Source organism: Schistocerca cancellata, chromosome 9, assembly GCF_023864275.1.
Source record: "Schistocerca cancellata isolate TAMUIC-IGC-003103 chromosome 9, iqSchCanc2.1, whole genome shotgun sequence".
In the NCBI taxonomy this organism is placed as follows: Eukaryota; Metazoa; Arthropoda; class Insecta; order Orthoptera; family Acrididae; genus Schistocerca; species Schistocerca cancellata.
Window position 1 is genome coordinate 74,836,195 of NC_064634.1, and position 72,089 is coordinate 74,908,283.

Sequence of the window (72,089 nt, forward strand, 5' to 3'; positions counted from 1 at the left end):
CTCCCCAGTAATATCGTTGCCCTACCGCTGCAAGAACAACTGAATCTTTGCCAGATCAGTTCTCTGTATTACGCGCTATATGCTACATGCATTGCGTATACGTTGCGAGAACGGAAGTATTCATGGTAAGTGATGGGAGTGCGAGTTATTATTTATCGTCGTAATTACTGTGACCGCTCAGCCCCTACCTACAGTGGTGACCCCGACGTGATATAAACACGCAACCGTCTAAGTTGTGGAGACGTAGAGCCACTATCGCTAGCCCCCAATAATATCGCTGCCCTACAGAATCAAGAACAACTGTATATTTGCTATATCAATTCTCTGTAGTACGCGCTCCGTGTCACACGCATTGCGTACGCGCTGCGAGAATAAAAATATTCATAGTAAGTGAGGGGAGTGTGAGTGGACTGATTTGGCAAAGATACAGTTGTTCTTGCTGCGGTAGGGCAGCGATATTATTGGAGGGGGGGGGAGGGGTAGAGAGGCTGTAGAATTAAAAAATTCACTCACGTTCCGCACGGCGTGTGTTAGAAAACCCTGCGAGAAAATCGTGTCCTCAGTGTTTTTCGAGGCATGATCGGAAAAACTGTCTTTGCCGGCGGGCTCGTTACTTTCAATGTAGACCTCAAGCTCGCATTCAGACTGCATGCTTACGCGGTAGGCAAGGCAAAGGCGACAGTTACCGTCGTGCTAGCGCGGGACGGTCACAACTGTACTGTAAAACAATTGTTGACACTACAGGCCACGCCACTCACTCGGGTGCGAGCCGAACCGAGGACATACACGTAGCGGAAAGCTTCCACTGAAATATGCTGATAGGCAGACTTTCTTTTCATTTAACAGAGGAAAAAGGGCAACTAAGTTAAAGCTGAACACTGGTGCTTCTATATCCCCAATAAATAAAGACACGCCAGTATCGGCATTCCACCACTACAGCACCCTACTTTTATTTTGTCTGCCTACAATAGACAAGAAGTTGCAGCACTCCTGCGGCAAAGAGGACTGCCAAAGTTACGTTAATCTTTGATCAATTTATGTAATAAAGTGAACTATTACGAGGGTTGGAACTTAAATAGTGGCAACTATTTATTCACAACCGATACAAAAGAGTTACATGTTTGCACCTGTTACTGTCCTTCAAAGTAGTCACCAGCGTTGTGTAGAACCCGTTGCCAGCGATGTGGAAGGCGTAATGTACCGTCAGCAGGGCCTGATCTGTTGATGGTGCGAATGGAGCGGTCTACTGCCTGTGGAATCTCTGGGACAATTCTTCAAATGGTTCAAATGGTTCTGAGCACTATGGGACTTAACATCTATGGTCATCAGTCCCCTAGAACTTAGAACTACTTAAACCTAACTAACCTAAGGACATCACACAACACCCAGTCATCACGAGGCAGAGAAAATCCCTGACCCCGCCGGGAATCGAACACGGGAATGGAACAGTTCTGAAGCGAATGCCACGAAGTGGTTCCTTCACTTTCGGAATCAAATCAAAGTCACAAGGACTAAAGTTCGGGGAGTATGGTGGATGGTACAGTACGTCCCAGTCCCATCGACCGAACAGAGCAGCTACAGCTTGCGCTGTGTGCGCCCGCGCATTGTCGTGCAAAATGGTGGGTGGGTTGTGTAGAAGTGTCGCCGCTTCTTTCGCAAAGCTGGTCGCATGTGATGCTCCAAAAACGAACAGTAGTACTGTGCATTGACGTAATGCGTTAGGATAACACCATCACAGTCGTACACGAGAATCACCATAACTTCCACCATACTGAGGTCTGACGCACTTTCGACTTTCGCTGCGACCCATAATGACTGTACGACCTCTGGCACATTCGGTCTTGATCCAACTCCGTTGTTCCTGTTTCGAAAACATAGTGACACCGTTACGTTAGACCGGTCGCTCACGCGTGACTGTGTTTCCCTCGATTGTGCGCACGCCGGTGAAGTGGGATGGGTGAGTCCATTTGCTAGGAGGTAAGGTAGGTATGTCAACAACGTGTGCTATCAGCGACAATAGTAGGTTCCATTGCATGGTGTCTCCACATCAGTGTTGCCACCATTCAAGTTCCAACCTACGTACTTCGTATGTCCTAGAGTGCTGAGCCTTCTCCCAGACCTGTAAAAAAATATACAATTGTGGTCGGACGAAAGTAGCTTCACCTGGTCACAACAATGAATATTTCAGTTATTTAGTTATTTTATTCGAAACCATTCAAGACTATTTCCAGATACTGAAATTTTATACACTGCCGCCTAAGGAATCAGTCTGACGTCCGCTACTAATGTCTGTCATTCAAGTAACGCACCTCCATCTTCAAACTGCTCCAAACTTAATCATTCTGCTCCCTTTCACTTAACAAAATTACTACTCGTGTATATCCAATCATGAACCGTACTTCTCCTAATTACTTATAGACTAATTACACTTAATAATTTAATCTTTGTTCACGCTTTTCGGTCGCAGCCCGACAGTTATCCTGACAACCAGCCACCGACAAACCTCACTCCAACGCCTCGAAAGCGCGCGCTGTCCACTTGGGATTCTTTGACCTTTGGCGCACATCTGTAACTTCCACCACGTTTTAATTATATATGAATGCGTGGTTTCTGTTCTTTCAGACATGTCCACATTCATAAATTGAGTGGTCTCGATGGGCAATGAATTCATCACCTCAAATGCGGATGCACAATTACGTTCGACCTCTTGGGGGAATCTAAAAATAGCGAATGTGGAGTACATGGGACTGCGGACAGGTTGATCATGTGGCAGTGTGTGTCGGCAGGGAAGCGCGCCAAGACAGTCACCGCAACTGCGATAAACACTTTGTCCGGATGAAGCAGTGGTTAACGCAACTGCCCAGTAAGTAGGAAGTCCCGGGTTCGCACACCAGTCCGGCACACATTTTCATTCGTCACCGCAGATTCTGCATAAATTCCCGATGCAGCTGATATCAATAGCTACTCCTTTGCTCTTCCCCCCCCCCCCCCCCGCCCCTCCACCATCAAGTTACATAATACGTTCTAGAATACCAGTGACATCACTGCCGCCAGTTCTAATGTCGACGGTTACTAAGCGTATCGATGGCGGTACCCAGGACGAGCAGAAGTGAAGTTAAAACCTTCTGGGTTATTAGGCCGCGTCATCTTTCTTCTAAAATGTTCGACATTTCGACCCCTCTGCTGGGATCTTCATGATCTTTTGGTGTTCACTACTGCTCAGCAGAGGGGTCGAAACGTCGAACATTTTAGAAGGAACATGACGCGGCCTAATAACCCAGTAGTGAACACCAAAAGATCATGAGGAAGATCCCAGCAGAGGGGTCGAAACGTCGAACATTTTAAAAGAAACCTTGAAACGTCCCCTTTTGAACATTTATACAAGACTGTGCTTAAACTGACACCCAATATTTTTTAGCGCAACGCAATCTGACTTTCAGAAATCCCTACAAAGGAATGGCCCTGACTAACATTATTCTGTACCTTTCACAAATCACTTACCTCACCAAAAATCTTCGTTACTCGAACTACCGCAATACAGCAAGCGCCACTACTGCCAGCTAAATAACAGATTCAAACTACGGAAGGCACTAACTACTGATAGGCATAGTTAGCAAATGAAAGATTTTAATAGAGAACAAACATTTACCTTAATAGTCATAATATATATAGCAGTTCATGACATCCATTCTGTACTCAAAAATCCGCCATCTCATTTCCCCTCATCCACCACTGCTGGTGGCTCACCTCCAACTGCGCAACGCTACGCGCTGTTCACATCCAGCTGCCGCTGCCCAACACTACAATGGCAGACAACAATGCAAACTAGCTACAGACTGCACACAGCACAGCCAGTGATTTTCATACAGAGCACTACGTAACGTTACCAATAAGAACCTAAACAGCCTACTTACAACCTGACGCGGCTAACAACCCAGAAGATCTTAACTTCAGTGACAACGGCCACGAAAGCCTGCAGACTTACATAAGACGAGCAGAAGTGTTTGACGAACGGACGTCACGTCACCTCCTCAGAATCACGTGGGCGATCGACGGTCTGTTGTGAGTCAAATCGCCATAGGTATGAATGTGGGACCCCAGGATCACGTTTCTAACTGTTTGGAGACAAATGCAACTCAATGGCATCATTGCTGTTACTCAGATCGCCATTGGTTAGAATATGGAACCCCCACAATCGCATTTCTAACTGTTGCAGGCAAATGCAACTCATTGGCATCATCAGCCCAAAACCATCAATGCATCTCGTGTATTCCCATGATTTCTGGCAGCTCAGTGTCAGTGGAGGAGCGTCCAATTGGTACTCCAAATACGCCTTACTTATCGCCACCTGTTGGTCTTAACCACATGTGAATAGTAAAACACTTTGCCGGCACCGTGTGACTGTTCCTTCCAAAGCTTCATCAATTTGCTAATGGCTGGAGTCCGTTAACAGACCCTCTAGACTTTTTGTGAGCCAAGTGGCCAGAGCATAGCTGACCGTGTCATGATTCGGTGATGCACGTTGCAGGCAGAGATGGCCGCTCAGCTTCCAGCGCAGACCGCGCTCCAGAGGAGGTCTTCGGCGGATCGACAGCCGCCCCCTGTGACACTTCTCTCCTCCGCTCCGCGGTGGTCCCAATTGACCCGCGCCGCCGACACCGCTGCCGCCTCCCCCGGCCCATTTTAATAAAGTGACACAGCTGACAGCCACTCGGCGCCTCGCCGCTCCCAGCCCCCGTCTACTCCTTCTCCTCCTGCTCCTCCGGCTCCTTCTGGTGCGCTGTAGCCGTGAGAGGAGCCACGGAGGATGGTTAGCTGGCCCGTCCTGTAGGAAACACCATTAATTAAAACTGCGAACAGCCCGGGTCGGTTCGACTCTTGTTTGAACAACACGCCCCCCTCCCCTCCCTTCCCCTCTGGCTGGGGCTACGGAGGTACTCCTTCGAGGAGCCCCACTCCAATCTATACGCGGCCCGAATCTTAATTATTCCTGCTCAGCTAATTACTTTTCTTTCGAGGGCGGCGGCTGGCGTTTCTGCGATTGTCTTTTCCCCTTTTTATGTACTCTTTTCTTCCTTGTGACTGGGCGACCCCCTGCGCCACTTGCCTCCCGACTACTTGTTGATGTCTTCCTTCCACTCCACTCCAGTCCTTTTTCTTCTACCTTTTTTTTTTATTTCCTTGCCGACACCACCCCCACTTTCCCTCCCTCCCCCGTCCCCCACTCCCTTCTACCCAATGTACACGCCTCTTTTGTGCACCGTGCTGCAACGTTATTGTCATGTCACAAAAAGAAGTCTTTTTGTCGTTTATTAATTTCTAGATTTGAATATTACGATGTCGCCCGCCTTTTCCCTGTACGTGTTTTTTGTTAATAATTTTATTGTCCCGCTCTTGGAGGAGGTGGAGGACAGCAATCTGAGCGCGCAGTCTTTCTGCATTGTGCCCGACTGCCGCGGCCGTGGCGTCTGGGTACGGCGCTTCCTATTAGACGGTCGGTTTATTAAAACGCAGGAGACACTGGAGGCAAATTAGCCCCGCCTATATCGCCGATATTGTTCGGGGTAAACAGGCGCGCCGAAGCAAAATACTTCATTTTGCAGAAAGGGGCAATTAATGTCCGACAATATTTTGAATAAACGGTATCGGTAAAGTGGTTTCTGCTGTCGCCTTCAACACGCCGTGTTTCATTCGCGTTTTGGTTTGCAGCTACACAGATACGTCCCAACCGAAGAGAGGCGAGCTCCTTGTTCTCTTCTGCAACGGAGAAATTTCTCCAGATGGATTAGTTTTCTACCAATACCGATAGTCTTCTTTCAGTAGCGCGTTAGTCATTGTCCTCGCTGCAGGCCGTGACAAGTAACGCAGAAAATAAATACCGGTATGCGTAATAATAGTGCGGCTTGACGATATTCTTTCGGAATCATTAAATAATACTGGTTGGATGTGGTCGCAGCAAAATACACAATGATCCAGGAAACCGTTTACATCTTTGTTCCATTTACAGATTGCAGTCTTATACAACTGGTAACTGCGGAGGTGAGAATACGAGTGATAAAAATGACGTGGCATTTCACAAGAAAACGATCTGAATGCACATTTCGAAAGCCAAAGCATGGATAGCTTCTGAGTAAAACAATTACGAGCGATTTTCTGCGCAGTGCCACATTCGATGATGATAAAGTTTAAGCCCTAAGCTAATGCCTGGTCTGTACTTAAAATACAAGTAGCATAAGTGAAATGGCGGACAGAAGGAGAATTGCTGCTATCTACAATGAACCTTCAGGCATGTACACTGCCGGGAAAGACGACATCGATTTTGGTCCATTGGCGGTACATGTCACCTGGCGGATAGTAGGCGTGCTGGTATTGGTTTCAACGTCGTCTGCCAACATATAGCGTAGTGACATAGCTACCAGGGCGCTATATGTGTCAATTATTCAAAAACAGTCTTAATCACATTTATTATTATTATACCGCCAACCGGTTTCAATCCGACGTAGGGGTCATCTTCTGGGCGTTTACACCATTGGTCCACTGCTGGTGGAGTATGCGACTCATTATCACTAACTCGTGACGAACAGTATCACAAGTACCAATCGCCGTGTCGTTTTCTCTCATTGAGTACTGGACTCGGGGAGTTGGAGGTTGGCGAACTCTGGTAAGCTGTTCGTGATGATTTTAAGATCAGTTTCGTTGCCCAGCCTACAGTTCTGTTTCTCCTGTTTTTATAACCCTAAACTCTTCACAACTATGGACAATCGGACCTGTTATCTGAGTACAAGCGAATCACAACCATTGCATCCGGCTGGAATGTGTATTCCATTTCGGCTCTCAACCTTATTGGCAGCACAGTCCCATCTGCCAGCAAATTTAAATTTGTCTGTCACAAACTGGATGACTTGGTTATCTTCAGCGAGAATTTCTCTGAACGTATTCGGCATGTTGAGGAAGTCGTATTCCGGTTAAGAGAGACAGGGCTCATAGGTGTGCCTTTCAAGTTCAAATTTCCCCAATCACAGATGTTGTTTTTGGGACATACTATTTCTCACCGGAGTATTACCGTTGATCAGAGCCGCACCAATGCTGTTCACACTTGTCCAAAACCTAACAGTCCTGACCTGTGACAAGGTTCAACACGTTGTAACCTCCCCACAAAAATGTAAGACAATTATTAAATATAAATGGAGCCAAGTGTTACCTCCCCGTGAAAATTTCTAACGACAATACTAATGAAAACGTGTGCCAAATGTTTACTTCCAACAAAATTAACGCTAAAATGAACCTGATAAATTTTATGAGGGCAGCTGCGCTGTCCCTCGGCCCTGTGCGATTAAAAAATGTGAACAAAAAACCAAAATTCTTACATCAGTAAACTCCCTGCTCTTGTTTTGCGGCACAGCTCCGTGCAATGCTGGCGTATGTTTGATTCTGATTCTTGGGGGAAATCCATAGGAAAAATTCTTTAAATGGAAATGATTGTCTTTCTTTAGGAGATTTACTTTATATAAAAAAAAACTTATTATTGGGGCATTTCTTGAACAAGTTAATTACAATTACAATACATTATTAGCTGAGCGCAGTGCTGCTTCATTACCTTATTTAACAAGATACCTCGTCCTGAATCGTGACCAGAGACCCATGTCGACGCCCGCCGACTCCTCACACACAACAGTACTGACTGACTACTTGCTCTCGCGACTCGCTACGTACAACTGAACTACATGCTTTCGCGACTCGCTACATACCACAACTGTTCCTCCCGGCTCGCTACACGCAACTGAACTGTCGCGCGGTCAAGCGCAGACTAGCAACGATAAATAACTCTCTGGTCAGAGATTCTCTCATGGCTCGCCATCGCTGTACTGAATACATACGTGTTTCAACGTTGATAAATTTTTTCGTAAGTTCATACCTAAATTTGGCCAAATTGCAGGTGCATTGAATGAATTAAGAAAGGAAAGAAATTTGAATTGGTCCCTCTTAACAGTCCACCTTTGAGGGTCTTAAAATGGTTACCAAAAGCCCCCATACTGTTGACTCCTGACCTTTCGAAATAAAGGTCAGATGTGGCAGCTGTTCTTTTATAAGAACATCCATCAGGAAAATGCCCAGTAGCATAAGCTTCCTGCAGCTTGTCGAGATTAGAAGCTAAATATTTATCAGGTTGCCCTCCATGGGGTGGGTGCACGCAACGACTGTGGTTATACTGGGTTAGATAGAGCAGCAATCAGTCGCAGAATTAAGTTGCTTTAATATGACATTTATAGTCACAACGCAGATCCAATTTCGACCTGTGTCAGGTCATTATCAATGCAGTGCGGAATTGTAGCAGTTGTTCGTGCTCAAGTGAATGCTGACACAGTTCAACCATTGCTACAATTCCGCACTGCATTGATAATCACCTGACACAGGTTGAAATTTGATCTGCTTTGTGACTATGAATGTCATATTAAAGCAACTTAATTCTATGACTGATTGCTGCTGTATCTAACCCAGCTAAATATTTACTTTACGAACGGGAAATATTAGAATGCTGTTCCCACTTGGGGAATTCTGTTTAGCTGTTCCCACTTGGGGAATTCTGTTTATATCTGGAGCATCGTTCATTCCTTCTGAAAACGAATAACGAGGTCTTTAGCTGCTGAGTGCTTGGAAGACTGAGTTAGGTGGCCACATTGACAGTTGGGCAGTCCCTATCGACGCCTTCCAGTTTAAAGTGTGATATATGTGAAGAGGACAATGCTGATGGTCCTATTCGTATGTTTGGGGAAGAGGATAATGAACAGTCTAGTTGGGAGACATTTCTAGGAAGTGATCAGCACGTAACAAAGCTCACTAGTGCTGTACTCATGGTGTTTTTTAAGGACATTGTGGAACACCAGGATTTAAATGTTGGATTAAGGAAATTTAGGAGAAGACAGAGATGGAAGAATGCATGAAGCCTTATTGTTTAAATAGCAATGTTCTGTGTTGCGGGTGTAGACTACAATCTATATGCCGACGACATCCAACTGTACATAAGTGGAAGCCCCAAGAACATTGCTGACGCAGTAGCGAGTATGAACGCAGATCTTTGTTCTGTTTCTCGATGGGCACAGAACCTAGGTCTGAAACTAAACCCCAAGAAATCCCAGGTCATACTTATATCTCATCCAAAGTTAATCAGTCGGTACTTTCGCGAAACAGTCCCTCAAATACTCCTCAATGGTACCCAACTACCATACCAAAAAACAGTAAAAGACCTTGGAATAATCTTGGATGAACACCTAAACTGGGAAGAACAAACAGTCACAGCTTGCCGGAAATCGCTCTCCTCCCTACATGCAATTCAAAAATTTAGAAAAATATTTCCAACCCATGTTAAACAAAAATTAGTCCAAACACTGTCTTGCCTAATCTTTACTACTGTGATGTAGTTCAACACGGCACAAATAGTGAAAATTCGAGATGCCTCGAGCTAGTGATGAATGCTTGCGTCAGATACGTATGCAATATACGGTTGTATGATCATATCAGTCCTTCATACTCCCAGCTAGGTTGGATACGCCCACATAAGGCACGCGATCTCCACACGATGTGCTTACTTCATCGATTTCTCAGCCACTGGTGCCCCCAATACTTATCTTCTCACATTAAACACCTATCATCATTCCACAACCGCAATACGAGATCGGATACGTCTAGCATCTTGGCTGTACCTTTACATAACACAAAATCTTTCTCCGTGTCATTCTCCATCTCAGCCATACGACTATGGAACGCGCTCCCCTGTCATCTGCGTCTTATCCAGAACCACTTAACATTCGAGAGGGAACTCAAGACTTACATATTAGGGACGGTATAGCCACCATTGTTGTGACCCTCTCATCTTTTTCTTTCTCCTCTCCATCATAGCTTCGAATTTTACCATTCTATTTCTCTTCCTCTAACCTATCTACCTCTTCTATATCTCTTTCACCCCATTCTATCGTCTTATGTCTCTGCTTCATGAGAATAACTCACAAGCTGCAAGAATATAACGAGAAAATTCCCAACTAGCAATAGGACTGACATTCATAAAAGAAAAAATATGTTTACTTTCATATACATAGTCATTACTATTATTATTATTCTTTATTGTTATAATTATTTTTTGATTGTTATAATTATCATTGTACTACTTTTATAATCTCTATTTTTTTCTATAACATTAATACTGTATAACATGTTATATGTCCTTAATGTTCTGTAGAAACTGAAATTTGTTGAATCTGAGTATGCCTGGTTAGGTGTAAGAGAGGGCCTGAAGGCCCTAATCTTGCCAGGTAAAATAAATGCATAAATAAATAAATAAATAAATAAATAAAACGACATAAATAATTTTGCTGTCGTCAGCTGCTGTTCATTTGCGAATATTTACAACATAGCGGAAGATTAAAGAGGATATCGGGCATAGCGTGGACAAAGAAATCGAGAAGTGGGTCCAGTCTAATAAAATCTGTGCAGTACGTAAACCAACAACGAGTACCCGGCAGGCATTGTTGACTTCTGAAGTTGTGACATCACTGCGGTGAGGCTGCGCATGGCTTATGTACACTCCTGGAAATTGAAATAAGAACACCGTGAATTCATTGTCCCAGGAAGGGGAAACTTTATTGACACATTCCTGGGATCAGATACATCACATGATCACACTGACAGAACCACAGGCACATAGACACAGGCAACAGAGCATGCACAATGTCGGCACTAGTACAGTGTATATCCACCTTTCGCAGCAATGCAGGCTGCTATTCTCCCATGGAGACGATCGTAGAGATGCTGGATGTAGTCCTGTGGAACGGCTTGCCATGCCATTTCCACCTGGCGCCTCAGTTGGACCAGCGTTCGTGCTGGACGTGCAGACCGCGTGAGACGACGCTTCATCCAGTCCCAAACATGCTCAATGGGGGACAGATCCGGAGATCTTGCTGGCCAGGGTAGTTGACTTACACCTTCTAGAGCACGTTGGGTGGCACGGGATACATGCGGACGTGCATTGTCCTGTTGGAACAGCAAGTTCCCTTGCCGGTCTAGGAATCGTAAAACGATGGGTTCGATGACGGTTTGGATGTACCGTGCACTATTCAGTGTCCCCTCGACGATCACCAGTGGTGTACGGCCAGTGTAGGAGATCGCTCCCCACACCATGATGCCGGGTGTTGGCCCTGTGTGCCTCGGTCGTATGCAGTCCTGATTGTGGCGCTCACCTGCACGGCGCCAAACACGCATACGACCATCATTGGTACCAAGGCAGAAGCGACTCTCATCGCTGAAGACGACACGTCTCCATTCGTCCCTCCATTCACGCCTGTCGCGACACCACTGGAGGCGGGCTGCACGATGTTGGGGCGTGAGCGGAAGACGGCCTAACGGTGTGCGGGACCGTAGCCCAGCTTCATGGAGACGGTTGCGAATGGTCCTCGCCGATACCCCAGGAGCAACAGTGCCCCTAATTTGCTGGGAAGTGGCGGTGCGGTCCCCTACGGCACTGCGTAGAATCCTACGGTCTTGGCGTGCATCCGTGCGTCGCTGCGGTCCGGTCCCAGGTCGACGGGCACGTGCACCTTCCGCCGACCACTGGCGACAACATCGATGTACTGTGGAGACCTCACGCCCCACGTGTTGAGCAATTCGGCGGTACGTCGACCCGGCCTCCCGCATGCCCACTATACGCCCTCGCTCAAAGTCCGTCAACTGCACATACGGTTCACGTCCACGCTGTCGCGGCATGCTACCAGTGTTAAAGACTGCGATGGAGCTCCGTATGCCACGGCAAACTGGCTGACACTGACGGCGGCGGTGCACAAATGCTGCGCAGCTAGCGCCATTCGACGGCCAACACCGCGGTTCCTGGTGTGTCCGCTGTGCCGTGCGTGTGATCATTGCTTGTACAGCCCTCTCGCAGTGTCCGGAGCAAGTATGGTGGGTCTGACACACCGGTGTCAATGTGTTCTTTTTTCCATTTCCAGGAGTGTATATCCCCTTCCGTAGTCACAAACTGGCGAGGCAGAAATAGATTTATAGTGGATAGTGTAGATGCCTTCACCGACTTTTGTTGGTTATTTTCGACTTGTGATACTACCGCACAAGGAACCATTAATAGTTTGCAGCCGTTGTTTGACACCTTTAGGCAATGTCAGTATTTATCCTCTTAGGCTATTGTAGTGCTTGTTTTGAAGGGGGAATCGAGCGTACCACTACAACACCGTATTATGCTAAGTCTTCACTTGCGGATTGGGTTAACTGTGTGCTCTTCCCACATCAAGATCATTCCAGGTAGAACCAGGGGCTTCATTGGTTGGCCTTTGCCTTCAGTAGCGCGAAGCATGACTCTCAGAAGCAAACTGCCGCTTGCCTTATGTTTGCCTATATGGCCCAGCTGCCGTTAGTAAATTTGTGGTCGATTAACCGACGTTTGCAGAAAAATGGCACAGTACAAATCTGCGACAACTGGAAGTGGGCGAAGGCTAATATGAAGCGTAGTCACGACAGAGACAAGAGTACATAACTGACCTGAAGCTGGGTGACGAGGACTGGGTGCAGAACTTCCAGGCAATGAGCAAGCGAAAAGGTAAACTGATGGGGAAGATGCCTCGTGATGACTGGGTGTTGTGTGATGTCCTTAGGTTAGTTAGGTTTAAGTAGTTCTAAGTTCTAGGGGACTGATGACCATAGATGTTAAGTCCCATAGTGCTCAGAGCCATTTGAACCATTTGATGGGGAAGATGCTGCCCAGGCTTACGGGGTCGATAAAAATTCTCTGATTTGTGATTCTAGTCACCTTACTAAACACGAACTGTACAACTTTCCCTGTTCACTTACTCCAAATTAAACCTTCTATTGGTGTCGTGATAGAGAGTAAGATGTGATTCATATTAACACCAAAACTACACAAGAAGAAAATGTTTTACAACTGTTGAACCCAGCTGACTGGCATAGACTTACATACTAATTAAATTCTTGAAGCAAGCCTGCAGTTTTGTTTTAATTTCCCGCCATTTTACAGTTAGGACAACTGTCCTATTTCTGGAGTTACGTTAAAGGGACGGGGTGGCAGGAACATGTAGCACAAATGAGCTATTTTGAATTTCCTGGCGTTTTTTTGATGTTCCTCAATATTATACGTACAGAAATTTGTTGATGTCAGATGCATAGGGGGAGAGGGGAGGAATCTGGCGACAATACAGACTATCCTGAAACCTGATTAGATACACTAATGCTGTGCTCGTATGACAATGACGAATGGAATCAGGCAACATTCGATCTACTCATAGTCTTTACACGCAGATATGTTCATCGTGATCCTGCACGCAGGTCTGGGACTCGCCTGAAAAGAAGACACGATGCCATTCCTGTTTCCGGTGTCATCGTTGGACATACTATTGTCCTCGCGACTTTTGCTGCTGTTGCGTCTAGAGAAACCACAACAATGGCAGCTGTACCGACAGTCTGTGATGATCTAGACGTCGTCGCAGTGTCAGTGTGGATACTTGTCACTCATCAAGGAAGTCAGTGACTGAGTCAATGTACGTGATGAGGCTGTACGATCGTGCGAGAATAGGAGTCATACGTGTCTGTCCTCTCGGGCGCCAGTCGGGCGGGGCTGTTGAGATCCTGCACGGCTCTCCTGAATCTATCAATTCCGTATTCACATGGCAGTTGAGGAAACTTAAGCAACGCGAGCAGCAATTCATAGAACGATGAACTGAAATCGCTATAGGTCTTGATTTAGCCACTGTAGACACTTGCTCGTAGAAGTTCTCCTACTTGCACGAAGCTTAACACGAGCTTCCCGCAAACAAACAACGATCAAATATGATTCCCCGAAGGAGTAATTCCTTGCATTATATTCCTTCTTTAGACACTGTAGATGACGTTACTCCTATCTGCACTTAATGGACAAAATTATCTGGACATCTGTTACTACACATTAATATGAGGTGTTGAAACGTCCCCTTTGAACATTTATACAAGACTGTGCTTAAACTGACACACAATATTTTTAGCGCAACGCAATCTGACTTTCAAAAATCCCTACAAAAGAATGGCCCTGACTAACATTAACCTATGCCTTTCACAAATCACTTACCTCACAAAAATCTTCATTACTCGAACTACTGCAATACAACGAGCGCCACTACTGCCAGCTAAATAAAAGATTCAAACTACGGAAGGCACTAACTACTGATAGGCATAGTTAGCAAATGAAAGATTTTAATAGAGAACAAACAGTGTATTTACCTTAATAATTATAATATATATATATCAGTTCATGCCATCCAGTATTACAAATTTCAAAACTCCGCCATCTCTCTCCCCACATCCACCACTGCTGGCGGCTCACCTCCAACTGCTCAACGCTACGCGCTGTTCACATCCAGCTGCCCCACAATACAATGGCAGACAACAATGCAAACTAGCCACAGACTGCACACAGCACAGCCAGTGATTTTCATACAGAGCGCTATGTGGCGTTACCAATAAAAAAAACCTGAACAGCCTACTTACATAGCCCCCATGCTAGTGATTTTCATACAGAGCGCTATGTGGCGTTACCAATAAAAAACCTGAACAGCCTACTTACAGTGTATCCATCCTTCGCCTTTATGATGGCTTGAACTAACGAGCAGCAATTCTTTCAATGAGATGTTTGAATCGATGGAAGAATTATAGACCATTCCTCCTCAAGATACGAAACCAGGAGTAGTTGTGGATGTTGTAGGTGCTGGCGGGCCAGTTTCAGTATTTTTTTTTTAAGTCATCAGTTTTCTGACTTATTTGATATGGCCCGCCATAAAATTCTTCTCCTTAGCAACCTCTTCATGGGTATTATTTTCAGCCCACGTTCTCAATTATTTGAAGGATGTACTCAAATCTTTGTGTTTCTCAAGTTTTTACGCTGTTTAGCTCCTTCTGGTAGCTTGGAAGTTATTCCCTGATGTCTTAACAGACGTGCTAGCATCCTGTTCCATCTTCTTGTCAGTGTTTTACATATATTCCTTTCCTCGCCGATTCTCTCTTTCCTCGCCGAATCTCTTCATTCCAAACCTTATCAGTCTAACTAATTTTCAACATTCTTTTGTAACACCACATCTCAAATGCGATTCTCTTCTTTTCGGATTTTCCCACATCCATGTTTCACTACCATATTATTGCTGTGCTCCAAACGTACATTCTCAGATATTTCTTCCTCAAATTAAGGCCTATGTTTGATACTAGTATACTTATCTTGGCCACGAATGCCATTTTTGCCAGTGCTAGTCTGATTTTGATGTCCTCCTAGGTAGCAGAATTCCTTAACTTTGTCTTTTTCTTGACCAACAATTATGATGTTAAGTTTCTCGCTGTTCTCCCTTCTGCTACTTCTCATTACTTTTGTCTTTCTTCTAGTTACTCTATCCATATTCTGTACTCGTTAGACTGGTCATCCCATTCAGCGCATCCTGTAATTCTTCATATTCACGGAGAATAGCAATGTCTTCATCAGATCTTATTACTGATTGCCCTCACCTAGAAACGGTCCACTCCTGAACCTCTCTTTTATTTCTTCATAGCTTCTTCGATGTATAGATTGAAAATAGGGCGGAAGACTGTACCCCTATCTTACTGTTCCGTCTCGGCTCCTGTACATACTGTATGTTACCCGTCTTTCCCTGTAGCATACACCTATTTTTCTCAGAATTTCGAATTTCTTGTACCATTTTACATTATCGAACGATTTTTCACGGTCGACAGACCTTAAGAATGTGTCTTGATTTTTCTGTAGTCTTACTTTCATTGTCAACCGCAACGTCAGAACTGCTCTGTGGTGCCTTTTCCTAAAGGCAAACTCATAGTGATCCAACACATCCTCTATTTTATTTTCCATTCTTCAATATATTACTCTTGTCAGCAACTTGGATGCATGAGCTACTAAGCTGATTGCACGATAATTCTAGCACTGGTCAGCTCTTGCAGTCTTCGGAACTGCGTGCATGATGTTCTTTTGAATGTCAGATGGTATATCGCTGTCTTATATGTTATACATACCAATGTGAACAGTCGTTATGTTGCCATTTCCCCCAACAACATTAGAAATTCCGATGGAATATTGTCTCTCTCTTCTGCCTTTTGCAAAGCTGTTTTAAATTTTCATTCTAATACTGGATCCCCCATTTATTATCTGTCGAATCCTATTTCTTCCTCTATCACGTCAGCAGACAAGCCTTTCCACTCATAGAGGCCATCACTGTACTCATTTCACCTTTCTCCTCCCTCCAATAACTTTAACAATGGAATTCCCATTGAACTCTTAATCTTGCTGCCTTGCTTTCCATTTCACCGAAGGTTTTTTGTATTTCCTATATGCTGAATCCATCCTTTCGACAATTTCGCTTTACCTTACCTGCACTTCGTATTCATTTCGTTCCCAAGTGACTTGTATTTCTGTATTACTCGATTTTCCTGAACATTTTTATACTTCCTTCTTCCATCGATCAGGTGAAGCATTTCATCTGTTATCCGTGGTTTCTTCACAGTCGTCTTTCTTTCGAAATTCTGTGTCTCCCCGTTTTTGACATGCCCATTCTCTTCAAGTGAACTGCCTACTGAGCTATTCCTTATCGCAGTATCTACAGCTTCAGAGAATTTCAGGTGTATCTCTTCATTCCCTGTTGCTTCCGTATCCTATTTCTTTGCGCACTGATTCTTTCTGACTAGTCTCTTAAACTTCAGACTAATCTTCGTCACTACTAAATTGTGACCTGAGTCCATATCTACTCCTGTGTACCCGTTACAATAGAGTATCTTATTTCAGATCTGCGTGAGCATAATGTAATCTAACGCAGTAGAAGGTTGGCACAGCAAAATTAATAATCTTCTCGGAAAACCGAATCCTACAATCAAAGACATGATCGAGTGTATGAAGTCAGAAGCAGAGAACTCAGGATTAAGTATGGAAGGTAAACGAAAGAAAACAACTTATGTGAAATTTGGGGAAAGGCTAGAAAAAATAGTAGAAATGCATGAAGAGGATGGTGACATCAGGGCTAGTTTGAAAGCAATCTCGTATGTCCAAAAATTTGAATGAAGCCATTTGTTAGTCTTGGACGATGTATATCAAAGGAATTTACAAAATGTAAATACTCTTAGTAACTCTTAGTAATTTAAAAATGAAATATAAAATTTAAAAAATTACATACAAAGAAATAAAAATATAAAAAGATACAAAGAAAACTGATTTTAAGGACGCCTAAATGACAGTTTGCTCTTGCCATTTAGCGAGCCCAAAGCCTGGATAAAGTATGATGGGAAGCCGGTTTATTACGAAAAATCCATAGACCTAACATTATCACCTCCAATAAGATACGACGTTTTATGTATGGAGTACCATGATCGACTGTTTGATATATTTTTTTTTTATTTTCTCTCTGAAGCAATCACAAAATTTTCACATATGGCCTGTATCGGCCAGCGTTGCCATCTCCAGAAACAATGTAAAACGTATATATAAAATTACAAATATATAATTTAAAAATCGTATCTCTACTGCTTGTCAAAAGCATACATTAAAATAAACATAAAACAAAGCATGGGTCACATCTACGGATGGTACCTCACTTATATGTAATGTACATTGAGAGGCACCCACATGCCTTGCTCGTAGTGTGGCATCAAGCAGTCAGGCCTGCAAGATGAGTGGTCTGCCAAGCGAGTGGATTTATTCTCATTTCTCGAGTAACATCAGTGACTGATTATGAGCTCTAGTGCCCACAATTAAGCTGTAAATTATTCTCCTGTTTGAATATTACGCAACGGAAACGGATAACGCACATCTGACTATTAGGAATTTACACAAATCTGATTGTTCACTACCCTCTGGCAATAACACATTTTCTTTCTTACCCAACGGCTTTGATCAACCCGTGGCCATCGCACTGAATATGAATGCTGCACACATTATAAATTCTGGATATCATGCCTACACACTATTCGAAGAACAAGGGCACCAATCTTTTTCTTTTCACTATTTTTTTATTCCAATAAATTCTATTATGATTCAAAGATAACCTAAACACTCTATTACATTTTATACAACAATTAAACATGAGAAACTCCGCCCAGTGAGCATGGATTTACATTGGTGATTCTCTATCTTATGGTCTCGTAATTATCTAACGCTACAGTGCACTTTCTGGATAGAATGGTGGATCTTTTGCTATATCTCACACTTCGACTCTCACATCCATCACATTTACTCCAGACCGAGTGGTACAAAAAGGAACATGCATAACCCACTGCCTGTGAATCTATCTTGATACTCTCCCATGCAAACCACACATACTTAAATTACATGAAATACATCACACTGGCAACATAGAATACATCACAAAGGATAGTCAAAACGTTAGAATGACTTCACTTTCAGCTTTCCCACTTCAATTAGTATTCATCCCAGCTTCACACGACACTGCACCACTTCGTAACTTTTCTTTCGTACTACGAACTCTGGAGGGTATATGCACGTCTTCCTGTGCAATGCAAGCAAAGTGACGTTGCTGGATAGACGGCTGACTCACCTTGCTTCTCTCTCAGAATATTATAGTTTGAAGCTAGCGTCACACGGAAACATAACACGCAAAGGTAATATTAAGATCATATTCATCTTTCCTACCACGAACTATGGAGGATATATGCACGTCTTCCTATGCAATGCAAGCAAAGTGGCGTTGCTGGATAGACGGCTGACTCACCTTGCTTCTCTCTCAGAGTATTAGAGTTTGAATCTAGCGTCACACAGAAACATTACACGCAAGTAATAGTAAGATCATTCGTCACACACGCCAGTCCTCAACTGATACCTTGGACGAGTACTTCTCTTTATCCTTTGTCTCAAACACAGATTGAGACTCACACAGTACTCACCACGTGGAAGTGCTCGTCTCTAATTTCAAGCCCTGCACACGCCATTTCTTAAATATTTCCAACTTATAGTACACACGCCAGTAATTCAGCTTAACTTTAGCATTCGGAAGTATTTCAACTTAGTACTAGCACTCGCAAGTATTTCAACTTATTGCTACACGTGGTTTCATTGTGACCGTTGGTCACTTCCGAAGATTACTACGATCCCCTTAATATTACCAGCCTGTCATTTAATTCTCCCCCCAAAAGTTCCTCAAATAGAGAAATAATTATTCCAAACTACTGTTAAGTATTTCACATGCATACCATTCTCTCCACTCTTTTGTCTTTACAAAGCACATCTAAGACAGGTCTTACCAACAGAAGATCCAGCGCCAGAGTGCTGAAACATGGCCGTTCTTCAGGTCATCTCGCACTTCCGCCGAGGTGGGGGAGCACCACGCTACCGTATTGGTCAGACACATTTCAAGCGCTCAAAGCTCAGGTAAATTTCATCTCTTCGGTTACACCAAAGGTGACCAAAGGACCGTCTCAAAGATGATCATATATTGCACATTTACTATCTGCGGTTAGCAGACGACCATACATTCATTCATTTCACAGATTTCACCAAATTGGATGTAGGGATTTATTTTGTGGGGGTGCACATGTGATCAGTTAAATAAATAAATTATCCTTCTTTCCTACAATGGTATTCAGCTTCGGTGTATTAAGTGAAATTGAGTTATTATTACAAAAAATATGTTGTTCTGACAAGAATAACGAAGAATGTCGTACCTATTTTCAATGTCGGGCGGTACTGTACCCTTTCACCATAACATGAGCTGTCGCATAATGTGCGAAGTTGAAGGCACCCTGCCGGCCGGTGTGGCCGTGCAGTTAAAGGCGCTTCAGTCTGGAACCGCGTGACCGCTACGGTCGCAGGTTCGAATCCTGCCTCGGGCATGGATGTGTGTGATGTCCTTAGGTTAGTTAGGTTTAATTAGTTCTAAGTTCTAGGCGACTGATGACCTCAGAAGTTAAGTCGCATAGTGCTCAGAGCCATTTGAAACATTTTGAAGGCACCCTGTACAAGGGCTGCGAGTGTGTAGCTCTAGGTGTGATGTGAGAAGCCGTGTACAAATAATTTCACCTATATTCGTACCTAACCCTGGACTTTTAGTTAGTATGACAACGCATCTTAGACACATTACATTTACCATATGCTGATCCACGGCTATGGACGATATTTTACTTTATGTTTATTTTAAAGCATTCTTTGTGAATCGAAAGTGGTTATATTTTTAAATTCTATGTTTGTAAACTGGGTTTTCTGTTTTAGATTGTAGTCTCTGAAGATATAGTACTAAGTAAAAATCATCTATCTGAAAAAATGATCACTTCTCATAACAAGTAATGTGGCATTACGAACGTTATTCGTTCATCAGTAGTCCCCTTCACTTGTACACCAAGTAAAATTACGTTTACACGGACTGTAGAAATTGACTGTTGCTGATAATACAGGCCGGCAGTGTTGTCTGGCAATATCACGGCCACACGAATTACAGCCAAATGTAGGCAGCATTGCGGGTCACTGTTGCCCGGCAATGTTTGCGGCAAAACATTTCAAGAGTTGCAACCGTTCAATTTCGGCTAGTGGGGATTGATACAGATGTCTGATATTCCTTTTTCAAGAGCTGAAAAAATTACATTTTTAAATGTTTATACCTGAGCTGCTACTTATTTAGTACTGACTGACAAGTTTCGAGCTTTGCCTATTTTCAGATGCCACCTGTTACAGAGAATAAAATTTGCAATGAGTCGAGGCGTCGAATGTGGATAATAAATGTAGCCTATCATAAATAGTATGGTTCATATGGTAACTACTTAAGTATTTTGTATTTACGATGTGTTTGGTGTAGAAAGTTCTATTTATGTCATAACGCTTACATGTATCTCAGATTTGCGTTAAAAATGTCACAATTGTAGTTACACCTTACTGTATTATGTTAACATATCTGTATGATATATGTTTTCCTTAATTGTTGTACCTTCTTTACCCAGCATGATGTGATTAACGTGACAACAATATTTTTATACAATAGAGAAGTTCCTCAATGAACTACACCGTGCGTCACGCTGACTTATTTGTCGTAAATATTATCACAATTTTGACAGATGTAGCTGCAACGAATTTTATTGTCTTATAAATCTTTGATGTATTCAGTTTACTTCGCGATTGTATTAAGATCAATGACTATATCCAGTGTAAGACAGTGTTCCATCACATCATAGTTGTACAATAAATATTTCATTTTTTTCACCACTATTTGAAAGCAAACATATTGTTTAATTTGTATTTCAATGAAATCTACTTGGAATGGTATTCTGCTGTTATAATTCTCACTGTATAGTTTGCGATTGATATACTGTTTATGGAACTGTTGACGGCTTCTATAAATCGTCTGTAGTCGCGTATTTGATGACTGATTCATGGTGGAGTCCTTTCATGTTCTGATTAAGGTGCTGTGAAATTTTATATAATTTTTCTGCTGCGCGGTTCTGTTTGCTGATTTAACATTTGTTCTGGTTGCTTAGTCCTGCGAATGTACATTTGTACAGGTATTTCTTCTAGAGTGTCCATCAATTGACCTTTGAAGACATCTGTAAAATAGTGAAATTTCTTTCGATTTTTACAGTACAGAGTGCAAGTGTGCAGTATTCTCTGAGATGCGTACTGAAAATTGAAAAGGTTATTTTCCTTTCTGTTTATGTATCCTGTATATCTCGTTTTAAGGGGACCCGGAGTTCAACGGACTGCATATTTACGCCACGCATTCATCGCGTGTTGATCTACAATGTGAATAAAATTGCTGTTTTGTACCAACACTGAATGTGATTAACTAAAGCTGTACAAGCAAAGCTATTACATTATCTGTTATATTTTAAGAAATACGACATTCTGTATAACAGACGGTTCACTTTGCAGGAATTTGGTGAGCATTGTGAAGATATATGACTCTAATGTCCTGAAACTGTAGTTTCGAGAAAATGAGAAAAGATTGTTCTCATTGTTTTGGAGTCACCGTATGCCCATTTTAGAACATTCTAGCAGTATTATTCTTGATGGCCAGCCACTTCTTCATCCTCTGCAAACTTTTTCAGGAATCGTTTCCTTACTCTTGACCGTTACTGTTGACTTTCTCAACCCTTTCAGCTTCAACTACTTGCTGACAATCTTTGGCGTTCAACACAGCTAATATATTATTTCCTGGTTGGATGCCTAATTTTCCCATTACTTTTGTATTGCTAATTACATCATCAGTGAAACAGGTGACAGCATCCATTACACATGAGTACTGTCAATCGAACAAAGATTGTGTTTGGTACTCTTTGCCACACACAGCTGTTCATTAGGGTTTGGTGTATGGCCATGTAGACATGTGCTAAGTAATTTTGTATCTGCAAGGTCCCTTTATATTGGCTTCATTGTTACCATGACTGTGGCAAGCAAGAAATGTTTATGGTGATATTCCTTGCCTGTCGCATGGGCGCGGCTGGTTTGCAGACATTTGTTCAAAGAGCGTTTAAGACCAAATCAAGAATTAAAAAGTCGCATGGGCGCGGCTGGTTTGCAGACATTTGTTCAAAGAGCGTTTAAGACCAAATCAAGAATTAAAAAGTACATTTTTTGAAACGAGATAAATTTGCCTTTCAGATGGCGACAAAAATATGTTTTCGAAAATTACATCTCCAGGTCCTCTAAATAATTAATTAGCAGCTTGATTGTAAATGTTTAAAAATGTCTTTTCTTCCACATATTTGAGCTGCCAGACGCGACGCACTAAAAAATTTTATATCTTTAAAGTCCATATCTCAGCCATATGCTTCTTGGTACAGGGAATTTTCAATGCTTGTAGGAAGGGCTCAAAGAATTTATTAAAGTAGTAGATCAGAGGCGACCAGAGTTATAGGACGTAAACGTTCTGGCGTCTTAATAACCGATGTAGAATAAAATTTCTGTTCAGTACTGCAGATCTCCTAAATCGATAGCAGTGAGAACGTACTGTTTCAGAATTCCCTCTTTGTATGCATTACTTTCTGTTTCTTTCGCTCTAGTTATAGATGTATTTATCACGTTCATAGATTTCTCGTTTGTTGTCTCGTTTGCCCAATTTTACATAACTGTAACTGCTTCTGTATTCTTGGAGCAGTGGTTAGTGTAATTCATTAGACGAACCTAATCTCCAAGAACAAACTAATGCTGTTTCAGGTGACTTGACACAGCACCACTGTCGGCGGAGGAAGAAGAATCGATGCTGAGAGTGAAAGGGAGACACATACAGACAAGAACTGAGACGGATAAGGCCTGGGCATTGATGTGTTGCAGCAATGTTGCTGACAACAGTATTCCGGCCACACTTTGCCGTAAATAAGGCCTTCGGTTCTCCTACCTGCCGAGCGGCGATTCTACCTGCCGGGCGGAGAAACGGACGGAGAGATTAGAGGACCTTTCCTCGGCCTTTTCTGGGTGCGAATTTCACTGGGTGCAAATTTCAGGACACCGGATTTCCCGCTTATTCCGAGCGGTAGCCTTGACAGCTTCGGATATCCGTGTACGTTCCCCGTAACGACACAAACTTCCACATGTCAGCCAGTCTACATCCTGTTGTAGTGGTCCACTAAATTCGTCACCTTATGTTCGCAACCTTGTTTGGATTGTCGCAGCACGGAGAATGAGACAAGTGAGGCATCAAGATTAATGTTGATACGAAATAGTTTCACATTCTGCGATTGTCCACTGACGTCAGCTGTTTGCGACACATGAAGATTTGTGCCGGACCGGGACACGAACGCGGATTTCCCGCTAATAGCGAGCGGTCACCTTAACTAATTGAACTATCCGAGCACGCCCCTAGGATCGATCCAGACTTCCATATTTCACGTAGACACGTCAGTGGGTAGTCACAGCATGCCAGTCTACTTCATAATATTTACCTTGGTTACAGTCGTCAGTTACAGTGTCTGTTCCTTCAGATATGCTTGCATATTTGGACAATGTACAGTGAAGATACACACAATGTATTGATAAAACACAGACATTCTAAGCGTCACTAATATTCTTATCCTCGTGTGCCGGTCTAGATGTGCCGGTTGTAATATATGTACATGCATGTATGAAAGAACAGAGTCTGTTTGCAATCCGGGGAGCATGCACAAGTAGCCGAAGTTGTCAAAGCATCCACTCGCAATAAGCACGAATTAACGAGTTCGAGTCCTGTTGTCTAGTAGATATACACCTAACACAACTGATGTGAAGGAATCCACATCAACGAATTAGGTCCTGAGTTCGAGTCTCGGTCCGGCACACAGTTTTAATCTGCCAGGAAGTTTCATTTTTCCCTCTCTCAATACGCGAATGAAATAGGAACGAAACCCGATAATATTGTTAGGAAGGAGCAACCTATGCCATCCATTGTATGGTAGCCTGGCGAGTATGTCTGCAGATGCACATGTATAAATCGCTAGACCAGTTCCATAGATGCGCATGCGCTCGTTTGTATGTGTGTGTGTGTGTGTGTGTGTTTATGTTTAAAGAAAATAGCCAAGGATGCCAACACTCGCCCGTCAAGTGGAGCTTGAAATGTTGGTACCTAGTTCACATTCTGATGACGGAAGAAAACGCGAACAGTGAAGTGCTGCTGACTAAGAAACATTTCCTAAATCAGAAAGGAGTTGAGTTTAATAAATAAAGTACGGAGTTAATGTAATACTTAACCTTAATCCATAATTGGAGAACATCGCTCTTGACTATACATGCTTCAATCTCAATATTAACTGGTAATGGCACCTTGCTAGGTCGTAGCAAATGACGTAGCTGAAGGCTATGCTAACTATCGTCTCGGCAAATGAGAGCGTATTGGTCAGTGTAGCTTCGCTAGCAAAGTCGGCTGTACAACTGGGGCGAGTGCTAGGACGTCTCACTAGACCTGCCGTGTGGCGGCGCTCGGTCTGCAATCATTGACAGTGGCGACACGCGGGTCCGACGTATACTAGCGGACCGCGGCCGATTTAAAGGCTACCACCTAGCAAGTGTGGTGTCTGGCGGTGACACCACAGTGAGGTCGGGTCGTGAGTCGTGCTTGGGTAGCTCAGTTGGTAGAGCACATGCCTGCGAAAGGCAAAGGTCCTGAGTTCGAGTCTCGGTCCGGCACAGAGTTTTAATCTGCCAGGTAGTGTCATATCACCGCACACTCCGCTGCAGAGTGAAAATCTCATTCTAGAGGGAAAACTGTTATATATATGGCTCTACACGTGATACACAAGGATGTTCACAGTTAGGTTCTACTGATAAGGAATGAGGAGGCATTCGGCAAAATCGACGAAGAAAGTAACACGCGAAAAACACTGACAAGCGGAAGGGACTGGACGACTGTACAGAAGTTAAGACATCAGGGAATAATTTCCATGGCATATGAGGAAGCTGCAGAGGATAAAAGCAGTAGAGGAAGACGGATATTGGAATATATACAGCAAATAATTGAGGAAGAAGGGAGAAACTGCTACTCTGACATAAAGAGATTGACACAAGAAAGGAATTAGTGGCGGGCCGCTTCGAGCCAACGCACAAGAAAAATAAAGAAAATGCTCTAATCAATTTTAATCTCATGAAAAAAATGTGTGTGAAATCTTATGGGACTTAACTGCTAAGGTCATCAGTCCCTAAGCTTACACACTACTTAACCTAAATCATCCTGAGGACAAACACACACACCCATGCACGAGGGAGGGCTCGAACCTCAGCCGGGACCAGCCGCACAGTCCATGACTGCAGCGCCTCAGACCGCTTAACCGCTTAATCTCATGAACCCTAAGTGACAAATACCATAGTGGTAGCCTAATAATCGCACTTTTTTTACAGAACAGGGCCCCACGAGAAAACTACGCCGTGTTTCTTCCAGTGATTACCATTTAAGTTCCCCATCCATTTGTGATACACTCTGGCATGCGCTGTATGCTACTACCTTATCAGGGGATCTATGAATTCGTTTGATGTTTGTTGTACTGCCTACTTGAGAATAACGCTAAACACTGTAGCATTATACTACAGTTAATCGCAGTTTCTCTTTATGGGTGGACTGAACTTTCTCAGAGCCCTCCCAACAGATCTTAATGTCCCAGTCTCTTTCTTTAATACTGAATTTACGTGATTGCCGCATTTCATATCGCTTCTTAGTATTTCATCGAAAATGCTTATAAGATGTGACGTACTAAAATTATTCAGCACTAATCTTGTATCCGGTACTATCGAGTCCATTTGGGCTACAGGCTTTATATTTTTAAATGTGCAAATTCGGCAAGTCGAAATTTTGTCCAAGTCTTTTTAGGAGGGCGTGCCGAAAAGTAATTCTCCCGATTTTTTTAAAATGAGAAATCTCTTGAAGTATTTTAAAGAATACAAATTTAATTAACATACCACATCTTTGTTCTTCGTGTGTACGTATTTATTTCTCAACATAGCCTGGCGACGAAATCGTTTCTCCAAACGAGAGACCAGTTTGTCAATGCCGTCATTGTAGAATGTCTGACTTTGTTGACGGAGCCACAGAACCTCACCTCTGCTCGCACCGCCTCGTCACTATCAAAGTGAAGTCCTCGAAGACGTCTTTTTCGTTTCTGGAAACAGATGAAAATCAGATGGGGCCAAGTCGGGCCTGTACAGATGATGATCGATGACAGTGAACGGAACGCGTCGTTTGTTGTAACGGTCGTATGTGGTCTGGCTGTGTCGTGCTGAAAGACAGGGTGTTCCCACGGTTGGCGAACTCTTCGAATTCGGGCGTTCAGTTCCTCGCGGACCGACGTAGTTACGTTACACACCACCTTGTCCCGGAGCCGCTATGATTTTATCAGGCAGCGTAATTTGCTGTGACAGTGCGAGAGAGAAAGAGAGAGAGAGAGGGACAAAGATATTGTTTATTACTCTGTGGCGGTCAGCGCTCACATAATTATTCTTAGGATATAGAGCTTTTGTTCTTCTTAAGAGTAATTTTACAAGAAGAGAGCCATTCTTGTGGTGTAAAAATCGACACCATTGCGAGTTTTTGATTCACATTGTAAAATATATGTGTATATGGAAGGAAATCAGTTAACAGAGCAATAAAATATTGTTCATTTCAAGAAGGTACGTGTTATTCTACACCCAGCGTATACTTCTATTGTGATATAATAATAAATACCAGCTTAAGAACAGCTCCGACGGGAGCGTTCAGTTCTAGTGAAATAGTTCGATGTTTTCTTCGGAAAAGAAGTCACTTCATGGATCATTGAAATCCACAATAGTACCTGGACATTTCTCAGAACTGAAAGTAATCCGATTGCTATACAACAGAGCCCCGAAGAATATTTCTCCGTACTTTGGTTGCCACTTTCAGCTCAACACGGTATCTGCAGCATCTGGAGCAGCGGAAGCGTGTAATCGCTATCAGTTTCACACATCGCCCTGTGTACGCTGTATGTATTTACCTACAACAGTGAACATACAGTTACTCACACACATAGGAAGACAATACAAGGTGGTGTGGGAAACATTTCAGTATATAGGTCCTGTAGAGCTAAACAGTAATTAGCCTGGTAGTAGTAGTAAACAATTTTTTTTTCAAACGATCCTTTATACCACCTGACGGGTAGAGGGTCGCAGCTTGATATGTAATACTTCAACGATACTGAGAACAGAATATATAATTCGGAGGCATTTCTCGTTAACACGCCCTCATACAATTCCTTACGTTCGATCGACGACGATACTTTCCTGTAACGCAACAGCATTACTTCCTGTTCCACAGTAACAAATAGTGTGAACCACCTACTACCTGGTACCTTTGTCACAGCCTAGGCAGGTTAGGTAGCTCTGGGGAACTCCCGATAGGTGCAGTATCTTCGGCTAACGACCAAGACTCCATTGTCTCCGGCAGCGACTGGGTACCGCTCGGAAGCGCTCCCACTAGATGACCGCCATCCTCCACCGCCAACCCCCCCCTCCCCCTCCTCACCTACCATGCCCAGAGAGACGGCAGTTTTTCTTGTCCTCCAATTAGCGACGGCGGTGGTCGTCCGGTGTTTTTAATTTCCCGTCGCCGCCGTTCCTTGGCGGTGGTCCCTGTCGCTACCTTGCGCTCGCGACCCTTGTAATTCTTGCGGTCTGTCCCGCCGGGCAGACTCGCTGCCCGGGCAATGTCCCTTTCCCTCCCTTCCCCCTCCTACGCCTCTCCCACCTCCTCAGTTTTTTCCTCCCTTCCCTTTCTTTCACTTTCAGGTTCCCCTGTTCCACTATTTTTCCAGTCCTTTCTCCTTCCTAATTTCCCTTCAATGGATGTGTACTGCGGCGGCCTCCCTGTTCCTCAGCCCTCTTCTCCCCCACCCCTCACCACCGAACACTCCGCGACCACTCCTTGTCCTTTTATTTTTCTTCACTCGGGCGCCCCCTTTTTCTTTTCGAGCGAATATGTCCGTCATCGCGCTTCTTAATTAAATTGTTCGACGACTTCAGAAAGAAGGGCGTATTTTTATTCGCGCATAAAAACAAAGGAGCGTCGGCGTTCGCCGCGGAAGCGCCCGCCGCGGCGGAGCATTTATTGCTGGTGTCATTTGGGCATCTATTGTCGATTGTCTGCCGCGGCGAGGAAATTGGTCTTCCCGCGGCGGTGGAGCAGCTGCGAATATTAATCTCCGAGCGGCGGAGGGACTTTTAATTTCTGTGCCCGCCCGTTATCGCCGCATCTGGTAGAGGCACAAAGATCTGACGCGGCGTCATAGCAGCTAATGGTGATCTGTGGGACGCCTACAGATTAAGAATCCTGGTCCTCTGCTTTACGGCACACACAGTTACTAATTCAATATATACTACTGGCCATTAAAATTGCTACACCAAGAAGAAATGCAGATGATGAACTGGTATTCATTGGACAAATATATTACACTAGAACTGTCTTGTGATTACATTTTCACGCAATTTGGGTGCAGAGATCCTGAGAAATCAGTACCCAGAACAACCACCTCCGGACGAAATAACGGCCTTGATACGCCTGGGCATTGAGTCAAACAGAGCTTGGATGGCGTGTACAGGTACAGCTGCCCATGCAGCTTCAACACGATACCACAGTTAACGAAGAGTAGGGAGTGGCATATTGTGACGAGCCAGTTGCTCGGCCACCATTGACCAGAAGTTTTCAGTTGGTGATAGATCTGGAGAATGTGCTGGCCAGAGCAGCAGTCGAACATTTCCTGTATCCAGAAAGGCCCGTACAGGACCTGCAACATGCGGTCGTGCATTATCCTGCTCTAATGTAGGGTTTCGCAGGGATCGAATGAAGGGTAGAGCCACGGGTCGTAAAACATCTGAAATGTAACGTCCACTGTTCAAAGTGCCGTCAATGAGAACAAGAGGTGACCGAGACATGTAATCAATAGCACTCTATACCATCACGCCGGATGATACGCCAGTATGGCGACGACGAATACACGCTTCCAATGTGCATTCACCGCGATGTCGCCAAACATGGATGCGACCATCATGATGCTGTAAACAGAACCTGGATTCATCCCAAAAAATGACGTTTTGCCATTCGTGCACCCGGGTTCGTCGTTGAGTACACCATCGCTGGCGCTCCTGTCTGTGATGCAGCGTCAAGGGTAACCGCAGACATAGTCTCTGAGCTGATCGTCCAAGCTGCTGCAAACGTCCGCGAACTGTTCGTGCAGATGGTTGTTGTCTTGCAAACGTCCCCAGCTCTGGAGTCAGGGATCGAGATGTGGCTGCACAATCCGTTACAGCCATGTGGTTAAGATGCCTGTCATGTCGACTGCTAGTGATACGAGGCCCTTGGGAACCAGCACTGCGTTGCGTATTACCCTCCTGAACCCACCGATTCAAAATTCTGCTAACAGTCATTGTATCTCGATCAACTCGAGCAGCAATGTCGCGATACAATAAACCGCAATCGCGATAGGCTACAATCCAACCTTTATCAAAGTCGGAAACGTGATGGTACGCATTTCTCCTCCTTACACGAAGCATCACAACAACGTTTCACCAGGCAACGCCGGTCAACTGCTGTTTGTGTATGAGAAATCGGTTGGAAACTTTCCTCATGTCAGCACGTTGTAGGTGTCGCCACGGCGCCAACCTTGTGTGAAAGCCCTGAAAAGGTAATCATTTGCATATCACAGCATCTTCTTCCTGTCGGTTAAATTTCGCGTGTGTAGCACGTCATCTTCGTGGTGTAGCAATTTTAATGGCCAGTAGTGTATTATGTAGTCAAGGTTCAGATAATGTGAGATAATGTGTCACAGCTCACATGCTGAACATCTTGGACTCAACGCGTTATCCATGGAAGACAGTCTACTGCTTACAAGATGATAAAAAATTTGAGTAATACTGAGAAAGAGTCAACAAACATAAGTAAACTGGTGTCCAGAATTAAAGTAACAAACGGCTGTTTCTCTGTTCTGTGTCTAATTCACGGCATAATCATATGAACTGTCAACAGATGTCCGTATGATCGTGTTATGCTCGGAAGGTGGCATTCCGGTCAACTTGTCACTTGGGCAGTCCAACAGTGAGCCAACGCTCTTTTCACAGATGAGACCCGGTTTGGTCGACGGATTGGCATCTGGAGAGAAAGTGGAACTCGATTTCGGGATCCAAACACTGTGTAAACAGACTGATATCGAGGAGGGTCCCTAATGGTGTTGGCAGGCACTCGAACACCTCTTCACGAAATTGTATGGGCAGATCGGCAAGGTTTAACTGCTGTCAGATATCGTGTCGAGAACTTGGGACCTAATGTGCGGTTGTTGCGACGCGCTGTGGGCCTAGACTTCATATAGATGGGCGATAATGGTCGACCTCATAGAGCACGGGTGGTTGACGTTTTCTTGGAAACAGAAGATATTGGACCCATGGCGTGGCCTGCTCGCTCTCCCGATTTGAATCCCATAGAGCATGCCTGGGGTGCACCAGGGAGGCACGTTGCATCCCGTCAGCTTTCACCAACGACTCTCCAAGGCTTCCGAGCAGCTCTGCAGGCAGAACTGGCGCTGTTGCGTCAACATGAGATTGATGACATCATTACAGCATGTTCCGTCGTTGCCATGCCAGAATATAAATTGATTGCATATTATAAACAGTCCTGGTGTAATGAAAACCAAGCATTAGAGGAGGACCCCACTGAAATGGATAAACAGTATAATGGCGATCTCATAACAATTCCAAAAACGAAACAAGGTCCTGAATAAAATAAGAAATTGGAAAGCAACAGGACCTGACGGCATAAACGCAGAGTTACTTAAATACGGTGCGGAGCTATTTTTTAAACTTAGACTTCTTCACTTATGCAGCACAATAAGTGTTGGAAATGATGCCAAATCCCATAACCATGGTCAGTTTCAGATGCCATCCGATTCCACTGTGACAGTTCTAGAGTCATTCAAAGAAAGCTTACAGTCAATAGCGCGTAAACATCCAGAATATAAATTGATTGCATATTATAAACATGCCTGGTGTAATGAAAACCAAGCATTAGAGGAGGACCCCACTGAAATGGATAAACAGTATAATGGCGATCTCATAACAATCCAAAAACGAAACAAGGTCCTGAATAAAATAAGAAATTGGAAAGCAACAGGACCTGACGGCATAAACGCAGAGTTACTTAAATACGGTGGGGAGCTATTTTTTAAACTTAGACTTCTTCACTTATACAGAACAATAAGTTTGGAAATGATGCCAAATCCCATGACCATGGTCAGTTGCAGATGCCATCCGATTCCACTGTGACAGTTCTAGAGTCATTCAAAGAAAGCTTACAGTCAATAGCGCGTAAACATCCAGATCATGCAATATCAGTTGGAGGCGTCTGTAACTTACCTAGTATAGACTGGGATGGCTATGGATTCATTGTGGTGGGAGGGGGTTACAAACAGACATTCATGCGAAATACTTTCCAACACGTATTCTGAAAACTGTCCTGAGCAGCCAGCTTGGCAGCCCACACGTAATAGATGTATCTTAGACCTTGCAGTTACAAATAAGCCCGAACTTAGCGACAATGTCAGTATAGAAATGGGGATTAGCGATCGTGATGTCATTACCGCAGTTATGATTACGAGAGTTAACAAATCAGTCAAGAAGGCTAGGAGGGTGTTTCCGTTAGATAGATTAGATAAGCAGTTGTTAGCATCTCACTTAGACAGTGAACTGACATCACTTAGTACCAGTAAGATGGATGTAGAGGAATTATGGGCAAAGTTTAAGCAGATGTAAATCGCGGTCTGGAGAGTTACGTGCCTAGTAAGTGGATAAAGGATGGAAATGACACGCCATGGATTAACCCTCCTAGTACCACTGTGGTCAATATGACCCATAAGCACTTTTGAAATATGAACCTCCTTTGTTTTCAAAACGATTATTTTCAAAATTTATGACTTTGTCTCTCTAAGTTACGTGTGTGCAATGGCATGTTGTTCCGTTTTACAGTTACAACATATTAAAATTTATCCATGGGCTATGCACTGAGTACCAATGGGGTCAGCGTGACCCCAATCTAAAATTTTTGTTTTGTTTCTTGAAGGTAACGTTATGAATGTTACGTTTAACAGATATTATAGAAAACACCTGCAACAATGAAACTAACATTTCCCACTTATTATTGATACGCATCGTTGCCGTTTTGACTAGACAACGTCTGAATAGTGCTGAAATACAAGCAGTTTTGAACGAAGAAGAGGAATTAGGAGAAATACCGTCTGATGATGATGAAGAGATTGATGCTATTATTTCTGGAGGTAGCGAACCAACTGAAGATTTTGAAGAGGACGTTGGAGATTTGGAAACTCTAGTTCCTGAAGTTGCTGGCATCTCAAATCAGAATGTTTTCAAGTAAGTATACTATATGTTTGCAAAAACTTTAATGATAGTATTAGAATAATATGTAAGTACATACGTAAAATAGTAATCCCATCTTTTTCAGGTCCAGAAATGGAAATGAAACATGGGGAAAACATCTTGTTAGATTACTTGGGAGACAGCTATCACAAAATTTATAGAAGACGGTTCCAGATCCCACGAGACATACTGTAAGGAACGAAAATACTGAGTAGTCAGCATTTGAATTATATATGAAGCCCAGCATTTTCCAGATTATTTTGAAGTGGACCAACAAAGAAGGTAACATTACTTTCGGTAACAAATGGGCAGATCTTGATAGAGAAAAATTTGAATGCTTTCTTGGCATGCTTATTCTTGCGGGAGTGTACAAAGGTCACAATGAGGGCATAGTGAACTTACGGAACGAAGAGCATCGCCGACCTATTTTCAGTGGTTCTATGCTAGGAATCGCTTTACAGAAATATCACGCTGTATTCGGTTTGATTTTGCTCAGCACCGGCGACAGAATCGTAGCCCTGATAAATTGGCTCCTATAAGGGATTTGTTTGAAGAGTGGGTAAGCACATTACTGATGCATACGAACCACACGAGAGTATTACAGTTGATGAACAACTGGTAACTTTTAGGGTAGGTAGGGTAGGTATCCGTTTCGCCAGTGCATCCCTTAAAAACCTGGAAAGGATGGTATAATGATATGGGCTGCATGTGACAGCACTAATTACTATGTCACACTCCTGCAGGTGTACACAGGAAAGGGCGAAGGCCAGCCTAGAGAAAAAAATCAGGGAAAAAGAGTAGTGTTAGAAGTGACAGAACATTTATCCGGGAGTGGTAGAAATACCACAAAAGATAATTTCTTTACAGGTGTGGAGTTGGCAATGGAACTAGAAAGAAAACAAATGACTCTGCTAGGAACACTAAGAAAAAGTCGTCGTTAACTACCTGCAGAATTTATCGAAGCAAGGGGATGAACTGCAGCTTCATGTCTCTTCGGATTCCAGGAATCAGCTACAATAGTCTCCTAATGCCCAAAAAAGGATAAGACACTGATATTGCTGGGTACTATGCATTTCAGTGAGGAAATATGGGACGGCGAAGCAGCAAAACCTATTATAATGCTAGACTATAATGCAACTAAATCAGGTGTAGAAACAATGGACAAGTTAGTTAGGACCTACACCACAAAACGTATGACAAGAAGATGGCCCATGGTTATTTTTTATAATATTTTGGATATTAGTGCTCTAAATGTCTGCATAATTTGGCTGGACTTAAACCCTGACTTGAATAAAAAAACAACTACAAAAGAAGAGAAATTCTTGTGGAATTTGTAACAAGTATAGTACAGAAATATTTGTCTCCCTTGTTTTCAAAACGATTGTTTTCAAAATTTATGACTTCGTCTCTCTCAGTTGCTTGTATGCAATGACGTATTGTTCAGTTTTCCTCGTCCTTTTTTTTCAGGTCGAGAAATGGAAATGAAACACGGGGAAAAAATCTTGTTAGATTACATAGGAGACAGCAGAACGAAATATATAGAAGACGGCTCCAGGTCCCAAGAGGCATACTGTTAGGAACTTAAATACTGTGCAGTCAGCATATGAATTATTTCTTCCTTGTCCTCCTCCTTCAGCAAAAGTGCATACGGGAGCAAAACGTGGACAGTGCTTCCTATTCGAACATTCAGTGGATAGAAGACATTCAGGAACATGCAGAAGAAGCTTTTCTTTTGTCTGTAAACAATCAGAAATTTTTTGTTTAAAGTTTAAAGAGTTGATTTGTTTTAAATGTAAGGAGCTATAAGAACAAGGATTAAGACAAGATCTGTAAGTGCTTATATATATAGTTTACCTGGTTTCAACCAGTAATGTAGGCTTTTATGTCAGTTCATTAAAATAAATAAAATACTGCAATTATATTGTGTTAATTACTTGGGGTTATATTGACCCAGCGGTACTCAGTGTAACAAAAAAATTCTGGTAGTAGGAGGGTTAATAACAAAATTGAGAAGATGCTAAGGAAGCAGAGGCTGTTGTACTCTCAGTTCAAAAGGGAACTCACAAATGATGACAAGCGAAGGTTAGTAAAGATATGTCCTTCTATGAGAAGATCTATGCGCGAAGCATGCAGCAGGTACCACCACCGTCACACCTTAGCAAAAGATCAGACAGAGAACCAGAGAAAATTCTGATCTTACGTAAAATCGCTAAGCGTATCTGAGACTGTTATCATGGTCTATGCCGTAGACGAGCGTCTTCTATCCTGCCATTTTGTCTTGGTCTTCCTTCGGACCGTGTGCCTGAAGTCTGAAATTTAAGGCATTTTTTGGGAGTCTTGAACCTGGTATGCTTTGTAAACGTTCTAGCTTTGCTTTGTCGATTAGACTTTATCTTTTCAATTGTAGCACATATCGCAAGTTCTGCTCTTATGTCTCCGTTTCTTAGTCCATCTAATTTTGAGGAGTTCTTCACTCCTCCTAGATATTTCATTTCTACTGCTTAGATTCTATTTTCTTCATTTTAAGTAGTTGTTGAAGTTTTACTTCCAAATGGCGTCATTGCCTTATAACACTTGATTTTTGAGAATTTTCTAACTTTATTTCTCAATGTTCTATTGATTATTCCCCATATCACTTGATATTTATGCACTTTGGTGTCCGTGTCGAGATGATATTGGTTGCTTATAATATTTACCAGGTGACTGAAGTGACTAACTTGTTCAGTGGTTTCATTTGCTATTATGATCTTAGACCTCAACTTTTTTCCACTTTGAGAAACTTCACTTTTGTTCTTAGAAAGGATATTTTCTTATTATATTCTTTAGAAAGTCTACAGATGCATTTTTGTAGCGAAGTTTCGTTATTCAGCACAACTGCAAGGTCGTCTACTAAAAGCGTCGTATTAAGAAATATGTCATGTGATAATTTCAAGCCTGGATCAATTTCTTATTTCCATGTTTCCGTCAGATCGTCATCGCATTTACTAAAACGGTGGGTGATAAGCTATACCTATGGTTTGTTGGCATGTCTTTTGCTATAGCGTGGTTAGTCTTTACTATTATTTTTGTACATCTATTGCGGCTTTGTATCATCTTCTCTTTTTCTGAGGATATCATTATTTGTGTGAAATAGTCTACAAGATTTATCTGTCTCTAAGTCGCTACTCAGATCTCTCTGTTTCTCTACAATTTGAGTAAGTGCGAAATCGTTATCAATACAGGGTCTTTCTGATAACACAATTTCAGGAATAATTTGTAGAGATTGCTTTATTATCTTGGCGTAAATGGTTCAAATGGCTCTAAGCACTTGTAAGTAGGCTGTTTATGTTTTCTTTATGTAAGTTTGCTGTTTATGTTTTTTATTGGCAACGTTACATAGCACTCTGTATGAAAATCACTGGCTGTGCTGTGTGCAGTATGTGGCTAATTTGCATTGTTGTCTGCCATTGTTGTCATGAACTGCTATAGCTGGATGCGAACAGCGCATAGCGCTGGGCAGTTGGAGGTGAGCCGCCAGCAGTGGTGGACGTGGGGAGAGAGATGGCGGAGTTTTGATAATCTGTAAGACTGAATGTCAATTATGAATATTAAGGTAAATACATTGTTTGTTCTCTATTAATATCTTTCATTTACTAACTATCCCTATCAGTAGTTAGTACCTTCAGTAGTTTGAATCTTTTATTTAGCTGGCAGTAGTGGCGCTCGCTGTTTTGCAGTAGCTTGAGTAGCGAAGATTTTTGTGAGGTAAGTGATTTGTAAAAGGTATAGGTTAAAGTTAGTCAGGGCCATTGTTTTGTAGGGGTTATTGAAAGTCAGATTGCGTTGCGCTAAATAATATTGTGTGTCAGGTTAAGCACAGGCTTGTATAATTGTTCTAAGTGGACGTTTCACATGTATAAATGTTCTAAGGGGACGTTTCATATGGCGACCCTGCCAGGATTCGAACCTGGAATCTTCTGATTTTTTTCTTGTAGTTTGTGTAATTAGTGTAGATTTTGTTTATTGCTAGTGCGTAATTGTAGAGAGAATCTCCTTTGTAGTTGCAGTCTTTCATTGTTGTACTGTAAAACAGTTGTGGTATGCATGTAGATTTGCACCAAGTATTTCGCAGCTGCAATTAACTAGATATTATTTTCAGTGCTATGTTAATGTGTTCTCCTATTTTTGCTCTTCAAATTGTGTTTTTCTGTGTTATCGTGTGAAATATTGTCACAATAATGGCGTGTGAAAAACGTAACACTCGGCTCCAAAGTAAACTGAGAAACGACAGTGAAGACGAAAGCAATGTGTTAGCGCCACTGTGTAATGAGTTAACTAATGTTCAAAGTAGTAATTTGGTAACTGTGCATAGGGAAATGGAGCGGACGTCAAACAATGGCGTAGACAGTCAAACAGGTAGTGAACAGGGAAGCATTATCGATCGGTCGGTCGGCAACAGCTCGCCTCAGGAATCCGAAATGATAGGACACAATATTGCAAATACTGTAGATTCAGGTTTTGCGTCCTCACCGTTTTCTCAAATAAGTCAAGACACATTTTCAGCTTGTCAAAATGTGAATGTTGCCGGCGCAAATGCACTGCCGAAAAGAGTAGAGGAACAGATTCCAGACACTAATGCATTGTTATTACAACTAATGCAACAAATGGAACAAAATCAGAGACAGATGGGACAAAATCTTCAAAAGTTAGACACAATGGAACAAAATCTTAAAAAGTTAGACACAGTGGAACAAAATCTTAAAAAGTTAGACACAGTGGAACAAAATCTTAAAAAGTTAGACACAGTGGAACAAAATCTTAAAAAGTTAGACACAGTGGAACAAAATCTTCAAAAGTTAGACACAATGGAACAAAATCTTCGGAAGTTAGACACCACACTTGAACAAACACGTGAAGATCTAACTACTGAGTTACATAACATTGAATCGAAATGCCAAAAAGTCTGTAATGACGTAAAAACACAAATTTGTGAGCATTTTCAGCCTATTTTTTCGCGGCATGAAAATGCATTACAGAATCACGAAGCAGCCATAAAAGAGCTGCAAACTATTGTTCATGAAAATCATGAGACCTTGCAAGCTAAAATGGACTCAGTTGCATCTACCGATTCGGTTACGCAACTTGCAAAAACTCAGGAAAACTTAAAGGACACAGTAGAAAGACACATGGGGGAAATTAGTTCATTATCAGAGAAAGTAGCCGAACTTTCGGATCAGGTCACTAACTTATCTACAAAGGTAGATGATGATCTGAATGACACAAGACCCGTAGCCTTCACTGACACAGAAGAGTATGAACAAATTAGAAAATTCAAACAAAATCAAAATCAAATCAACACACAGTACAAAAGAGAAATGCGGGAATTACAAGATCAGCTGACACAGGTAATACAAGAATTACATATTTCAGAGGATACTCGCGCTCCAACACGGGAAGAGGAACTTAGAAATACGGAAAAGCCACAAAATAATAGCACAGGGCATTTCGGTAATTATGAAAGAAATTGGCAAGGTACACCGAATTTTGAGATGGAACCGCCGAAACGACGTGACAATGACCGACATGCGACTCGCCGACATGATGATTTTGACTATAAGCTGTTCATTACTACACGTAAATTCAAAACATTTAAGAATTCTGGCAACGACATTCATCCACAAGCATGGCTCCATCAATTCTCTCATTGTTTCCCTCCCAACTGGTCATTGGAGCACAGGTTAGAATTTATGTGTGGCTACTTAGAGAATGAACCAGCTGTAAGAATGCGATCGGTCATTCACGATTGCCACAGTGAAGGAGAATTTTACCACGCCTTCCTCTCAGCATATTGGTCTCAAGCTACACAAGACCGCGTAAAACATAGCATCATGATGATGAAACACTTTGAACAATCTGAATTTTCCAGTCTTGTCAAATATTTTGAAGACATGTTGCACAAGAATCAGTACCTATCAAACCCATACAGCCCCTCAGAACTCATCCGCATTTGCTTAATCAAACTGCCTGAACATTTACGACACATTATTTTGGCAGGACGTTGCAAAGACGACATTGAAGCTTTTCAGGGACTGTTACAAGAACTGGAAATTGACACAGACAGTCGCGGGATGTGAAAACAGGAAAACAATCACTACAGGTCACATCCGTCACAATTCCGTGACGACAGAAACAATAAATGGCCACGACAAACCTATTCTTACAACGTAAATCGTGACCAAAACAGACACCACCCATATGACAACCACTGGCAGAGTAATAGTTACAGGGAAAGATCACCTTTCCGCAGTAATGACTATCACAGAGACAATCAGAGAAACAGACAATATGGGAACCAAAACAATTATTATCAAGGGAGACAGAATAACTTTAGACGCAACGGTCCAGCACGCAGTTACGACTCAGGCAGAAATTCTCCACCACGTGACAGACAAGAAAGAAACTATCGAACCTACCGACATGACGACAGACGATATGATCGTAACGACAGACCTGAATTGCATCAGAACTGGCGAGATTTAAATAGAGCAGAGCACTCTCGTCACGATGAATTTGTAGAAGTTAGGTCTCCAAATCCCAATAACGACGCGCGCCAACAAAGAGACAATAGGCGATGACTCACACCACTGGCAGCCACAATACGTACTTATGAAACTGACGACGCAGCTGCCGTAGCTAGTAATTACGTAAAAATGGAAGACATTAGGGACATCTTACTCCAGGAACACGACGTAAAACATAACAACATTGCATATCTTGTGATTCATATTACTGTAAATGACGTAAAATTTACGGCAGTACTTGACTCTGGCAGTCCCATTTCAGTAATTAGCGAAACAGCTTTTAGCAAATGCAACAAAGCGAACGATTGCCCCACACTTCCGTTACGTAAGATTAAATTACAAGGTGCAATCTTTGGTAAAAGTGTAGATGTACGCCAACAAACCAATTTAGAATTCTTTTGTCAAAGCCACAGCTTCTCTATGAACTTCCTTATTGTTCCATTATTGTCGACGGAAATTATACTGGGAGTAGACTTTTTGAATGAATATAAAGCAATCTTAAGTTTTCACGATGCTGAAATAAGTTTAGAGAAAGAAGGTAAGTCAATAGCTTTGAAATTTGAAGACTGGCTCTCAAACCATGATGAGGAAATTAATCGGCTTTACCTTCTGTTAGATAACAGTTCGGAATTTTCTACGGAACTAGACACTAACAATCACTCTGCAAGTACTGACAGGGATGACATCGACGGCATATTTGAAATTAATGAGTTAATTCAGAATAAAATTCAAACAATTGAGAATTGTAATGACACTGATAGGCAGGACCTTTTTGAGATTTTACAAGCACATTCCACAGTTTTTACTCACAAAACAGGAACAATCAAGGGATTTCAATACCAATTTCGTGTTCGTGAGCATACTAAATTTTGTGTTAGACCATACGTAATTCCGGCGCATTATAGGGACCGTGTTAGAACAGAAATACAATCTATGCTTGACGAGGGCATTATTGAGCCTGCAGTAAGCTCATACAACAATCCGTTACATGTTGTTGAGAAGAAAAATGGATCGATCAGACTTGTCTTAGATTCGAGACAAATCAATACTATCATTATTCCTGAAACAGACAGGCCGCAGACGATGGAAGAACTTCTTCAAAATTTTAATGGTGTAAAAGTGTTGTCTTCCATTGATCTCAGATCCAGCTTTTATCAGATCGAACTTCATCCAGAATGTAGAAAATACACAGCTTTCCTTTGTTTCGGCGTTTGTTATCAGTTTCGGAAACTTCCTTTTGGTTTGAACATTTCTTAAGCAGCATTCATTCGCGGGTTAAATTCCATATTACCTGAGTTCTTAAAACGTCACATCACCTTATATGTGGACGATATTCTAATAGCAGAAGCTTCATGGGAACAAGGTGTATTGTTTTATATCTGCACAGTTTTTTCTGAATTCTTCTATAAAGTGAGACATGTTTTAGTGGTGACTTTTGTGCTATTGCTACAAGGAAACAGCCTTTTCTGTAGCACAACAATACGTTACAGCACAGTACTTTCTTCATCACGGCAATAAGCGTAATAAGTATGATATCTATACGCAAAGCATTTCACTTTGTTTATCATGAGGTAAGTACATTGACTTCTACAGAACTTAGCTTTCGGAGGACAATAACTACGACACTTCCCAGAGATTATTTGACAGAAAGACGCATATTTAGCGCTACAGGACACGTATTTGAGTGATTAATTTTGTACTTAAAACATTTATTTTTAAAGATTTTTGAATTACAAAGAAGTTTTTTGTGATACATTTCATTCCATTGCTGTAAGCTATTATACCTGAGGATACAATTACAATAAACCTCAGGGGGGTACACGCCTACTTTGTGTACCATGTGTTTGGCAAGCACAAGGAGCCCTAGCTAATATGGTATTTGCTTATACAACTTTACACATCGGTACCATATTTCTCTAACACATAAATTACACACCTATCTGATCATTTAACAGAGAAACAAACATCCTTTTACTACGTCAGTGACACATGTTTACGTAATTACAGAATTGGATTACTTCACACTTAAGAAATTGTACTTTGTCTGTACTTTGTGCACTGTTCATATTTTTTTTGAAACCATTGTGATACTATGAGAGCTTTGAATGATGTATTTGGTAAGAGAGTATGATTTTAAAGTACGTTGGAGGTAGATGACACTTTTGACATGAGCAGAGAATTTTTTTAGGTTTTGAAATTATTGGAGGAAGCTACGACGATTTTGAGATTTGACTGAGGTGTTATGATGTAATTTTTACGACGACAATGTGTATTATGCTGTTGAGGTATGTTTATGTCAATAAGATGATGCTACCATATATGAGGAATGTGATTACGTGTTTATATGTATATGAATAATGAAAGAAGTTAAGGACTCTTGACTTGTGAAAAAGGATGTTTGAAACCAAGAATCGTACTTTAAGAGTTATGAAATGTGTGTAAATGCGTGAATGTATCACAATGAAGACGAAAATTTTTTGGACACTGTCATATCAATAGCATTTTGTTTCTACACATTTGCAACGCAAATTCTTGACCTGTGAAATATGTTTATATGAGACTGTCACTGTAGCGGAAATTGCTGTCATAAATATTTCCGTAAGAAAGTTAAGTGACCACCTGCACATAATGCGTCGTGGGCACCCAGGTGTGTCAGACACCTGAAGAACAAGCCATTAGGGTGTGCCAGAGGCACAGGTGGAAGAGAAGGACAAAGAGAGGCCTAGATTCCTGTTAATGACATTCCTTTGTAGAGGGCATCGCTAATGCGACACGCTCGTTACTTGAAAACATATGATTTTTGTAATGCGTTGTGGGCACACAGCTGTGTCAAACACCTGGAGAACAAGCCATTAAGGTGTGCCTTTCATCGCTAATGCGACACCCTCGTTACTTAAAAACATATGATTACTCGCACTTTGTGCTAATTATTGAAATGCTTATGAATTGATGGGAAATATTCGTACATCTGCTCACCTGATTATGACAAGTGTCTTTCTACGAGAGTTGAGAGCCATTAACTTATGAAATGAAATGTCACATGACTACTGAATGATATTTTTATGCTTTCGTTTGCGTAATTGCTTATTTCATTTGATGTCTGGTTTCCAGCTGTGTTGCAGCATTGCTTTTATAAAATGAGATGCATTTGCTAATGTGAACACTTTCTGTCAACAGATCTATTAAATAATTATTTTATGATCCACATTCTTTAAAAAAGGAGCACTTGGAAAGGAAAGAACAATAAGAAGGAACTAATAACAGTAAAACAAAATTTTCTTTTCAAGTACATGGTAATATTTTTTTTACAATAAGTTGTTATGGTGCACCACTTTAATTACATAGACATTAAGATGACCACTTTAATTACATAGACATTAAGATGTGAATATGCATTTCCCTTGTCTGCATTGTTGTTTTTACTGTGATATTTTTTCTGCTTGAGCTATGTCATGTTTAGGTATAAGTTGCTGCTGTTTGCCAGGCATAGTGTTATTGAATTTGACTTTTGCTAATTTATGCTGCTAGCTTTGCCAATTTGCATTTTTTGTCATTTTTGTTTGTGTTGATTTGTTGTGATGCTGCATTGCCTCGTCCCTTGGTATATATATCTGAGCTCAGTAGATTTAAGTTAGCTTAAGAGGGGGTAGACTATATAAGAAACGGACTATGGAGAATAGGTAAAGAATGCATTGCGAAGAAAGATTTGGGCCCCAATGAGTATTGTACAATCAGAAATAATTATTTTGAAAGAAATATGAATAGAATACAGGAAGGAGGTATAGGTAGGATTATCTTGGAAATAAATAATGAGGTAAGAAATATGTGAACACATAAATACAGAAAGCATGCTTGGATAGGATTTTTTTGGTGGAAGCAAAGGTTGAAATACGACGAACGATCTATGGAATGAAGGGAGATCTCCAAGCAAAATACTGCAGTAAACCAAACCCTGTCCTTTCCTCTTTGCTGCTTTTTCCAAATATGTAATTGTGTGTTGTCCTTTCCTTTTGGTGTTATCCCACTATGTGTTTGTGTACCCTTGTGTATTTGTGTTTTTTTCCTGTCTTTATGTGTTTAGCTGATGAGAGCTATGTTGTAGAATTTTTCTAATATTCTGTTATTTTCTTTGTAAAGATGCTTAGACATTATTTATTCTGTGTTGTTTTCATGCTCATGTGTGAAGTTGACGTTTCAAAAGTGATTCTGATCTTTTATTTTTGTACTCATGTCATAATTCTTGTAACACTGATGTATATGTTATTTCGATTCTTTTGTAAAGCCCCTATTACTACAAATATTATCTGTATTGTTATGTCTTTAATGTTGTATTTTGTATCTTTGTAATTGTATTCTTATGTTATATAATTGTAATTGACACCAGTTACTCAAATTCAGTAACTTGTAAGCATTCATTTCACTGCACACATTTCTGTTGGTCATAGTATATGGACAATATGTGAGAAGTAGGGACTGTTAGTGTTTGCACGTGTGTTAATAATTCAGCAAGGGACCGGATAACAGCATTGCTGGTTCTAAGGACAATTCCCAAAAACTTTGTGAGTGCACAAGTGGTGGTTATGGACTTGCTATCTTCACTGCAAGACTCTTCACTGGTGATTGTGCACCTGCACAGTCGCAACAGATGGCTGCTGGCCGTCTCTACAAGGACAACAGTGGGTCTGCACCTCTGGTGGCCCACCAATACCACAATCTCTACCAGGACTACAGTGGGTCTACTCTGTGATGACCTACCTACCAATATTCATCAACTTCGACTGACTCTGCTGTGGGTTTGCTCTGTTGTGGCGCATTACCTGTCAGCATGTCAAGAGTCAGCACTGTCTTTCTGTTGGAAGGACAACACTACTTCTTCAAGACTGCATGGAAATCCACTACTTCTATGTGCAATTTCTTTTACTAATGAGACTTTGTGAAAAACAAAAACTGTAATTACTATTATGATGAACAATCTGGACTGTCTTTATTGACTGTGAAAAAAATTTTAGCTGTTGACCAACATTGTATCAATAAGTGTGTGCATTTGATATCTTTGTGATTGTAATTATGAAAAATTTTTTCAAATCTGTATTGGCCACTGCCCAAAAAAATTTGTAAAAATTTTTGTGGGGAGCATGGGGGCTATGTAAGTAGGCTGTTTATGTTTTCTTTATGTAAGTTTGCTGTTTATGTTTTTTATTGGCAACGTTACATAGCACTCTGTATGAAAATCACTGGCTGTGCTGTGTGCAGTATGTGGCTAATTTGCATTGTTGTCTGCCATTGTTGTCATGAACTGCTATAGCTGGATGCGAACAGCGCATAGCGCTGGGCAGTTGGAGGTGAGCCGCCAGCAGTGGTGGACGTGGGGAGAGAGATGGCGGAGTTTTGATAATCTGTAAGACTGAATGTCAATTATGAATATTAAGGTAAATACATTGTTTGTTCTCTATTAATATCTTTCATTTACTAACTATCCCTATCAGTAGTTAGTACCTTCAGTAGTTTGAATCTTTTATTTAGCTGGCAGTAGTGGCGCTCGCTGTTTTGCAGTAGCTTGAGTAGCGAAGATTTTTGTGAGGTAAGTGATTTGTAAAAGGTATAGGTTAAAGTTAGTCAGGGCCATTGTTTTGTAGGGGTTATTGAAAGTCAGATTGCGTTGCGCTAAATAATATTGTGTGTCAGGTTAAGCACAGGCTTGTATAATTGTTCTAAGTGGACGTTTCACATGTATAAATGTTCTAAGGGGACGTTTCACACTATGGGACTTAACATCTGAGGTCATCAGTCCCCTAGATTTAGAACTACTTAAATCTAACTGACCTAAGGACATCACCCACATCCACGCCCGAGGTAGGATTCGAACCTGCGACCGTAGCAGCAGCGCGGTTCCTCACTGAACCGCCTAGAAACGCTCGGCCACAACGGCCGACTACAGTTTTAAATAATGACCGTATTTGGAATAAGTGTTGTCGTTGGGATAAGAATAGTAATGGTAATGAAGAGAAAACATCTTTAGCAATGAACCAAACGACGTAAAGTAATAATCATGAATTTACGATACATCCTTGTATATGCATTTACATGTCTCCCAAAATGTGTTTCTCTTTCGGAATGCTTGTCCCTGCTTGTACAATGGGCAGAGATCAGGGACAGTCAGTAGGGCCGCATAACCTATAACTCTGAGTCGATAAATAGTTTTAGTTACAGTAGGCACGTTAAGCCGTAGTAGCTCTAGGTTAATCACAGTCTGAGGCGATAGTGACACACATGTTTGTCTTATCGGAAAGTATATTCGTTTAGAAAAGTCAGCTCGTACGACGGGCAGAGATAATGGACTAACGCAGAGGTCACGATTAGTATCTGTGACAGTGCTGTATAAAAACTGCCCATTCAGCAATTACTTTAAAACAAATACAGTGGCGCGATACGACGATACTTATGTGCCTGTGTTTTTAAGAAGAACGGTGCCATGTTCCTTCCAAGGAACAGGCACTGAGCGACTAAAGCCGTCGTGAAATAAGGGCCTAGATGAAATACATTCGCAGCTGCCAATACGGACAACCATCAGGTGTGTAATGGAATGACGACGGTGAAAAATTGTGCCCGACTGCGACTTTCTGTCTTCTTTTCCTTTCTTTCTTTTGTTGTTGTTGTTGTTGTTGTTGCTGTTGTGCTGCACCGCTGGCAGTGTCACTGGCAAGCGTTTTGTGCCTTTTGTTATTTTTCGTCAGTTGGGGACTCGAACCCGTATTTCCCGCTTTACACAAGTAGCTGCCTTAACCACGTTGGCTCTTTGTACACGACCGACAGTCACACCCAGACTTCCATATGTCGTTGTTTCTGCTTCACATTCTACACTCGTACACACATTACGTAATTCCCGTACGGGGGAGGACACTTCAATTGAAAGTCGCTGCCTGGTATCGGCGGATAAACACGATATTGCGGCGCCTGTGTTGTTGAAGAGAACAATGGATTGTTCCTTCGGACGTTTACTTATTTAATTTTTAAAGAGGTAACATACGATGTTCCGAGTTCGAGCCTCGTGATAACAGTTAAAAGACAACTTGTAAATCACACAATGATCCGCACCACAAGTAAAAGCAGAAGCAACTGCAAAGCGTGAAGTGAGAGATCACCAACATACGAGGTGCATTCAAGTTCTAAGGCCTCCGATTTTTTTTCTAATTAACTACTCACCCGAAATCGATGAAACTGGCGTTACTTCTCGACGTAATCGCCCTGCAGACGTACACATTTTTCACAACGCTGACGCCATGATTCCATGGCAGCGGCGAAGGCTTCTTTAGGAGTCTGTTTTGACCACCGGAAAATCGCTGAGGCAATAGCAGCACGGCTGGTGAATGTGCGGCCACGGAGAGTGTCTTTCATTGTTGGAAAAATCCAAAAGTCACTAGGAGCCAGGTCAGGTGAGTAGGGAGCATGAGGAATCACTTCAAAGTTGTTGTCACGAAGAAACTGTTGCGTAACATTAGCTCGATGTGCGGGTGCGTTGTCTTGGTGAAACAGCACACGCACAGCCCTTCCCGGACGTTTTTGTTGCACTGCAGGAAGGAATTTGTTCTTCAAAACATTTTCGTAGGATACACCTGTTACCGTAGTGCCCTTTGGAACGCAATGGGTACAGATTACGCCCTCGCTGTCCCAGAACATGGTTACCATCATTTTTTCAGCACTGGCGGTTACCCGAAATTTTTTTGGTGGCGGTGAATCTGTGTGCTTCCATTGAGCTGACTGGCGCTTTGTTTCTGGCGGTTTGTTGTCACACTATGTTCTGCCTTCATTATACTGTCGCACCCACGAACGCACTTTCGACACGTCCATAACTCCATCACCGCATGTCTCCTTCAATTGTCGATGACTTTCAATTGGTTTCACACCATGCAAATTCAGAAAACGAATGATTGCACGCTGTTCAAGTAAGGAAAACGTCGCCATTTTAAGTATTTAAAACAGTTCTCTTTCTCGCCGCTGGCGGTAAAATTCCATCTGCCGTACGGTGCTGCCATCTCTGGGACGTATTGACAATGAACGCGGCCTCATTTTATAACAATGTGCATGTTTCTATCTGTTTCCAGACCGGAGAAAAAACATCGGAGGCCTTAGAACTTGAATGCATCTCGTACAATCCACCATCTTTCCGATACGAAACACATGACTTTCGCGTTAACCAAGAATTAAATCATTCACCAATGCGAAGGCGGAACCGAACCGTCTTTCTCAACATGTGCCAGAAGCCGGTGCACACGACCTCTTACTCATTAGGTGCTTCGTGAGTATGCAGATTAGACTATGCTCAGCCCATCAACCCAGATCAAATAGAACAATAGATTGCCCCGATGAACCCAATAGGTTACTTGAAAAATCAAATGTGGCCCAAATCGCAAAACATCTTTTACTAAGTTCCCGAACTCGTCATGGGCCTTGTCTGTTGCTTGTGGTTGGAGAACCTGAGCTCTTAAATTGAATAATAATTTACTTTAATGGTTGCTGAATAACAGAGTTTTACCCGGTAAAATAATATTCGTTCAAACAGTGCATAAAATTTAATCAGTACATATAAACGTCGAGCTTACAAAACAATTTGAGAGCGAATTTACATAATAAAATTACAACAATGACAAGAAAATAAATGTTTCTTAGCGTCGCCACCACCAGCATATCACTGAACAACTACAACTGAGATGGTGTCTAGACACATGAAGGACACAAATTATGTTTTCACTTGTGATTGCAAAGCTATTTAACTATACAAAAAAGTTATGAAGTCGAAAACAGGACGCACAACCGATCAATGAAGAATGGAAGAATAAGAAAGAAAGATCACTAGGCGGGTGAGCTCCAACTTGTTCACTCTGTAGTGAAACAAACGTAAGTGGTTACAAGAAAAGTCTCCTTTGAAGCAAGAATTCGACTGCAGTAAAACTTGCGTACCAGTGCGTGAAGCGCTTAGATCAATTTAGGAAGATTAAAAACTAGAAACAAGGAATGAATTCCTTTTCCCTCAATATATTGTGATTCCAGAACTATGATCTTAACGTACTTGCCACTGAGGTGGTTGCCGACAAGTCGGGGTGCGCCAAACGGCGACCTCTGTTAACTGTTGGGCTCAACCCATGTGATGAGACTGTGAGTCGCGGATCCTCATTGCTCGCCGCGGATGTGCGTAGTTTTGAAGTGAAACTTCGAAGACTTGGAAGAGGGCTGAAGTAAAGAAAAACATGTACGAGATCAAAGTCCAGAGTAGTCTCACCAGGTAGGAGCTCGGATCAGAATACCCATACGACAACCAGTACGACTACGAATGCCTCTCAGTTTTTGATAGCCCTCCTTAAGACTCCGAAAAGGCCCCCAAGAATCTTTTCTAGTCAATACCAAAAAGGGTTTAAGGGCTCTTCCAATCAGGAATCTGGAAGTCTATTACCTAACCCACACCATGAAGACGGCAGGTAATGTTTGAATTCATCGCTGTCTCAATAATCTACGATATCACTCTTTGAACGCTGGCCCCTATTTTGATTGGACCAAAGGTGGGAATCTTCTTACAAGTCGGTCAGGGGGCCTGAAGATGGCGTAATATATCGCCGAATATGTTACCTCAATAAAATAACCATTTCAAATTTTGACCGCTGAAAGTGATATGCCGGCCGAAGTGGCCGTGCGGTTAAAGGCGCTGCAGTCTGGAACCGCAAGACGCTACGGTCGCAGGTTCGAATCCTCCCTCGGGCATGGATGTTTGTGATGTCCTTAGGTTAGTTAGGTTTAACTAGTTCTAAGTTCTAGGGGACTAATGACCTCAGCAGTTGAGTCCCATAGTGCTCAGAGCCATTTGAACCATTTTTTGAAAGTGATATGTGTGTCTGGAAACGGGAAAAGAGAGTCGTCCCGTTTCCGGGTCCAGACTTGTTTGTCGGAAATTCTGAAAATTTTGTTGGACTTCGCACACCGTTCCCACACGAACAGCGAAGTTCGGAAATTTGCAGACGGACGATTGCTTCTATATTTTGCTTGAGAAAACGTGTCTGGAGACCACACGCAGCAGCATAACGGCAAGTAGACAGCTGAGGACTCCACCCGAAGTTTACTAACAAGGCAGAGTTCTCACCCCTTCCACCAATAGTTTCCCATTCTGCTGCTGAGGACACCAGTCTTCTGTTCTGCCACCCAGTGTTTACGGAAGCTTAGCCAGGAGGATAATCTCTGTAAAGTCTCATTCAGCTGTTCACGCAGCCCATTAGCGTGAGACCGTGCACTCTAAATGCCCTACAGCTCTTCCAGAACGTGTGAAAGTTTCTCCTGTTTTCGCCCCAACGGTCAAGACCAGACACATTTAATGGAAAAAAACTATTACAAGAATGAAATGTTAGTGAGGTGGGTTACCTACCTTGCTGCACGCTGCCTCCTAGTCTCTCGCGTAAGAAACGTTAACTACATGTGGAAAGTCGACAAATACAGCTGAATCGAAAAGTCGCTGAAACAAGAGAGTCTCGCGTGAAAATTCAGTATGAAAACAGGATATAATCGGAGAAGAAAGGCCTGAAACAAGCCATCTCCTCACACTTAGCAACGCTAAAGAAGGCGCTGCGGCAAGATCACCACTGACCCGCGCTGCGGCCACGGAAATGCCAAATTCTACTGCGTGGCCGTATGGAAAAGCACTTCCTGCCTCTGCTCACTTTCTCTCTTCGCTTCCACCCTTCCACTTGTCGCTCACCACTGCTCTTTTGCTTCCGTGGCACGTTTCCTAGGCGACTCGAGCACCCGGAAACAGAATTGATGCGATTCGGCTCATTCACAGTAAATAAAATTTCAATAGTTTCTATCCTGGTGGTGTTGCGATTTTCATGTCCAGCAATGAATTGCTCTCACATTTGTCCTCTGAGTCTACAAGACATACACTACTGGCCCTTAAAATTGCTACACCACGAAGATGACGTGTTACAGACGCGAAATTTAACCGACAGGAAGAAGATGTTGTGATATGCAAATGATTAGCTTTTCAGAGCATTCACACATGGTTGGCGGCGGTGGTGACACCTACAACGTGCTGACATGAGGAAAGTTTCCAACCGATTTCTCATACACAAACAGCAGTTGTGATGCCTCGTGTAAGGAGGAGAAATGCGTTCCATCACGTTTCCGACTTTGATAAAGGTCGGATTGTAGCCTGTCGCGATTGCGGTTTATCGTATCGCGACATTTCTGTTGGCGTTGGTCGAGATCCAATGACTGTTTGAAGAATATGGAATCGGTGAGTTCAGGAGGGTAATACGGAACACCGTGCTGGATCCCAACAGCTTCGTATCACTAGCAATCGAGATGACAGGCATCTTATCCACATGGCTGTAACGGATCGTGCAGGCACATCTCGATGTGGAACAGTACAACACATCGTACACTATGAGAGGTGACAGTCCTCTGCCGTTTATTATGGCATGAATTACGTGCGCGTCATCCACTTCTCCGCCTACATTTGACGAATGTGCAGAAACATGCTGGACGGCAAGGCGTTTGCAACGACGTCACTGGGGTCAGAAAAGGCATCAGATAGTGTTTTCGGACGAATCCAGGTTCTGTTTGCTTGAAAATGATGTGCGCGTTTTGGTTCGCCGCACACAAGCGGAGCGCAATCACTGTGGCGCAAAGGACATACAACGCCAGTTCAAGGCCTTATAGTGTGGAGTACTACGGGGTACAACCACAGATCACATGTAAGTAGGCTGTTTATATTTTCTTATTGGCAACGTTACGTAGCGCTCTGTATGAAAAGCATTGTTGTCTGCCATTGTAGTGTTAGACAGCGGCAGCTGGATGTGAACAGCGCGTAGCGTTGCGCTGTTGGAGGTGAGCCACCAGCAGTGGTGGATGTGGGGACAGCAATGGCGGAGGTTTGATATTTGTAAAAATGGATGTCATGAACTGCTGTATACATTATGACTTGTTATGATATTAAGGTAAATACATAGTTTGTTCTCTATTAATATCTTTCATTTGCTAACCATCCCTATCAGTAGTTAGTGCCTTCAGTAGTTTGAATCTTTTATTTAGCTGGCAGTAGTGGCGCTCGCTGTATTGCAGTAGTTCGAGTAACGGCAAGACTCTTCGATGGTGATTGTGCACCTGCACAGTCGCAACAGATGGCTGCTGGCCGTCTCTACAAGGACTACAGTGGGTCCGCACCTTTGATGACCCACCAATACCATTATTTCTACAAGGACTGCAGTGGGTCTGCGCCTCTGGTGGCCCACCAATACCGTAATCTCTACCAGGACTACAGTGGGTCTGCTCTGTGATGACCTACCTACCACTCTTCTTCAAAACGTCGAATGACTCTGCTGTTGGTTTGCTCTGTTGTGGCCCATTACCTGTCAGCATGTCAAGAGTCAGCACTGTCTTTCCGTTGGAAGGACAACACTACTTCTTCAAGACTGCATGGAAATCCACTACTTCTGTGTGCAATTGCTTTTACTAATGAGACTTTGTGAAAAAAACTGTAATTACTATTATGATGAATGATCAGGACTGTCTTTATGGACTGTGAGAAAATTTTAGCTTTTGACCAACATTGCATCAATAAGTGTGTGCATTTGATATCTTTCTTACTGTAATTATGAAAAATTTTTTCAAATAATTATTGGCCACTGCCCAAAAATATTTTGTAAAATTTTTTGTAGGGAGCATGGGGGCTATGTAAGTAGGCTGTTTATATTTTCTTATTGGCAACGTTACGTAGCGCTCTGTATGAAAAGCATTGTTGTCTGCCATTGTAGTGTTAGGCAGCGGCAGCTGGATGTGAACAGCGCGTAGCGTTGCGCTGTTGGAGGTGAGCCGCCAGCAGTGGTGGATGTGGGGAGAGCAATGGCGGAGGTTTGATATTTGTAAAAATGGATGTCATGAACTGCTGTATACATTATGACTTGTTATGATATTAAGGTAAATACATTGTTTGTTCTCTATTAATATCTTTCATTTGCTAACTATCCCTAGTTAGTGCCTTCAGTAGTTTGAATCTTTTATTTAGCTGGCAGTAGTGGCGCTCGCTGTATTGCAGTAGTTCGAGTAACGGAGATTTTTGTGAGGTAAGTGATTTGTGAAAGGTATAGTTTAATGTTACTCAGGGCCATTCTTTTGCAGGGATCTTTGATAGTCAGATTGCGTTGCGCTAAATAATATTGTGTGTCAGGTTAAGCACAGTCGTGTACAATTATTCTAAGGGGACGTTTCACACTGTTGGTGCGTGTCCAGGGCGCTGTGACCAGTGTCACCTACGTGAATTACATCCCGCGACCGGTAGCCACACCCTTTTTGCACAACATCCCAGACGCCACTTTTCAGCAAGGCAATGCACGACCACATGTTGCTGCACGAACACGTACCTTCTTGTTATCACAGGACGTCGCCTTTTGCACTGGCCCATCAGATCACCAGACTAGTCGCCAACTAAAAATGTGTGGTATATGGTGAAACGATAGGCGCAGCGTTGTGACTCGCCTGCAAAACACCACAGATAAAGTTTGGAACCAGATGAATGCAGCATGGACGCGGCTATACCACAGGACGCCATTCGCACCTTATACGTGTAGATGTCATCACGCATGGGCGCATTGCGGACCCTGTGCCTAATAGGCAACAGGACATATCTTGAATCGAAGTAACTGAAATGCTAATCATGTCTGCAGAAAATACTATTGTACATGTCCTGTGAATATGAACGTCCTATCTATAGTCGTTCAAGGTGTTCTTTTTTTCTGAACATAAGTGTACTTCTTTTGTTTCTATATCGTGTCATTAGCACGCTGCTCGTTTTTCCCCACTGTGCGGTGGATACTGGAAACTACGCAGATGTTCCGTACTGGCGCTGAACTGCTGTAGTAGCAGACTCGTTTCCAGTGGTACGCGCGTGGTCCCCGGAAGGCGCCGCTGGCAGCCTCGCGCTGCCGCCTACGTCAGCTGCGACCGCAGGCGTGTGGCAGCCGGTGCCCGTTACACTAATCACAGCGACCGGCTAGCGCTGATTCGCCGAATGGACGGCGAGCCGCGGCACGGTGCGGCCCGACCGCTGTCGCCGGCGGAAGCAGAGGCGCCGGCGCGGCGATGACGGGCCGGCGATGATTGCGAGGGGTGGCGGTGGCCGGTGTTATCCGGCAAAACCTCAGGCCGCAGCGGTGACAGGTGTCGCCGACAGCGGGGCGCGAACCCTGGACAGTCCCGTCCTCGCAGTCTAGGCGCTCAGCGCTCCGCCAATCTAGATGCGTGCTGAACGCGCTGAACGGGGTTTTGCGAGGGACGCTCAGCACGTAACACACAAAACAAGTACAGAACAAACGAAGATAATTACATACAGTCGATGCAACCACTCTATTGTTGAGTGGTACTTAAGATAGGTAAATAAATTAGTGAAATCAATGTGAAGTGAAGTAGAAATTAGAAAATAAGTGAAAAACTTAGTTTAGTTTAGAAGAATTACACACTGGCAAACAGCGGGCAGAGCAGCAGTGACAGAAGAGCCAATGACCATGAAGTCAGCACGTTCAGGAGAAGCCATCGCCCTCCCCACATAAGCGGAAGCTGTCGATTCAGCCGTCAGGGCATCGCCCGACCGGCTCACGTGTTTCTCAATTGTCACATGTGATCAAAGGCCCTCACCTACATTCCAAGAACCAATGACCGACGTTAAGAAGATACTTCGAGAAGCTTTTCAACGTGACAGAAGAGGCAATGACCGGTTCACGTGTTTCTCAATTGTCACATGTGATCAAAGGCACTCGCCCACATCCAAAGAGCCAATAATCGACGTTAAGAAGATTCTTCGAGAAGCTTTTCAACGTGACAGAAGAGGCAATGACCGTGGAGTCGTTCACCTCCAGTGAACTGAAGTAAATAAATACGCGAGACGCAGTGGTCCCGAGAGTAGTTTTCAGTTCAGTTTCGGAGCTGAAGACCGTGATGCAGGAAGGGACTACATCGTACACAGAAGCACCAAGTCCGCCGCTGTAATGGAATAGCAAGCAGCAGCCTCGCCGCCAGAAGACAGAAGGTATTTGAAGACTGACTTTTACGTACCCGGGTGACTCGTGAGGATGGGAAGGAGACGGCCTCACATCAGCAGTCACCTGTGAGCTGGTGATGAAGATCTGACAGCCGAAGACTGGCAAGCTGGAGTCCGTTGTTCGAGTCCGCGACACTGGCCTTCCCCCACCGCGCCGCTCCGCTGGCCGACGCACAACACTGACACACGCGGCCGCATAGAGAAGAGAAACACTGGGACGCCACATCCAGGGTATCACCATCCGATTCACGACTTCGTTCTCAATAATTAAACGGGCCGCTTCACGAGGTGCGTCTCCAGTCAACTAGGCAAAACAGCGTTACGAGATACACACCGCCAGGCGTAATTAGACGGCGCCGCTGCCGCAGCAGAAGGTTTCGCAAACGACACAGCTGCCGCTCTCCCAGCCAGAAAAATCCTGTAAGGAAACCATTGTACAAAACTTACAATAAAAATTTTCTTATGTAAAAATGCTGTTTCATTCTGCCTCATACCCGAGCCAAGGAAGAACCCACCATGCCCACATGTTGTTAAGAGAGAAAAAGTAATTTATTCAGTGTTTTTCACCCTGACATAATGCTTTAGAATCAAATGCCCTTTGTAGTAATGCTCATCCTGACAACTGACTAGTATCAAAAGAGAAAACCCAGTTACACTATTTCTGTCGTTGGTTGTTCGTTTCAGTTCCATGTAACTGTGATATCCTATCCTCTTCTAGATGTCTTCCAAATACAATTTCTTAGGTTTCAATGAATTACAAGCATCAGCTGTGTACGGGATGTTGATAGAAATCAACGGGGAGAGTTGAAAATTTGTGCCCGACCGGAATTCGAACCCACTAGGCAGGCACTCTAACCCCTAAGCCACCGTGGACATAGAAATTACAGCGGCTGCGGACATACCCTCGAACTCATGTGGGAATAGGCCTTGACACGACCTCTGAGATTTATGGGAAGGGAGCACTACTTTCGTAGTGTGTGGAGTAAGATGAGAATCCGGATCTGCTGGTGGAGAGGGGGGTGCGTAAATAAGTCCGTGCAGCCGCTGTGGTTCATGCGTCCTCGGTGGCTTAGGGGCTTCTGTAATAAAAAAACTGAGTGAACGGATCAACAATGAACTTCAACCGGGGTCATGGGACGTCCACCCCGAACAATTGCAACGAACAATAACGATCAGAATGAGATAAAAGAAGGGGTTAGAGCGCTTGCCTAATAAGCAGGAGATCCCAAGTTCGAATCTCGGTCAGGCTCAAATATTCAACTCTCCCCGCTATCCACGTCCCGTATGCAGCTGTCACGATCCACCATGTCAGTTCTTTCGGACATGCTTTTTCTTAGGCCGTCTTCTACCTTTCTTTCAAGACCGTCTGATGACAGGTCCAGAAAATTTGATTTTCCTCTTTTCCATTTCCAATAACAATCTTCTCTCTTTCTTCAAGCCTTCCACGTCGGCTTTTCTTTCTGTCCAGCTAATTCTTGTCATTTTCCGCCATATGCCTTTTCCAGCAGGTTAAGTTATTTCCTTTCCATTTCATCCAAAGTCCAACTTCCACTTCCAAAGAGCTGTGTACTCCGTACAAATGAGTTTCCAAAGGATTTTCAGACACTTGTTTTCATGTGTTCGTTGATTAAAACGTTTTTCTTAGTCATAAATGCCTGTTTTACCTGTGCAGTCCTTCTCTTCACTCCCTTCATGTATCTGTTGTCCCCCATGATTATACTAACGAGATAACAAAATTGTTTCACCTAATCGAGTCTGGAGTCGTCAGTTTCTATACTGGACATCCTGCTCTAACTCATTTCTAAACCTGATTGATGTTTGTTTCTGATTAAACATTCTTCTGTCCTTCCAGACCAGACCTATTCATAGTTCTAAGGAATAGCTCCCAGATTACAACTCAGAACTCGGTTCTAAGTTGAAGAAGATACGATGAGTCGGTCGACTCTTATCCATCGTTCTCTCTGATAGCATGCACAAGGGCGAAGTGTTTCTCTTGCTCCTCTGCCCCCTCCGAATCCAAATTAGTCTTCCCCAATATACTTATCTGCCTTTCCTTTCATCCTGCTCTTAGGTATATTAATAGTTTGGAGGCATGTGATAACATTGATAGCGTTCTATGGTTGGTACAGTCAGCTACCATTCCTGTTTAAAGGATGGTAATGGTTGTGCAGTGCGTCAAGTCTTCTTGCATGACTCCCGTTTAGTTGTAGTCATTTATTACTCTGAAGTATTGGTCTTCCATGTTGTTTCTTAAATATTTCGGCAGTTCTGTGGGGATGCCGTCAACACCGGTGACGTTTCCTTGTTTTGGACTCCGTAGGGCATCTTCAAATCCACGTCCCATGAGTGGGGCACCTCTCTCTCACTCATTGATATTTTCAATCAAATTATTTTCATTCTTGAAGTCTGTATCATTCTAAAGTTCTTCTTTGTATTCTTTCAAACGAACAACCACCCAATTTTATTCACCTTTTCGCAATACAGAGTATTAAATTCCTAATATATCAGGTGAATTTGTTTAAAATTGCCTAATTTGTGTCACTCTTTCATCACAGTGATGAAATTTGTTTACAACAACTTTGCGCAGATGAAGTGTTTATTACAAATCTGTCATAGTTGCAATACTTGTAATTTGGTGACTTGTTTCGAACCGACTGGTTAATTCTCAAACCTGGCCTACTAAGGCTGCACTGACAGTGCCTGATTTTAACGACAACCCTCTGAAATTGTCAATAGATACACCACACGGTGATGAAACATAAATGTCAGTTTACACATACGCTCACTATAGAAGTCAAAATCAAACTCCTGTGATCAGAGGCTGCATTTTCTAACGGTATTTATATTATGCATTTCACTGTTTATGACGTCACATTATAGAAGCGTGTGTATTAGGAGGCAACAACTGAAAAGAACGTATAATATAATGACGCTGTCATCATTGACGTATTGCACTTATCTTTTGAGAATCAGGGCACCTCTTGCCTTTCATACAGGAAGCAACCCTAAAAGCGTAAGATTCAGGAATGACTAACAGCATGAAGACGCACAAGGCAATGGAAATTATTATTATATAAAGACATAATGTAAATCACTTGAAATGTGGCCTGTAATTGAAAAAGTATCATTATGAGCACTCCGTTTGCTAAATATTCCGGATTAGTACCACATTCGGACCTCTGGGTGGTGATTGACGAAATGGAGATAAATATAAGAAAGTTATTGGAAAACAAGCGAAAGGAGAAAATTCTACTAATCGGAGCGAGGAATATCGGAATATGGTAGGGAAGATGGAAAAGGAAATGCAGAGGCTAAATCTAACGAGTCATTGAAGTGAAAGAGGATGAAGATAAGTATACATAGTCAGACGAATGAAGGGTAATATCAATTGTATGACGGGAGTCGAATTCTTTGTGAGTAGGAACGTGATGCAAAAAGTGAGTTACTGCGATCAGTTCAGAGATGGGACTATTTTCATCGATATCGGAACCATACCAAAGCCAACAACTATACGTCAAGTGTATGGCAATGTCATTACCATAAGATGATGAGCCAACAAGACTGAATGGAGGAATTGAACGAGTAATGAAAATGAAAATCTGATAATCGTAAGAGAGTGGAACGTCGAAGTAGTGGACGCCATAAGGGGCAGATACATGTGCAAATGGGATTCTGCAAGAGAAATGAAAGAGGAGACTGGAATCTTCTGATTTTTTCTTGTAGTTTGTGTAATTAGTGTAGATTTTGTTTATTGCTAGCGTGTAATTGTAGAGAGAATCTCCTTTGTAGTTGCAGCCTTTCATTGTTGTACAGTAAAACAGTTGTGGCATGCATGTAGATTTGCACCAAGTATTTCGCAGCTGCAATTAACTAGATATTATTTTCAGTACTATGTTAATGTGTTCTCTTATTTTTGCTCTTCAAATTGTGCTTTTCTGTGTTATCGTGTGAAATATTGTGACAATAATGGCGTGTGAAAAACGTAACACTAGGCTCCAAAGTAAATTGAGAAATGACAGTGAAGACGAAAGCAGTGTGTTAGCTCCACCGAGTAATGAATTAACTAATGTTGAAAGTAGTAATTTGGTAATTGTGCATAGGGAAACGGAGCGGGCGGCAAATAATGGTGTAGACAGTCAAACAGGTAGTGAACAGGGAAGCATTATCGATCGATCGGTCGGCAACAACTCGCCTCAGGAATCCGAAATGATAGAACACAATTTTGCAAATACTGTAGATTCAGGTTTTGCGTCCTCACCGTTTTCTCAAATGAGTCAAGACACATTTTCTGCTTGTCAAAATGTGAATGTTGCCGGTGAAAATACTCTGCCAAAAAGCATAGAGAAACAGATTCCAGACACTAATACATTATTATTGCAATTAATGCAACAATAAGGGGACGTTTCAAAATGAAAGAGGAGAAAGATTATTTTTTCATCGATATCAGAACCATACCAAAGTCAACAACTATACGTCAAGTGTATGGGAATGTCATTACCATAAGATGATGAGCCAACAAGACTGAGTGGGGGAATTGAACGAGTAATGAAAATGAAAATCTGATAATCGTAAGAGAGTGGAACGTCGAAGTAGTGGACGCCATAAGGGGCAGATACATGTGCAAATGGGATTCTGCAAGAGAAATGGAAGAGGAGAAAGATTATTTTTTCATCGATATCGGAACCATACCAAAGTCAACAACTATACGTCAAGTGTATGGCAATGTCATTACCATAAGATGATGAGCCAACAAGACTGAATGGGGGAATTGAACGAGTAGTGAAAATGAAAATCTGATAATCGTAAGAGAGTGGAACGTCGAAGTAGTGGACGCCATAAGGGGCAGATACATGTGCAAATGGGATTCTGCAAGAGAAATGAAAGAGGAGAAAGATTATTTGCGTCCTGTGAGAAATTTCAGCTTTTAATAGTAAATACACCGTTGAAAATTACAAGAGGTAGATATATGTTTGGAGAAAGTTGGTTGCTTGGTTGGTTCGGGGAAGGAGACCAGACAGCGAGGTCATCGGTCTCATCGGATTAGGGAAGGACGGGGAAGGAAGCCGGCCGTGCCCTTTGAAAGGAACCATCCCGGCATTTGCCTGGAGCGATTTAGGAAAATCACGGAAAACCTAAATCAGGATGGCCGGACGCGGGATTGAACCGTCGTCCTCCCGATACGAGTCCAGCGTCTAACCACTGCGCCACCTCGCTCGGTTGGAGAAAGTCAAGAGACACCGGTAGATCCCAACTAGACTACATCATAACGTGACAGACATTCCAAAATCAGACATTAGACTCCAAGGTGTATTCAGGAGCGGGTATAGATTCAAATCACGATTCATTAACGACAGAGAGAAGGACTGAGTTTAAAAGATAGTCTGGAAGAATCAACTGTCAATGATACGAGATACTGAGGAAATGAGGAGCGATGACGAGCAAACTTCTTGTAGCTGCGATAACAAATACCACAAGAGACATTTGAGAAGGTATGAACAACCTTAAAGCCGGCCGGTGTGCCCGTGCGGTTCTAAGCGCTTCAGTTTGGAACCGCGTGACCGCTACGGTCGCAGGTTCGAATCCTGCCTCTGGCATGGATGTGTGTGATGCCCTTAGGTTGGTTAGGTTTAAGTAGTTCTAAGTTCTAGGGGACTGATGACCTCAGATGTTAAGTCCCATAGTGCTCAGAGCCATTTGAACAACCTTAAAAATAGTATTAACAGAGGCTGGACAATGGAATACAGGTATAAGAAAGATGTCTGCGAAGAACCGGTGAGTAATAGCAGAAATGCTTCAATAGATCGACGAAAAATTCTGAAACGTTCAGGAAAGTGAAGGAGTAAAGTAGTACAAGTAACACGGAGAAGAAATTCATAGGTTGCATAGGCAACCAACTTAAATTATCTTTTCCAGTTGCGGACGACGTAAACTGGGTTGCCTCTCATAACGCGCATGAAATATCGTCTGGCCCAGTTCTATTCTGCCCACCCTGTAGAAAGGTCAAAATAACATTCGAGAAGTTAAAAGCAACAACATGAGAATTAATAAAACAAGCAGAATCCCTCTGTTAAACGGAGAAGAGAGAGCAGGTATGTGGAAAAAGTATACTGAGACACTCTACGATAGGGAAGAAGTGCCTAATAAAGTGTTAGAAAGAGGTACTGGTGTAGATTTGGAACACATATGGAACAGTATTAGTAAGAGTTTGACACAACTTTGGAAGACGCGATCTCAGGGCAATAATGACAGACGATACTTCAGAATTATTCTGATCAGTGCGTACAATTTTTGAAACAGGGGAAAACCTTAGCACTTTTGAAATAATATCACCCAAACAAATCCGAAGACTGATCTGATAAATGGGAGAACTACCGCACAATCGGCTTGACAGCTCGTACATTCAAATTCACATGCATAATAATATCATGAAGAACATAAAATATTGAGTATACGTTATACGACGATGAGTTTCGTTTTAGGAAAGGTAAAGCTACCAGGAAGGAAGTCTTGACTCTACAGTTGATAATGAAACCAAGACTTAAAGCAACCAAAACAATTTCATTGGATTCATCGACTTAAAAATGTTTTCCACAACTTAAAATGATACATGGTTCAAAATGGTTCAAATGGCACTGAGCACTATGGGACTTAACGTCTGAGGTCATCAGTCCCCTAGAACTACTCCAACCTAACTAACCTAAGGACATCACACACATCCATGCCCGAGGCAGGATTCGAACCTGCGACCGTAGCGGTCGCGCGGTTCCAGACCGTAGCGTCTAGAACCACTCGGCCACGCCGGCCGGCTAAAATGATACATGGGATGGAAATCTGCCGGGTCTGTTTAAAGGAATTATCCGTTCTCTTCTCTCAACCACTGCGGCAACTAGTTTGGTCACTGTGGAACAGTGTGTGACACTGTGACCAGAAAACTGATCTTTCAAGACAGTGACGATGATGCAAACGAAATGGGCTTAGCGCCAGAACCTGCAATGACATCCAAACTCGTTGCATTTTGCCTCCCACGGTCGACGGAAAAAAAGCGCCAGTGACACAGTTACTCTGCAGTGACAATATATCTCTCGGAACTCGGCCGCGCTCGCCCGTTTTGTAAAAATCCGATGCTTTGATTCGCACGCACGCGTCGCGCGTATTTTCCATTTAACCGAACGGCTTCCGCCCTGGTCCGTCTGCGAGGGACACCCGTGTTTGCAGTGCCAATAATATCCCCAGTAATCGGCTTTTAAGGCAGAGCTCTCAATTGCCATTTTTCATCACTTCACTCTGTTTTTAATTTTTTTTTTCTTTTTTATTCGCGCCCATTAATCTCCATCACTGCCGGCGCTTTTATTTCCTCTCAATATCAACCGCGCCGCATTCTCATTCACAGCAGCTGGCAACAATAAATAACATACGACCCCGGCTGTTTTCCCAGGCTCGCCCGTTCCCTTTTTGTCGCTGTCCACGCAGTCAATCGTCCGTCTCTCTCTCTCTCTCCCTCTCCCTCTCTCTCTCTCTCTCTCTTTCCTCCCACCGTGCGGCACCTCTCACCCTCTCCGTTTTGCTCTCGTTGCTCCTGTCGCACGCCAGCCCGTTATACACTGGGCGCCGCGCGCGTTTGTGCAGCGGCCGCAAATCCAGAAGAGCTCGATGAGTCGCTTTATAAACCGGAGAATACAATTAACCTCTCGTGCGCAGCACACACACACGGGGATTTCGTACGATTGGAATTTATGACTCCCGCTATCTGCCTCCCCGCTTATTGGAATTAAATCTACTGTTTGGCCAGTCCACCACGCCGGCGCCTTTCCAGCCCCATCTCACCCTCAGTCCCGCGCCTCTTTTTTTTTTATCCACTGACCGCGATATTCCCCCCCCCCCCTCTTCAGCCCACCCACACCGCTACCCTTCCCTGTCCGCCTTTCAGTGGCGCCAGCGATACGTGTACGCGGCGGAAACAGCAGCGCGGCACCGTGCTTCGGTACTGGGGCGCAACTGGAACGCCACATATCTCGCGACCGACCGCAGACGCGCCGATCTGTCCGCCGTTAATGCAGCTGTTGATCAAGTGCGCGTTCATTTATTTCCAAACAAGCATTTAGCGCGGTCTCGCGCGCAGTCAATACCGGCCGTTGATGGATGGCGAAAAATTAAGCGGCGTGCGTTGAAATATGCGGCCGGCGGCGGAGCATCACTCATTGGGGTGGTCCGGCACCCCGTCGCCCCTCCCCCTCTCAAACACCGGCTCCCGCCGGCCGACCGCATCCGTCACACGCCGCCGCCGACCCCGCCTCCCCCGCACAAATGCCCGCTCAATCGAGGGACGTCCGTCAAACGGCCCGCCGCGGTCATTGCTGTTGGATGGAAATGCCACCTCTGTTTGCGCGTAACGTATGGCGGCGGCCAGCAGGTATGCAATTCGATTGGCGGTTTGGTGTGCTACGCTTAGCTGGAAGCGAAACATTAACAATAAAATACGAATTACCTCCGGTAATTTTTCGTGACCTACTTTGGTGACAAAGCTCTACCATCTGGTGGGCAAGATGTATGAGACAAGCGAAATACCCTCAGACTTCAAGAAGAATATAACAATTCCAATCCCAAAGAAAGCAGGTGTTGACAGATGTGAAAATTACCGAACTATCAGTTTAATAAGTCACAGCTGCAATATACTAACGAGAATTCTTTACAGACGAATGGAAAAACTGGTAGAAGCCGACCTCGGGGAAGATCAGTTTGGATTCCGTAGAAATGTTGGAACACGTGAGGCAATACTGACCCTACGACTTATCTTAGAAGAAAGATTAAGGAAAGGCAAACCTACGTTTCTAGCATTTGTAGACTTACAGAAAGTTTTTGACAATGTTGACTGGAATACTCTCTTTCAAATTCTGAAGGTGGCAGGGGTAAAATACAGGGAGCGAAAGGCTATTTACAATTTGTACAGAAAGCAGATGGCAGTTATAAGAGTCGAGGGGCACGAAAGGGAAGCAGTGGTTGGGAAGGGAGTGAGACAGGGTTGCAGCCTATCCCTGATGTTATTCAATCTATATATTGAGCAAGCAGTAAAGGAAACAAAAGAAAAGTTCGGAGTAGGTATTAAAATCCATGGAGAAGAAATAAAAACTTTGAGGTTCGCCGATGACATCGGAATTCTGTCAGAGACAGCAAAGGACTTGGAAGAGCAGCTGAACGGAAAGGACAGTGTCTTGAAAGGAGGATATAAGATGAATATCAACAAAAGCAAAACGAGGATAATGGAATGTAGTCAAATTAAGGCAGGTGATGGTGAGGGAATTAGATTAGGAAATGAGACAATTAAAGTAGTAAAGGAGTTTTGCTATTGCGGAGCAAACTAACTGATGATGGTCGAAGTAGAGAAGATATAAAATGTAGACCTGCAATGGCAAGGAAAGCGTTTCTGAAGAAGAAAAATTTGTTAACATCGAGTATAGCTTTAAATGTCAGGAAGTCATTTCTGAAAGTATTTGTATGGAGTGTAGCCATGTATAGAAGTGAAACTTGGACGATAAATAGTTAAGATAAGAAGAGAATAGAAGCTTTCGAAATGTGGTGCTCCAGAAGAATGCTGAAGATTAGATGGGTAGATCATATAACTAATGAGGAGGTATTGAATAGGATTGGGGAGAAGAGAAGTTTGTGGCACAACTTGACTAGAAGAAGGGATCGGTTGGTAGGACATGTTCTGAGGCATCAAGGGATCACCAATTTAGTATTGGAGGGCAGCGTGGAGGGTAAAAATCGTAGAGGGAGACTAAGAGATGAATACACTAAGCAGATTCAGAAGGATGTAGGTTGCAGTAGGTATTGGGAGATGCAGAAGCTTGCACAGTTTAGAGTTGCATGGAGAGCTGCATCAAACCAGTTTCCGGACTGAAGACTATAACAACAACTTTGGGGAGTTACCTACCTGCACGTGAGCTAGTACAGTGGTTAATAGCATCGACTGAAAAAAAGGGGAGAATTCTAAATGAATGGACGGATGCATCAGACATTCTGGCTTCAGTGATGAAATGCAGTGAAGAATTTCTGACAATGAAAATCTTCTAACCATCGAATATGGCTCTGGGCACTACGGGACTTAACATCTGAGGTCATCAGTCCCCTAGAACTTAGAACCACTTAAACCTAACTAACCTAAGGACATCACACACATCCCTGCCCGAGGCAGGATTCGGAAAGTTACGTTGAAGTCGAAAGTTCAGCAGCTTCGTCAAACAGTTACAATTAAATGAAAGTATATTAGACAGCCAACGGAAGGCAGGCTGTCCAGAGGAGTGAGAGCTCAGTCTTGTAACCTACTCCGACCGAAAGTCGAGAGCTGACCCTCTCAAGAGCACCTGTACAAGCTGAACACAGAACATTCTCGCCCCCATGATAGTGGCCGTGGTTAGACGTTCCAATCAGCAACTCGAAAACCGGCGGAAAATTCCACTCTATTGCGACGCACTACTATTCCACCAATGGAGATACTTGGCGCCAATTTCTGCGCTGATTTTCTACGTCACAGAACTATCCCCCGAGCAAGCCAAACACAGTTATGATTTCGTAGAAAACGCGGGAATTTGCCCGCCAAGACTGCCTGGGAACACAAGTCATTCACACGCCTCGCTGGTAGCCCGCCAGAAAGGTTTTCACTAAGTTTCTGCAAAGTAATGGAATCTCTAGCCCAGCTGCTCCGTCAGACCCCTGTGGGCGTGTCGCCCCCGCTCTTATTTCGGCGTCTGGAAAGCATCCACTCGACTCCCTCACACCCACCGCCTTAACCCTTTCAAGATCAGCAGTACCTGCCTGTCACCGGACCACCTGGGTGACGAGATGCTTGGGAAGTCCGCGTGTGAAGGAATAGCAACTTTCCACCGCATGCAATTAGAGAGGAAAATCGAATAACTCAGAGTAAGATAGAAATATGAGAGGGGGCTCATGCCACCTCTCATAGGTAATCCTGATTCTGAGGAATGAGTACTGCAAATGTTCTTCAACAGTCCTTCAGATCCTTCAGATAGGGTACGCACCGTTGCTCATACTCTAAATCCACATTGTAGCAGTGTCTGAAGCGTGATGATCATCGTCATTCCTACAAGTTGTGTAAGGTACACGAGCTTCAACCCACTGATTTTCCAATTAGGAACGACTTTGCCATACGGTTTTTGGAGCAATGGATGCCAACTCTGAATTCAGGAACATTTTTCTGTGGACTGATGAATCGACTGTCACCCGCGAGGCGATGTTCAACAGTCGCAACTCCCATGTATTGTCGCGTCTCAGCACAGTTTTGTAGTGCAATACGAACGTTAACGACAATCTGAGGGTTGTTGAGGTGTCCACCTTTGTTGTTGGAGATGAGAGGGAGAAAGCTCTCCGAGGTGGCACTAGGTGGTTATTGGTTGCAGTGGTAATCTTTTAGCATTTATGGCGGGATGGGTATGCTGAAGAGTTCCGTATTTACTTAAGTAATTCATTTATTATCTCTTTGATAACTTATAAAAGAGGTGCCAGTTCCTAGCCCCTTCTTTAATAAATGTCAGACTCAGTTCATTCTTATCAACAGGCCACTCGCCTAAGCTTACAAGAGACAATTAACGTTCCGTAAATTGTTCTTGTTAATTACGAAACTGCAAATGCTATCTATTCCTTGAGACAAAGACAGATCGTCTATGTTCAAAGCTATTCCCCAGAATAGATAATAATTTCTTATCTTGCAGCTGATGTGCGTGTCACCAGATCTGATCACTGACTTCTCGCTGAGAACATTACTTCTGAATGCCTCTGCTGCTGCATGGCGTAGGTACACGGTGGCTCCTCAAAGCGGCCACTCGCTAGTCGATCATACTACTGCTCACTCTGAATCCTCTCTCAGAATTTCTTGCTTATATACCGTTCTAAGTCGCGACTGACCTACTATAATATCCGTACGGGATATTTCCATTAGCTGGCTTCTTCTGCGTGTAAACACTTTAATGTTCGATTTATCTTGTAGGTTTCCACTCGATGTTACCACTTACGTATACTGGAAAACTTCCTTTAGAGTCAGGGCTTGTGCCTCTTGGCGCAGTCTCAAGTAGATCCATCACGTGTTTAATTCCACTTGCTACTTGATGTCCCTATTTTATGTAACATATGGTAAACTTCTGTTGACGTTCAACTGGTGTCTTAATACGCGTGTATTGATGTTACGCGTCTTACCTCTCTTCCCTTCACAAATATCCTCCACCATGGTTTCCCAATTCTTAAACTCTGATACTCCTAATTTCATGAAGTTACAGTTGTTCTCCTTTCATTTCATGTGACAAGTATTGCCTATTAAAATTTTTCTTGGGACTGGACAGTATTGTCCCTTGAAAATCCTCGAGGTACAGCTATCCACCACTTTCAGGACCGATTTTCGGTTAATGTTTGGACTGGAATTATTCACAACCAAATGGTGGGGCCTAATATTCTTCCACTCCGTTTAACTGGAAAGATCGAAGTTGAGCTACACAAGGAAAGACAGAAATAAAGCAATAGTTATAAACCTATAACAAGGGTCTCTGACAAAAAGGGAGGAGTAAAAGCCACGACAGGAGCCTCGGAGAGAAATAAAACGATATATTAAAGCACTAAATGTGTAACCCTTCCCTAAGGAAGAATAAAAAAATGAGTAGCACGTGACATTAAAGTTTGTCGGCAAGTTCGCTGCTCAGTCTCGTTCACAGCAAAATTAATAGCAACACAGCAAAACAGTGTGTAACAATAGCGAATCAATTGCACCCATACCAATGTTGACTAATCTAACACACATACTACACATCTTGACCTCTCGTCAAGCAGATGGATGAGCCAAAACATTGTGATCATTTGCTTAAAGGTTATCATACTGGACTCGCATTTGCGAGGACGACAACCCAGATGTAGGTTTTCCGCGAATTCCCTAAATTCCTTCAGGCAAATGCTTCTCGTAATCTAAGCTGGTGTTCTGTTTCTAATGATGGCACTTTCGGCTGAACGTTAAACTGCAATCTTCCTTCCTTGTATTTTTACAGGAAGTGGTGTCCCACAGCTCGTAAATATTTGAAAAACTAGTTGATTACCTGGCGTTGCCCGGCTATGTATTTGTTCCAAACTTCTGTTAACTCTCTCCTCCTTCCCCAGCTATCCAACTCCTCCTCCCCTCACTCTCTTTCTACCTGCTCTTCTCCCTCTCCGTGTCCATCTGTTCAATCCCATCTCTGTTCATTACCTCCTTCGCTCTCTACATCCACATCCTCACCCTGTCTAAGATAATTTCTTTCTCCCCCCCTCTCTCTCTGTGTCCATCTGCTCCTCCTCCTCTCTATCCACCACCTCCCTTCTCCCCTCGAAGTGCATCTCCTCACCCCTCTAAATCAATCTCCACTCCCAACTTTCTCTGTCCATCTCCTCCTCATCTCCCTGTCAATCTGCTCATCTCTCCTCTCACTGTCCCTCTCCCCCAACTTCCTCTCTGTGTACCTCATCCTCTTCCCTGTCTGTCCTTCTCTTTCACCCCCTCTCACTATCCAACTCCTCCTTCCCCTACCTGTATCCTTCACCCCCCCCCTCTGTTCATCTCCTCCTCCCACCCTTCTGGCTACAAGTTATGACCCACCTCACCTCAATAGTACGCTGGTGGTTGTTAGCCCCACGACACTACTTTCCGTATAGTAAGGAATTTTTGTACCAACTTTGGTTCAAATCGACCCATGGATTTGGGAGGAGCTGTTTACACACGTCTTTGCCACAGTACGCACATTTTACATATAGTTCACATACACTTAACATATTTCACACATATCTGCACACATAATTGACATGTGTCTGTATTTCACCCTGCAGATTCGTTTTCACGAAGCTCATTATATGTGGCATCATCTTTTCTGAACTGTATGTAGTACAATGATGTAATTTTGCAAGTACATTCAGCGGTGTATTTGGATACTGTCTGCGAAAAGTGTTGTGAATAGACGTAGCAGTAAATCCGTAATAAATTAAAACGTCCAGCATAATGCGATAGTTTTTCATGCGTCTCATTGTTTATGACGTCACATTTTGTGAACTATGTATGGTACAACGATATAATTTTGGATCTACATTCAGTGGTACAAGTGAATAACGTCTGAAAAACATGTCTTCGATACAGTTAGTAGTAAAGAAGTAATAAATTGAAAAGTGATGGTTGATGCGACAGTTTTACTTTATGAACAACGAAAATGTAGTAGGCGATGAACTTTTTTCTTTTAATCATTTGTGAGCTCCGGCGAGCCAGGGAAGCAGGAATTCACGAATGAGATAGGCCCCACGTTATGACAACATTCATTATTTGTCAAGTGATACATATTTATTAAAACTTTTTTTAAATAGTAAAACACAATGATAGCAAAATGGTACCAGGCTAACAATAGTTTTGAATTACAGACCCAAAGTTTATTTCGGTCCTTTAAAACACCTGAAAAATTTAAAGCAAAAAATTTTTGAAGATCAAATGTAATACTGTTTAGCAGAAAGTTAGTAAAGGTAAAATGTTTAAAGCAATTTAAATGTTCCAAGCCAAAAGAATGCTTTTAGTCGAAGTACAAAATTTTTTAACGTCAAAGGTAAGAACGACTAGCGCAGTGTTAGTAACAGGTAAAGAGTTTAAACAATTTCAGTGTCCCAAGCTAACATAACGGTTTTAAATCACAGGCCATAATCTTTGAAGTGAAATGTAGCAACGACTAGCACAAATTTAGTAACGTGTAGAACGTTGAAGCAATCTTAAACGTCCAAGCTAACGAACGGTTTTAAATAACAAATAAAAATTTGCACGGTTAAGACAGCTGATAACTTATTTAGGTGATTCAAGGGCCAGCAAATGGCCCGACTGACTAAGGAAATTTGATACAGAAAGGGCTGGGCACCAAAAGGGGTACAAGCTAAATGTCAAAATTAGAAAAAGTCAAAATTAGAAAAAAAATAGAAAAGATTTAGGCCCACTTGAACCAGAGAAGAAAAACATAACCAGCAATCATCGTGAGTTGTGCTGCTTCACACAGAGTAACGGCAGCGGCGAATCTCAAGTGTCGACCGGTAATGTCGAGCAGCTGGTGCGCTCACATTTGTCAGGCAGGGCCAATAGCAGGAGCAGACTGCAGGAACAGTAGCTGGCCCATCAGGCAACAGCAGGACGCTCGTAAAATACGCTTTATGCGACAGTAAGGTGCCTAGAAATTAGGTACAGTCAAACAGCACGATAAGAAACTTTCAGCAAATAGCTGCCTAAACAATCAATCCAGAACAAGGTAAAACAACAGCTGGCAAAAGTCGATTAACAGATTAGACTAACAACTTCAAGAATAGTAAAATTTAAACATTGTCTATAACCAAGAATAAGTTTATTAACAAAACCGAGCTAGAAAAGACTGAAAAATTGTTCAAGTCAGAACACAACTAGCTCTTTATACTCATGAAGGAATAAGTGCTATCGACAGAGGATGTCAAATTGATTCCATATTTTTAGATTTCCAGAAGGCTTTCGACACCGTTCCTCACAATCGTCTTCTAACCAAACTGCGTGCCTACGGAGTATCGCCTCAGTTGTGCGACTGGATTCGTGATTTCCTGTCAGAAAGGTCACAGTTCGTAGTAATAGATGGAAAGTCATGGAGTAAAACAGAAGTAATATGCGGCGTTCCCCAAGGAAGTGTTATAGGCCCTCTATTGTTCCTGATCTATATTAACGTCATGGGAGACAATCTGAGCAGCCGTCTTAGGTTGTTTGCAGATGATGCTGTCATTTACCGTCTTGTAAAGTCTTCAGATGATCAAAACGACTTGCCAAATAATTTAGATAAGATATCTGTATGGTGCGCAAAGTGGCAATTGACCCTGAATAAAGAAAAGTGTGAAGTTATTCACACGAGTACTAAAAGAAATGAGCTAAATTTCGATTCCGCGGTAAGTCACACAAATCTGAGGGCTGTAAATTCAGCTAAATACTTAGGGATTACATTTACAAATAACCTAAATTGGAACGATCACATACATAATATTGTGGGTAGAGCAAACTAAACACTGCGATCCATTGGAAGCCAGGTGAAGAGGTGTGGGTAGACCATACTCTTCTGGAAAGGTTAAGGCACTTTTTTTGGTATGTTATCAACCAGGCTTCTATTCCAGACTTTGCTTCTATTCATTCCCTGAATCGAGAGGAAACACCTCTTCACCTGGCTGCCATAGGGGTGAATTTGATTTCAAGCGGTTTTTTGCTGTTAGATCCTGATGTATTAGGAAGACTTGGATTCGAGAGTATCTTACTATATTCACTTAATAGTAACTGATTTCTTCTGATTTCAGATAATACTGACTTAGAAAGGTAGCCAATTAATAGGCACAAGTCTAAGCGTTCCCGATAGTGTTCTCATTGCTGCTCTTAGCTGGCTATCTGTTTTTGATAAGTGACACTTCTGGCCCATACAGGGGCACAACACGCAGCCACGCAATGCAGTGCCAAGGCTGAATTTCATAAGGTATTTGCTTCGTACCGCTAGGCTGTTCCAGTGAGTTCGGTAACGACGATATTTCTAGATTTTAGTTTTTCTTTTGTATCCTCTATATAAACTCTATACGTTAAAGCCCTATCAAGCATTATTGCAAGATACCTAGTGTTATCTTCGTGCATAGTGATCTGGTTAGTCATAAAAACGTTCAAATATCTTCTGACTTCTCTGTTATTAAGATGCAAGTTTACACTGACTGTCTTGAATGCTGTGGGTTGCGGATGTCATTTAGTGTAATACAGGTGCAGCAGCTTTAGATCTTCGTTCAGTTTCTGCTGTGTTTTCCCGATACATTTATGTTGATTAGCTTCTGATATATTGCCCGCATGTATAAAATTACGGGATATTGTGAAACATCCGCCTTGTACAAATTATGGAATAATGGGCCCAGTACCGAGCACTGTGCGAGTCCATTGTCGAGCACTAGGCATCTGCTGGTCCTGCCATTAAGTGTCACCTTAATTTTTCTAAGAGTCAAAATGTTCTTGCAGTGAACAGTGGTCTTAATGTTTTGGCTGATCAGTGCATATCTGCAATGGTCGTGAAGTATTAGGTCGTAGGCGTAAAATGTTTGAAAAAAGCTCTACGCTATTTTTGAGGGCTCTAGCGATTCCACCTGCCCTAGAGCCTATTTCTTTTCGCGGTAACGGAATAGCAGCAATGGGTGGCAGGGTCTGGCCGCAGCTTGCGACCTTGTAGGCTGACCACGCGTCCCAGCTAGGGTGGGCGGAGGGAGGGGTTGCGGAGGCGCTGTCAGGGGGCGGTAGGCTGCACGAACTGGCGTGGCGTGGCGACAAGGGGGGGCGGGAGGCGAGGACGGGAGGCGGCTACGCGCGCGGCCGGACAGAACCGCCGCAACATATGTGTCGCCGCGGAGACACGCCGCGCTGTTTGCGTGAGGCGCGCAGTATAGCAATCAGGCGCTGACACGCGCAATGAATATTGGTCGCTGTTGCGGTTTCTATGGATCACTGTGCCAGCGCAGCGCGGCCTAGCCGACCGACGGCAGCGCAGCGCGCCCAACCGCGCAACTCCGCGCGACTGTGGACAGT